Genomic DNA, 60,948 nt, shown 5'->3' with positions numbered 1-60,948 from the left:
CTTCAAATTTGTGCCTATAAGTGTGATATGAAAAAGTTGTGCCACGAATCACACTTTGAGTGTTGCACATAATTTAACAATGACTTTCTGTACCATACTTTAAGAATGTTTCGCATTGCTCTCTCGTGAATTTTGAATCCAACATCATTATGAATTTCTATAGTGATTTTTTTTCCCTTAGAATAATTCTAATAGTGAAGGCATTGACTAACTAAATTGTAATATTTTTTTTATCTTTTTTTGCTATTTATATTAATTACGTTTTAAGCAAAAAAAAAAAACAAACAAACAAAACAAACTAAAGAACAAACGTGAGTTTGTTGGGATACGGATTCACCGGCATGGAGGCTTCTATAAAATGACACCATAAAATTCCCTTTGTCTGCTTAAAGTGTATAAGTATGTACTGCTAGTATCAACTGTACGTCTGTACTGAATAGAACCTCACAAAAGCTCATCCATATGTTTATTCTGATTTTATTAGCCACTTGAATGCACTAATTATCAAATTAATGTTCACCAGGTAGATGATTTGTAGTGTTAATTGGTCGGAGGACCTCTGTTGTTGGTATGGACAATGTCTAGTTTTGATCAGTATATGCAAATCGTAGTTGCGTGGCCATTAAATGAAGGCCCTTTCTCCATTCTGTTTAGAAGTGAAAACATTCAAAGGGCGTTGCAAAAAGCAGAGAAGCCATTACAAGTGGACTTGCAATTTTCATGGTATAAATAGAATTAGTATTAATTACAGCATCCAATATCTGCAGAAACAAGAGAAGAACAGAAAAACTCGACCACTCACTGTGAACTATGTTGGCTTGTAGTATTTGGATGGCACAAATGGCATTTTTGTCACAACCCCATCATAGGATTTTCCTCGAATAACAACGTTGACCTTAGTACCTGCCTTATGGGACCCTGATTTCACATATCCCATACCTATATTCTTCTTGAGGCATGGGCTGAATCCACCGCTGGTCACCTCTCCTAGACTCTTCCCCTCGCCATCCAAGATCTCACAGTGGGTTCTTGGAGGGGGGCCAGAGGAAAAGAATCCAACACGTCTGATTTTTGGACCCTCCTCGATCTGTTTGAGGATGACCTCTGCACCTAAAAACCCACCTTCTGCTCTTCTTCTTTTTCCAATAGCCCATGTAAGTCCAGCTTCAACAGGTGTTACATGCTGCTCCATGTCATTACCATATAAGCACAATCCTGCCTCAAGTCGGAGACTGTCCCGAGCTCCCAACCCTGTCAACCTAATTTTCTCTTCAGATTTCTCCAAAATTGCTTTGGTAAGATCTAAAGCATTCTCTGAAGGTACAGAGATTTCAAAACCATCTTCCCCAGTGTACCTAAAAAACTCATGTAAAGATCTGGAAGTTAGCTACTACCCATTTTCTAGAAGAATATAGGGTATTAATCTTTACAGAAAGCAAAGCATCTGAACATTATCAATCAATGTTTTAGTGAGTTTGAGAAAAAGACCTGGCTACCGTGGGGACTGGGGTGTGATGGGATATTTATCTACTTAAATGACTACTTCAAAACAATGAATATAAATTCCTTGACTTCCTAATTTAAGGTCTCATTTGAGTTACTAAAGCAACAACTAAAAGATTACTAATAACTCACAAATAAACTACTGTACGCTCTACTAAAGCATGAGAATGACCCATATCACTGTTTCTATGCATAAAAGCCCGTGAGTCTTTATGTGTTTGGGATGCTTTCCCATTTTAGTTTCTTCTTATTCTATTTGTTTAGCACCGGAGTCAAGTTGACCGGATGACATACACTCGGGTATTTTCAGTGGAACATCATATCTCTGATGGATCCTCAATACGTGTAAGAATCTGAATGTGTGTGTATTTAAAAGATCCATTCAGCAATCTGATGGTCCAGAAAGGAAAGCTGATGAATGGATCTTTTATATACTGATTAAGGGAAAAAAATGAAAAAAAGAGAGAGAGAGAAGTTTCGCACAATTGAAAATATATACTGTTCGTTTGAAAATGCAACAATACCTTCTCTTTTTTTTTTTTTTGGGGTTTTGCATTTTGGTCCTACTATTAATAGCGAAATTAGAGTTTGGTCCACGATTAATCGTTTATTGTAGTTTGGTCCCAGATTGACATTAGGCCATCTATATTTTAAAAATACCCCAATTACCCCTCACTCCAACCCTCTTCTTGAATCTAGGGTTAGAGAAATGGACATGAAATGAATTTTCTCAGTTAAAATTGGGGTATTTTAAATAATGGCCCTTCTCTTCATTAGATTTGGACTTTTAAAAAGGTTGGTGCGTTGTAAAAAAAGCATGGGTATTTTCTGGTAACATTTTCTAGGGTTTGTTTGACTCGAGTTTTGTGATTGGGGTTATTTTTGTTTTAAATAATTAATATTTAAAAATTGGGACTTTTTTGTTTTTTTTAAAATAAATGTTTCCCCATTCCATATGAATTGTTGCTTATATATATTTTAAATTCAAAACATAATTGACTTAAATGCATTAGCTATAAAATGTTAGTTCACTCGCTCATAACTCTCTCACACAGATAACTGAAATGGGGAAGGGGAAGGGTAAAGCTAAGGCTAATGTTGATGCTAAGGATAAAGTTAGGAAGGGTGAGGACTACCCAGATCACTTTATGTCTACAGTGAGGTTTGGTTATAACAATTGGCCTAAAGATGAGGTTATGGTTGCTAGAGCATACGTTAATCAACATGGTGATGATTCATATAAAAAAGTTGTGTCTAGTTAACTGTGCCTGTAGGATTCCCATGTGATAGTTCAGATAAAGATCCAGAGGAGTTATACGAGTCTGCTTTCTTTGAGGTTTTAGAGTGGTTGGATCAGGTTATCACTCTAGATGATGAACCAACTGTTGTTAAGGATGATGATGAGGATAAGGGTTAGGCTAAAGGAGAAGTAAGTTCAACTGAAGCTAGGGTGGGTAAGGGTCAGGCTAAAGGAGAAAGAAGTTCAACTCAGGCTAGGGTGACTATGCAAGCTTTAATGTGTCCTCAAGAGTACCAAGTTTTGCAGCTTTCACTCGAGAATAAGAGGAAAAAGTGATTGTGCTATGTGGTCCTTGTTTGTGGGATGATTTGCAGTTTGATGTTGTCTATGTTTATGTTTGTTTTATGTTCAATCAAATGACTTGATGTAATCAAATGAATATTGGGTACCCATGAATGTTTCATGATGTTATGTTGTTTGATGTTCAATCAAGTCTATGTTTATGTTTGTTTAATGTTCAATCAAGTTTATCATGTTTTAATGAAATGAACTTCCACCCATCTCAGTTTTGAGTATTTGAAGAGGATAAATGGGTAGTTTACTTGTGGGGAGGTGTTTGCAAACAAGATGTAGATGGTAGAAGATGGCCTTATGAAGTAGAACACAAGTACCAACGGCTAGTTAACTGTTTTGTTGGATGTATCTTGTGATTTGGCCACGCTCATTTGATGATGTAAACAAAAATAAAACATCACGTGACTAATATGCGCAGGGCATTCTTGCCATTTAAAAAAATGCTAGAATGTACCCACTTTCAACCGTTTGCCACATTCACAGTCAACGCAAAGTCAACTAACTGTAACGGCAAATTGGCTCAATTTGGGACCAAACTGCAATAAACGATTAATCGTGGACCAAACCCCCCTTTTTTTTGCTGGACAACAACAATATCTTCTCAAACTGAAGTTTGAAAGCGTGAGTAATAACTGCCGCTTCATCGTTTTTTTCACAATAATAACAATTAAACATAGACCTTGACCAAATGTGCACGCAACATTGTAGCTCTTATAATAGTAGTAGTGAATTCAAAATAATTGGCTTTAATTACTGAAATTTTAGTCAAATGCCTTTGTGTATCAAACTATCAATAGAATATCCTAGTATACTATAATGGATTGGTTAGGGAGAACGGCCAACAACAGAATCCCTGACTAAAGTTTGAAAGAACGATCAGCAAAATTCTACAAGTCAGTCATGTTCCTAACCTAAGCCCATTCGTTTGCAACTGAACTTTTCAAATAAATGAACCAGCTAAGTTAACAAGAATACACATCCATATATTGGTCTCTCGTTCGTACTAGGAAATGCCAATTAAAAGTCAAGTACACCTATTTTGTGTGAGGGTCTGGGGGTAGGGAAGACATGAAAGGCAGTGACAACATTGAGCCCATGCCCCCCTCCCTTGTCTACTACTTTGTGGGTTGTTTTGTCAGTGCACAACGAAACACAGCCTGAGCAACAACTTTATGAATACAAATTGTCAGCAACTTAAACCCTAAAAGAAAAACTACAAGCTCCTAAGAACATATACTTCAACTGTAATCCCTGAAAGATAAGTGGGAAAACAAAAAAAAATCACATACCCAGTTCTTGTGATATAGCAATGGACTCCATTTATATCCAACATTCGGAACTCCCCAAAGTATACCTTGCTCAAATCATCTTTCGTCAAATGCTGAAGAACTGGCGCAGCAAGGGGGCCCTGTATCAGAAATAATCATGAAACTTTTTATATGATATGCTGCGACAGAAGACTGGGTCAATCTAGAAAACTTGGACTGTTATGGCTGTCCCTAGCTTATTCAAAAGTTGCTAAAAATCATAGAATGGGAGTCTTGGTGATGCATCTAGGGTTCTAAACCCTTGATACTAGTTCCATATTGGTTTATATACTTTTAGGGCTATTTCTAATTACGTTTAGGTGCTATTTTGTTGTTTTTTGCCATAGGTTATTTTTGGGGTTAAATTTAATTCTGATTAGGTATAATAGTTTCTAAATTTGAATTAGAAGGCTAGCTTGGCCTGGACCATTCACAACCCACTAGAAACAATGCAGCTACAATCAACAATCAAGATGTCTCCCACACCTTCATTTGTATTTTAATGGCTGTCCTCCGCTCATCCTTGCTTAGTGACATATATTAATCTGTGTTACCGTAGTCTGTTTAACTGGAGATTTAATCAGTGTGATATGCTCATAATCCTTTTTATATGAGATGACAGTTTTTAGCTTGTTGGAGAAGCAATCAACCCTCATAAAGTCATAGGGACTAACCTCCAGAATTGAATGACTGCTAAAACCCAATTCAGAAGGTCTGAAATGGCAATGGAGCCCTTCTCAATCGGTAAGTGATAGTTGATGAAATGGAAGGCCAACATTTTATTGTAGACACAGCCAATCTGAATTTTTTTGTCACGTGACTTTTATTTTTCAACTTTCGCGCTAATTTTTGTACCTAAGTATTTATTTACAACCACAGGAAATGGAGCCTCAGAATGTTGCAAATTCCTAAAATGCATACAAAGACTCTAAGATCAGATCAAAAAGTGCCTCCTATTAGGACAAATGCAAACACCAATAACCAATCATGCCCAATAGAAAGAGTAAAAAATACGAAAATTAACCTGCAGAGCTAGAAGAGATCTCTCATCATGAATGTGCCATGAGACATCACCACCCTTGGCCTGGAATGCCTTCATATGCCCTCCAATGTGGTCCAAATCCTTGTCGCGACATCCCGCATTGACAACCAGGTAAATGTGATCATCCTTCACTTTGGTAATGACCGTATCATCAATTGCTCCTCCCTTCTCATTTGTAAGAACAGAAAGCGTTCCAGTCCCAGGAGCAAGCCCAGCAATATCACCAATCACAAGCGTTTCAAGGAATGGAATGCAGTCCTTTCCCTTGAGGCTCAGTCCACACATATGTGAAACATCAAAGAGACTTCCATTTTCTCTACAATTCACAGTCGAATCCATTATAGAATCCTTGTACTGGATTGGCATGCTCCATCCAGCAAATGGAACCATCTTCCCTCCATTGGCAACATGAAAGTCATACAGTGCCGTCTTCTTAAGCTCAGCTTCAGAAGCAAAGTAACGACGGGCTACAACTTTCTTATCAGTTTGAGCGAGGCGGCGCGTGATGGACTGTCCAAGCTGCCACAAACCTCCTCCTCTCATCCTTATTCAGTGCAAAAAATTGATCTGTTTGGCTCAATTAGAACACAAAATGTAATCCATTAGTCATAATATCCAGATGGGCACTTCTCAATACCATAAAATATTTAATCTTTACATGTTTCAATGCATGCAGTGCAACTAAATCTTCTTGTAAATCTTTAAAAAAAAAAAAAACTATTGAAATCTCATATAGGGAGTTGGCAAAAAAATTCTAAATCCTCAAAAGCATATATAATGAACACATATGAATGTGAGAAACAAGGATGGGCATGAGTGAACTAGTCTAAAAATCATTGTTAACAGAGCAGATAGTATATGAGAAAGGCAATGTTAGATCTATAAATGAATCTAAAATAAGGCCAGCAATCAGAACAAGATAAAACATATATAGCAGGTTTAATATTTGATGAAATACGCAAAAGAGAAACGCAGATATAAATATAGTTCACCTGGAAATAGAGAGAGTGAGAAAGGTTTTGGTTTCAGTTGTAGGCTTATATATATATATAAGAGAGAAAGGGTTGGTGAGTTGAAGAAAGAAAGGTGATCAAATGTACATGGACGTGTAAATCTGGATTCGATAATAATATATAGTTTTTATTAGAAAGTTTTTATTTTTGGTAGTATGTAGATATATTTTGAGTGGGTGGCTGAAGGTTGCATCCTCAAAAATCAAGATGACCCAATCCTTACTGAGTGGTAGTTGGTGCCTATTCTCTCTCTGCTCTAATCTCGATTTCTTTTTAAATTCCGACAAAGTCCAAAACGATGCACTGTTGGTACCATGTGATAGAATTTTAAAAAATCAAATGGCACCACTTGAAGTGGCACATAAAAAAATTTATGCCATTCGGCGCCGGTTGAATTGGAGTGGAATTACATGTGTCCCCACCAAACTATTGAAATGGTTTCAAACTACACCACTGGTGTAGTAAGTCCAAACCATTGGGTGCAAAAAACGTATTCTCTATCCTTAAAATACTGTTCCAATCCATTTTTAGAGATGCTGAGTGAATACCATTGGACTCAGCTTTAGTCCCTATTTCGAGAAAATAGGTTATCACTCTGACAAAACAAGGATGATCAAACAAATTGTGTTATCATTACAGATTTGAAAATCAGTATCCATCTACTCTAATTTAACAATGCCATCCAGCACTTGACGCCCACCTTGCTCTATAGCTTTGGCACCATTTAAGGAAACCCCCCGGTCCAGTGGTGCCTCATAACTAGTATCTGTTCCTGCCACACACTGCGAGCCAAATGCAAATCATCCGCAGTAAAAAACAACTCTTTTCTTCATAAATAGTTTCCTTGAAATATAATAAAGATGTTACAGGAGGAGTCAAAATTGGAGGTAATTGATACAGAAACTCAACGTGCATCCCGAGGGTCAATCAATCTACTGCTATCTTTGAGCGTCTTCCATGCACGCCAATATACACCATTAGCTGTTTCTGATGTTCCAACCTGTTTAGTAATGCCAAAAGCACCGTCAGTCTGTCACCAATGAATTTGGCATGGGCTTGAAGGATGGTTAATGATGTATATTTGTTCCTATCATACTATCCTGATGCCACTATTACACGTGGAACTTACAGCAGAGAAGAATGTTACCTTGTTCTCCAAGGAGTAATAATCTCGCCACAATCCCACATCTTGACTATAGGTCGTAAGTGCAGATTCATACAACTTTCGCGCATTTACAAGGCCATCTTTGTCACCAATAAATGCAAGGTTTGATTCCAACTCTATGCAGTTTCGATGAAGCGCAAGGCTTGGATGAGGTAAAACTAGAAACCTGCTTAGAACAGCGCACGAAGAGGGACCTCAATAAGCATGAAAAAGTTGAAGAATAATGACTACAACTATTAAAAATAAGTAATTGCAAGAAGTAATGACACATTCAGATATTTTGCACATTCAGCACACATACGGTACTCATACATAAAACAAACACCAAATGTGCTGTGAGGATAGCCTTTTGGAGGTCTATACATTCAGAACTAAGTAATTGCACAAGAGTGAATTCTATGTTCAGATATTTTGCAACACACATGCGGTACAGAGAACTGACACATAAATACAAACAGCACCAAACTAATCAGGATTGACTGATTGGCATCATATTACCACCATTCTAAATGCAATTGACACCAAATTCTATACATCTTCTGTCACTATTTGCTAGCTGCCTAGCTCAACTCATATTCTATTTGGCAATCCCTTTTGCTGTTTTGAAACCTTTAAACTGTATGCATGTCCCCGCTGTCGCACCATTCCAGAACATTTTGTTTATGTAAGTTCATAAAAAATAAGCTTTATTAGGAAGAGAAATGCCACTTACCGCTTATACATTTCTCTAGCACGTTGAATACCATCCCTTTGAAGAGTGAAATTTACAAGTGCAGATGAAACTGAAAATCCACCTTCAGTGTCTTTAGCTATGCAGGCCATAAAAATCTTAACCAGCTTATCCATATAAGCTCTGTGATTTGAGAAGAATTTGATCACCTACAAAAAAATGTACAAAGAAAGAGATTCTTTAAAGTGCAGCTACTATTGAATGCATCAAACAGTACTATTTAACCCTATGGACTGTCCGAACTGGGTTGTCTACTGCCCTTGAACAAAATACATACAGGTTCGTTACACAGAGTAAAGGTGTCTTGAAAGTTGTTAGGCACCAAATTATATGATAGTTGCAGACATGGAGATGGGACAAAGATATAGGTAAAATACCAAAACAATGAATTTATGTCCAGTCCAATGAAGAATACGTCGTAAGCCAGTTAGCCAATACAAGGATAATGACCATAATTTAGTTTAATATAATGCACATACAAACAAATAAATGCCATACACAAACTGGTTTAAACACTGGAGATTCATGTCAATGCATATTAGATACAACAAATGGTAAATACAACAGCTGAGAGGCTGAGATATATTGCCAGCCAGAGAGAACTAACTGTGATAACCTGAGAATGTCAAGCAATTTAACCTTGCCCACTACATCAAGATAGACTGGTTGACCAGTACATCAAGTTATAGCACTATCGCAGTCCTTATTCGAGTGGCCTAATGGTCAAGTCTGTGAGTCTGGGCCAAGGTCTTGGGTTTTCAATTCCCACCTTACCCGAGGATAAGAGGATTTAAGGGGCAAGTAAATAAAGTTCTAACTATCAAAAGGAAAATATATAAATAAATAAATAAAAGCTAAGTTACATCGACATGGATACATGGGTACATACGAAGTGTCTGACACAGCAAAATATCATAATTTGAGGTATATCACATACAATATGTGCTGGTGTTGAGTCCAACACAGACACGTGGATACATATCCGACACAGATTATATTTAAAATATGGCGTGTCGATGTAATATAGAAAAAAAAAAGCAATTCCTATTATCTCTGTGAAAACAATCTATTCTTTAACATATTGTTCTTTTCCTAAAGCCTGAATAGTAATATCTGCTACTGACCAGGATAGTCCCTCTAGCATTACGATAAAAACTTTTTATATATTAGTTCACACTTCACCCAAACTTGGTTTGAAACCAAAATATTACTCTCTCTACCGTGCATGAAGTCGTGAACCCGCAATCTGTCCTAGCATACTTAACTCTGACTGCTTCAGCATGAAAGTAAATATACATGTTCATGTGCATGTGCATGAATTATCAGATATGCAGCAGATGCATCCCTGCTAAAGCAATGCAAAGATCAAGGAACCATGTTACAAATGACACATGCTATACATCAGGATTTTTTGTTTAATTGGTATAACTTATGACAAAAAGTATGTTTCAGGAATGCAAATCTAGAGTTAACCGACCTAATGTTAATTCCTTATAGATAATTTTTAGCAACCCACTGCCTGTTAAGTACTGAGGTTCAGAACATTTCAAAATTTGACATATGTCTGCAATCGGTCTTTATGCAAAGCTTGCTATTTGCGAAAGTAGATCCTATTTTTAACATAATGTCGAATTTGAGAAACAAGTACTGCATCTATTTGCATTAGCAAGCTTCACATCAAACAAAAACACCAGAGGAGAATAGGAGATTCATGGTAAGCATGCATCATTAAAATGTAAAAGATGGTAAATACACGTTAAGCATGCATCATCAAAATCTAAAAGATGGTAAATACACGTTAGTTTACAAAGTTCAGAGTTTCATCTGTGAAGGAACTGAAACATAACTCTCCATGATTAATTTTAATAATAATCCCGAAAGACCACCGGATATATTCAGAATTTAGAAAGGAAACTGTTAAACTAGAATATCAATAAAAACTATTGGAAACATTAAATGCACCAAATGATGCTGTCTTACGAGAAAAGAATGTAAACTGATTGCGTACCATATGCCATAAGTTATCAGCTTCTGAAACCGACACTTTTTCCAGGGCATTGCGAACAAGCTCGAAGGTAGAGCGCCGGTCGTCCTTAGCCAATGAAGAAGACTTACTGGTAATCCATTTCATCTCTATTGAAATCCTTAAAATCCATAACTTCGCTGCTCCGGAAAGTTTTCCATTGCAAAGCCTTTCGCCATGGTCCTGGCTTCCTCTAATCTCCCCACTCGCAAGTAAAGTGAAATATATTGGTACGCAAGATCTTCAGTCATGCATCCCATGGATTCAGCTTTCTCATACACCTTTAATAGGTCGGATAAGAATTCTACAGCAAAGTTCGAAGGAGCAGAGCCCGAAATCTGGGAATCGTCTCCTTCAGGAGATATAACATCCATCCAAAACTTTGCATATAGGGAAAGCATCTTGGCAGAAGGCACATATTTCAATGCTTCTTCATATATCTGTGTACATATAAAGCATACAGCAGAAACATTAGAAAAGGTATTGCTGTATTGGTTTAGATCGTAGAAAAGTGTTATAAATGAACTGTTGCACCTTTGTTTCAGCTGAAAAGTTTTCAGAAGGCTACAGGGAACTAAAAAATATTAATTTCCTGAAACCCGTAACTACAAAACTAGTCATAAAGAGTGTGTATAATTTCTATTGTGAAACCTCAGGCTGTATTACAAGTAGCTTTAAGCAATTATTGTGAAATTCCAAGGTGAGACATCTTCTCAACATATAGCCATTTTTCAACGAAACTACATAAAAGGGATATAAATAAAAGCCTTACAGGGATCACAAACTATGTCAAGTGACCTCCATCACATTCACATATACCCTCTATGGTTAACATGACCTTCTGCGAATCCATTGTTTTACCCTCAAAATGTCGTCCGTTACAGTCCAACCATATCTGCCACATGATCACAAACTCTGAATAGGCTGCTCTCTGTACGAGAATGACCATATATACCACTGAGTAAGGAGATCCACCACCCCATAAGGACTAGTCCAAATGATCCAGATATCTCGCGAAAAATAGGACCAATCTTCCAAGAAAAAGAACACAAGATGCATGATTCACTGACTCCTCAACTCTGTAACACAAAGGACAGTATCCAAGGTTTGCTCTAGAGTTTCATCTTCTAAGAATATTAACAGAAAGAATCTGCTCCAAAAAAACACACCATACAAAGAAAGCAACTCTAAGAGGAACCTTAGACCCGGGATAAATAGATCCTAGAAAACAAAGGATCAGAGCAATGCCACTAGTGGGAGGAAACCAAGAGTGAAGAGAAAAATAGAAAGATTTGAGTGAGAAACTACCAATCTTACTAGGGATTCATATCATCGAATCAGGATCTAGTCGATTCATGTTAACGATATTGAGCCTATAAGGGAGGTTAATCCAATAATGACCCAATCATCAAAAGCCGGTCAATTCCAAGAAAAATTCCCGCACTCACTAACTTTACATTCTTTTAGCTCAAACATGCTGGAAAAAGTTCCATGGTCTTCCCTACGAGGTCTATCCCACAGCCAAGGATCTTCCTGAAAACAATTGTGATCCCTAATCCCTCTCTTGAAGGTGGGAAGGACATTCATAATGCTCTTCCAAACCCTGCACCCATCGAGTATACGAATGAAACACCTCCTTTTCTTTACAAAATAATTTAATTAAGTGCTAATATTTACTGTGTACTATCTTTGTGTCTTTTGAAAAAATGATTGCGCATAATTGGTGGTTTGGCTTTAAAATAGCTACCTATGGTTGTATACGGGCTTGGGGCTTATCTTTAACTCTCCAAATCCCAAGAAGAGTGTATTAGACCTCTTTTATTTTATTTTGGCAGCTAGACACAAAAACGAATTTCTCCATTTGACACCCTAGAACCTAGAAAAAATAAAAGATACAGAGAGAAAGAAGAAGTATAAAAGAAGGTTGGCTTGTGTTTTCATTATTGTTCCGAGTGTTCTCTTGCGCTATTCACACAAAGTATTATTAAAAGTATGAGCATGAATGCTAGTCCTACTAAAATCCTACACCATCCTCATAAAACCCACTCTAATGATCTCCTAATACTTTTGCAGAACTCTTAGGAAAACCACCAGGGCCAAGAGATTAGTCACACCCTATACGAGAAATGGAAATCCAGACTTCCTCCTCAACAATGTCTCTCTCAAGGGACTCTACATCCTACACACAATCCTCACCTTTAACCCTCCACACCCTTAATATGGAGGCAATCCAAACAACTAATCTTATTCCTGACTCTGCCATTTGATGGAGAAAACTTGTAATTTTTATCACCCTCAAGTGCTAACTTAGTCTTGCTTTCCTGTCACCAAAAAAATCTCCTCTACTTACTGCTACATTGAACTCCGAGAGTAACTCAATCCTTCTAAGCCGCTCATCAATGTCCCTCTCAAGGTTTTTTACATCTTGCACACAATTACATCCCAAAGGTATGGCAATGAATAAAGCTCTGAGTAAAAATTCGCAATTTCCTCTGTAAGACGATCCTCACCTCTAACCCTCAACACCTTACTATGGAGGCAACCCAAACAATTAATCTTATTCCCAATTCTGGCCATTTGATGGAAATAAAAAACTTGTATTTTGATCACCCACAAGTACTAACTTAGTCTTGCTTTCCTGCCTCTGAAAAATCTCCTCTCCTCACCACTAGATTGAACTCCGAGAGTAACTCAATCCTTCTAAGCCTCCCAGGAGAAGAAAAACTATCTTTTACTTCCTTTCAGTCATGTACCCTTATATCGTTAAGAAGATTCTCCTTTTTTTCTAGCAACGCGACCGATAATTTCCTTATTCCCGACAAACACACAGTTTATCTAGATACATACATCACGATTTCCATTGAGTCCAATTGTATTTGCAACTCAAGCAATGTTCACCTCATATTCCATTTCTATATTATCTTCAGGCAGACCAAAATAAATCAATTTTATACTACACTTTAGATTCCCCCCTTACTGAATGTTTAAAGAGCATTTCTATGTGCTAGACAAACTTTCTGGGAACATTCATATCATCTCCATACTCTATCTGAAGATGCTTAGCTTAGAAAATCAATGATAAACTTCGAAAGGGATCACACTACCAAGTACAGACACTTTTTTATGTAATAAAACTAACATCACATTTGTAAACTTATCATTATTTTGCTGAGAATAACCATGAAGTATGTATGATGTTGCTTAATAAAGATATCTGTATTCAGTATCCGAAATTCAGTGAAATGATTTCTGTCAAGTACAAATAATTGAGAAGCCACAACGTTTCTAAGAGCCCATGTGAAAAACTTTCAGTGTAAAGAGATGTTAAAAAGTTGTTTAAGGTTAAGGTACTTACACCAACTGCTTCATCCAATTCTGGGCGCAACTCCTCCATAGTCATCTTCTTTGTCTTCATATTATCAAAGATTTGAAGTCTTGATAGCCAATCCCAATACTCTGGGAACTTTGCAAAATCTTTCCTCATACCATTTAATATCTCTTCTCTCAAATTATCGGAATCTGTCAAGTCCAGATTACCTAATAACTCTAAAAACCGTTTCCGCAGATTCATACTAGATGGGAGAGCCTCAACTGCTCCACTATAAACTGTTTGAATGATTTTCGAAGCATGCTCCCGAAAGACATCCAACTTGTTCTCCGACTCCTCATCAGATCCATCAGCATTAGTTTTTCCTTCATCAAGGGCCATAAATAAATCCTTATTCTCATCTTCCCACCGTTCGTCATCACTATCCTTATTATCACGAGTAAGTAACCCTTTGTCTTCTCCAAGAAGAGACTTTCTTGCCTTCAATTTATTAAGGTACACTAGCTCCATACGTAAATACTCAACCCATAAATCCTCTGAATTCGGGCATGCTCTCAAACCTCTCTGCATTAGATTACGAGCAGATGCAACATTTAAGTTGTGATCAAACTCCCAACCTGCTGCATACATCCAAAGGCCAGGTACATTGGGATGAAACCTTAGTACCTGAGCCAAAACCTGTAATGAGAACAACAAAAGCACTGTGTCATTAGTTACATTGCCTCATTCCTTCAAACAATTTTCATCCACAACTAAACACAAAAAACAATCAAAACCATAAAAAAAAAAACCCAACAAATGAACTTGTCCATAACCACACTCATTTATAAGCTAAAACCTATTAGTTCGTCCATTCTTAGTGGGAAACGTTGCAATGTGACACAGTTACAACCATATACTCTATTACAAATGTCACATAGTAATAAAAAATCTCACAAAGTAAAAAAAAAAAAAATACCGTCTTCATTCTCCCATGACCATGTTGTCTACAAAACTCCATATACTGATACCACAAGCCAACATCACCTTTAAACCTCATAGTAACCAATCTAAAAACTCTCAATATCCTAACAACACAAGAAGTATCAGAAACTGATCTTTTAATCTTTTTATTACCTAAATCTCTAACAACAACTCTTTTACGTAAACGACGAAGAGTGTCGAGCTGTTTTTCATATTCAATGAATGATAAGAAGTCTTGCTTTAATGGGCTTGGTCTTTTCAGTTTGTACTCGAAATTTCTTCGCTTTTTCACTATTTCGTTGATTTCGAGACGGGTGAAGATTCCCTTTTTTTCTAAGTCGTCTAATTCGTCTACCATTTGTTCTAAACGGTATTGTACTATGTCTGCCATGGTTACCGAGTTGACTCACTTGCAGTGGCAAGAGTTTTCAGTGGTGTACTGTTTTTTTACTTTTTTTTTTTGGTTTTGTGTTTTAAGAGAGAAAATGCTTTTAGGTCATGTATTGGGCTTGGGCTTAGAGGCCTGTTTGTTAACGAGCTTTTATAATAAAGTCCAGTGTATAGTAGTTGGCAAAATGTTCTTTTTCGTTTCTCAAATCAAAATATTCAGGAGGAGATGAAAATTCAAGAAATTGGGCTAGAGAGTCTCATTTTTAAAAAAAAAACAACTCAAAAGCCCTACCCATAATATTTTTGGGTTTTAATACCCCTGCATTGTTTTTATTCACTCGAGACCAGGCCGCCACCTCTTATTTTTTAATATAATTTATTTTCTTTTTCACCCTTCCAAAATATAGAAAATTAGTTTAACAGGTAGTTAGTGAAAAAGAGAATAAATTATATTAAAAAATAACAGGTGGCGGCCTAGTCTCGAGTCAAAAGCTTAGATTCTAAAGATTTTCTATAAAAAAATACTTACCGGGAATAAAAACAATGCTGGGGTATTAAAACCCAAAAATATTATGGGTAGGGCTAGGGGTGGGAATTTGGCCCTAACGACCCTAACCCGGCCTTGACCGACCCGACCCTAAGCCCTATAAAGCCCTCACAACTAAAGCCTTCACAGAGTTTAGGGCAAGGCCGACCCGACTTCTAGGGCAGGGCTAGGGCTAAGGTTCTGAAACATAGGTCCGACCCTAATTCAGCCCTAGTTATAGTTTCACATTTTCACTATAAATACATCGCGTCTGTAATTGTCCAACTCTTTTTGTTAAATATTTTAAATTAAAATAACATTGTCCTTTGTAATTTATTACTTACACCCAAGAATCTTCCAATAACTTGTCTTATATAACAAAAAACTTATCAACCTATCTAGCAACCATGAAAAACAATGAGCACTAGCCTAATAAAAAAAATAAGACTTTATTCCTTTGATCATCAAATCAAAGTCTATAACTTATTATTCTCAATTTATTTTCCCACTTACTTCTTATAAATTATATTTTTATTCACATCCAAACCAAGTCTAGAACTAAAGGTTTCCGTTCACACCATTAAAGCGAAATACAGAGCAGACATTTGTAACACATAAACCAAAAAAACAACCTTTGTTTGAAAAATAACATTTATAAAAAGAATAAAATATATAGGCTCGACCCTAAAACCCGGCCCTAAAGCCTTTAAAGATGGCTTAGGCCGGGTAGGGTTAGGGCTTGAGATTTAGACTTGTGACCCGGCCCGACCCGACCCTATACTGACTTTTTTAGGGCCGGGCCGACTCGACTTTAATATCTGAAGGGCTTTTAAATGTTTAGAGGTTTGGCTAGCTCGACCGAAATTTATTGCCCACCCCTAGGTAGGGCTTTTGAGTTGTTGTTTTTTTTTTTTTTTTTTAAATGAGACTTTCTAGCCCAATTTCTTGTTCCAAGATAACCACCTGTAGATAAGATAACTACCATAACAAAAATAGTAGATTTTGGATTTGAATAGAATTTAGAAGAAGGTACGTAGATTGCTCCACAAAGTAAATAAGAGACCTAATAACTGCTGAAGATGCTGACAGTGCTTATGTCAATTCCAGCTTCTCCTCCTAGTTACGGAAAAAATTTGTTCTTTTTTTTATTTGATTATAATTTTCGAGAATTTGATACTAATGAAAAAGATGAACAATTTTTACTTTTGTATATCCATTTTATTGATCAAAATGTACTATTCTTTTATTTATTATTCGAATATTCTATGTTTCTTTCTTTAAATTTGCAAAATTGTCAATGCCATTTCAGTTGTAGTAGTTCAATTCTTATATATTGTTACTTGATAATTCCAGTGGTGTATTGAATCTAGGCCACTCATAACAGCAAAAAGTACTGGTGTATTGCTCCACAAAGTACTGTCCAAAGGCCTAGAAGCCTGGAGTAAATAACTTAAATATATGTTTTAAAATATATATTTTAAAATGTTGAGTTTCAAAATAACTTAAATACATTTAAAAATTATGAATTTTTTAAGAGATTATGAAAGAGGAAATCTCGTTGTTTCACATATCTCTACACTATATGATAGCCGGGTATTTAGCAACCCCCGTCGATTAGGCAATTTGTAATTAATCTCCATAGTTGCTAAATTTCGAAACACCTCCCTCACAAATATTAGAACAAACCCCCTATTTATTAATAATTTAAAAAAACCTCCATAATATTAAATTATATAATTATCCCCAATTTCCCTCGCTAATATTAGAACAAGCTCTCTTTTATTAATAATTTAGAAAAACCTTTTTAATGTCACTTAAACAATTATAATTAGAATCCAAAAAAATCATGTAATTATTTCCTATTAAAAAAATAGATGAGCTTTTCCTACATAATTACAATTACCAATTAGAATTAGAATCCAAAATAATCATGTTAACTATTGAACTCGAGGGACGGATTTCAATGCTTTTAAGACTTTAGACAAAAAAAAAAAAAAAAAAAAAAAAAAAAAAAAAAAAAACCGACCCCCAGTGCACAGCATGGTTTGCATTTGCATACTTGTTGTTGTAGAAATAGTTGCAAATAATTAAGTAGGGTATTTTTGTCAATTGTTTCAAAAAGTAGTCAAATTTGGGTGTAAAAACTAAAAATATTATGCCTCTGTCTTAGGAGTCCAAAATATTCTTAAAAGACTCTCTTAAACTAATTATCTGGATGAAAATTGGAGAGGGAGCTGAATAACGTTCAAAGTTCAAACAGCTTTATCACCGTTACTAGTCTACTATGTTAAAAATTTCATAGGTTCCAATGTCGTAGCCACATGAATTAGACTCTGCTTCTCAGATATGGTTTTACTCGTGACACTATGAAACCGTTTTAATTGTTATAAAAACAGATTGATTACTACAAAGTCTTAAACCATCATATTCTAGAGCTAGTGTGAAAGATTTCCGTATCGAACGTTGGGAAATCACATAAAACTATAAAAGTAGTGTGGAGGGAATCACATTTACAACGTTAGTCTTCTTGTGTAAAGAAAGTAAAGTCGATTATTCTGAAGGATATGGACCATGAGCACTTGCTACTGATTTGCAATTAACCTTTTTGACATCGCCGAACCATTGGTTCTTTAAGGAAATCAACATACATCCACCTTGTATAAAAGGCAGGCCAAAATATATTATGTTGTGCCAATGGAGATATCAACAGCCTCCTTGTTACTAATACTTTTACTATGTGTTGCATGTCCTAGTAATGTTCAAGCAAGAAGTCTTATAAAGAAGGGAACTGGTTCTAATGAAAGAAAACTCATCTCATGGAAAGGTGAGGGTGGAGGTTTTGGGGTTGGGGTGAGCCATAATGGGTCAGGGTATGGTTTAGGTGTTGGTGGCGGAATGGGTGGAGGGGTGGGTACTAGTCATGGTGGTGGTGTTGGGGCTGGTGGTGGTGTCGGATTAGGTGTTGGAATCAATATTGGTAAGAAAGGCCTGCATGTAGGTATAGGTGGTGGAGGTGGAGGTAGTATAAGTATTCGTAATGGGAGTGCAAATGTAGGTGGAGGGGGTGGTGGTGGTGTTGGGATCAGTGTTGGTCGTGGGCATATAAGTGTTGGTGGAGGAGGAGGAAGTGGGGGTGGGAGTGGTAGTGGTAGTGGTAGTGGTAGTGGTAGTGGTGGATCAGGAGGTGGTGGTGGAACAGGCAATGCTGGAGGAGTTGTAGGGCATGGTGAAGGGTATGGAAGCAGCAGTGGGACTGGTGGAAGTGGACTAGGGACTGGTGGCGGAGGAGTATCTGGAGGAGGACGCAGAGGTGGTGGTGTTAATTCAAGTCAAAATACAAGCAAATCAACTGTTCCATAATATTCACTGATCTCAAAACTGATCTCTCTTGTCTAGATTCTAGAGTCCACCTGTAAGAAGAATGAAAACCAATAAGTCTGTTTATGGAGTCAGTTGTACTTATCGTCTTATCATAACAGCCGGGTCATTGATGTGCACGCTACAGTTAAGTCACATATATTTTTTCTTTCACTGTTTGTGCATTACGAAGTAGCAAAACAATGAGAACCAAATGAGACTGTTGATTGTACATAGTACAAAATATCGTGATATATTGTGATATATATATATTGAGAAATTGAAAATTAATATCACGATATAGGATTGAATATATTCAGTAATCCAATGCAAATATTCTCAATACTTATCGATATATCAAGATATTTTGACGATATAGTGGATATCACAATATATCACCAAACTTGATCATCGGGTTAATGATAAAATTGAAGACTTTTGCTAGTCGAGCTAAGATTATTCAAATTGATATTGAACCAGTTGAAATTGGAAAGAACAAGCAGCCTCATGTCTCGATATGTGCTGATGTAAGGTCAGCTTTAGAAGGAATTAAGGAATTAATAGATTGCTAGAGCAGATAAGAAACTTGAAGCTTGACTTTTCTTGGCAACCCATTAAAAGAATTTGAAATTTATCCAAATTGATTGAAGATTGCTGAAGGTTTTGCATACCTGCGCGCTGCACATGTCACAAGAAAGTGCGAGTTGAAGGGGCAATTCAAAAGATGGATGTCATATCCATTGTGACTCATCAAGAGCATGTAAAGATGTGGTCACTGAGTGTGACGGGACTCGGGAGATCAACATATTAATTGTATTTGAGTGACTGAAGCTGTAATTGGTAGCAGTGTATCATAGGCTTTTGAGAATCATGCCGGGAAAAATGGTGTAGCTGGTAATCTGGTATCTGGTTTGTTGTGTTAGTTTTTTTTCCAGTTTCATTAAAAGAGGTGGTTAACTTATGTTAGTTTGACTGTTACACTTTTAGCTTCTTACAATCTTACTAATACTTAAATAATTGCAATAATTCACAAAACACAAAAGAACTTCCAATTATGTGTTTACATAATTATAATTACATTAACCAGGCAACGTTGGAAATTATTTATTAACTAGCAATTTCCTTGGTTCAGTGAGTTTTTCTTTTACATGTGCAAAACCATATTTTAAAAATTATCCTTGATATTTGTGGATATATCCAGGATATTTACAGATGCCCCAATGTAAAATATCCCCACATAGAGGGATATATCCACGATACATATCCATAAATCAGGAGTCGATATATTGCCCTATCATGATATTTTGTACTATGGCTTGTACAACCTCCAGGATTTTTACGAGTTAATATATTATCCATAATCAGTGGCGGTCTCAACCCAATTCGAATGAAAATGGATCATCTGATTCCATGCCCAATATGCAATATGTACAAGGGTCATAACTCATAACTAGGTGTGATGTTTAACTGTCATGATGAGGTGTCGGTGGGGACTGTGCCAGTAGATTTGTTTCAAGGAAATCAACTAGGGTCTGGCTATGAATCAGAAGATAATATTTCCCAACCAGTGCCACTGGCTATGGAGGGCTCGTCTGGGAAAGGCAGTGGACAGCTCAAGTCAAAAATAAATAACAGAGGGAACAGCTCAAAAGAATCAAAGGGGTTGAACAGTGGGTATAGTGGTGATAAGAGTACTAGTGTCAGTGTTGGGTCTGGAAGCAGTGGAGGTCTGTGTGGTCCTCCTCCAGGGTTCGCGGTGGCTGTCCCCAAACAGCCGCCTCAACAGATATGATACACGCCTGGAACTGCCGGGGAATGGGTTCCTCCACAGCAGTTCATAATATAAAGGATCTAGTTCGTCAACACCAACCGGATATTTTATGCTTGTCAGAAACAAAAGTTAAGGAGGAAAAGATAAGTAAGTTAGGGAAGGCTCTTAAGTATGATAATACGTTTTGTGTTCCAGCTGTGGGTCTTCGAGGAGGGCTGGAGTTAACCTGGAGGTGCTGGGAGCCACGGCCAACCAAATCTCAGGTAAGCTTATTAATTATCACAGTATAAATCCATGGTACTTTACTTTTGTTTATGGTGAACCGAATGCTAGTATGAGACATCATTTTTGGAATGAACTGAGAGAGTGTGCCCCCCATATACCGGGACCTTGGTTAGTGTTTGGTGACTTTAATGCAATCAGAACCTTGGATGAGAAAATAGGGGGTAGGTCGACCTTTTCAAAATGCATGATGGATTTCAATTCTGTGATTGATGACCTTGGGTTAGTGGACTTAGGCTACAAAGGACCCAAATTCACCTAGAATAATAATAGGAAAATTAAAGACAATATTTTAGAAAGACTTGATCGTGCTATGGCTTCACATGACTGGATGGATTATTCCCTAATATGCTTGTTAAACATGTGGTTAATGCTACGTCCGATCATTTATCTCTGTTGATTAGTCTTAAAGTATCTGAGGAATATGCTGAAAGACATTTTCGTTTCTATAACATGTGGTTAAAAGATGAGTCTTGTAAACCTGAGATAGATAAAGCGTGGAACTCTATAACACATGATTTGCCTGATTGGAATGTGATTCTTAAGTTAAATAAGACCGCCCAAAGTCTAAAGACCTGGAATAAGAAGGTTTTTGGGAACATCTTCTCTAATATCAAACATACTCAAAAAGAGCTAGATAGGGTGCTCCAAAAGCCTTTTTAATTCGGTTAATCATGAAAGAGCTAAGAAGTTAAAAAAGGAGCTCTTTGATTGGTATGAGAAAGAAAAGGTGTTTTGGAAACAGAAATCTAGTCAACAGTGGATTAAAGAAGATGGTAGGAATACTAAGTTCTTTCATCTGTCTACGGTGTATCGCAGAAGGAAAAATAACATTGATAAGATTAAGGATGATAATGGTGTTTGGCAAGAAGGTAGGAATAATGTAGGAGTAGCGGTGAATGCTTATTTTGATAATATTTTTGATTCTGTACATCCTCAGAAAAATGAGCTTATTCTTGATTTATTTAAGCCTTGTATTACGGATAAGGAGAATCAGATTCTTACTGCTTGTCCTTCTGATGACGATATTTGGCATGTTGTTAAAAAACTCGGGTCTCTAAAGTCACCTGGACCTGATGGGTTCCAAGGTATCTTTTATCAACAATGTTGGGATGTTGTAGGTAAGAGTATTATAGATTGTGTTAAGGATTTCTTCATTAATGGTAAGATGAACCCTAGGTTAAATGATACCTTTCTCACCCTCATCCCTAAGATTTCTAATCCGGACCATGTATCTAAGTTTAGACCTATTAGTTTATGTAACTTTAGTTATAAGATTATTGCTAAGATTCTGGCTATTAGGCTTAAGGCCCACATTAATAAGATTGTCTCCCCGTTTCAAGGGGCCTTTATAAAAGGGAGAAGCATAGGGGATAGTATTGGCTTAGCTTGTGAGATTTTTAACACTATGAAAAAGATGAAAAAGAAAAAAGGGTTTGTTGCTCTAAAGATGGATATGTCTAAAGCTTATGATAGGGTGGAATGGTCCTTTATAGATAATATTTTTCAAAAACTAGGTTTTAATAAGAAATGGAGATTGCTTATCTCCGAATGCTTATCGACGGTCTCTTTTAAAGTTCTTCTTAATGGTGCCCCTCTTGAGTCTATTACTCCTAGTCGAGGCCTCAGACAGGGAGGCCCTCTCTCCCCTTATTTGTTTATTCTTGTTTCTGAGGCCTTATCAAGGATGATAGCTTATGCGGAACAGTCTAAGGAAATTCATGGCATAAAGATTAGAAGGAATGCACCGGCTATTACTCATTTACTTTATGCAGATGATTTGATTTTGTTTACTAAAGCGGATTTAGTTGAGAGTGGTAAGCTCAAAAATATCTTAGATGAGTACTGCAATATCTCTGGTCAGATGATAAATTATGATAAATCTAGTATTTTTTGCAGTAAGAATATGCATAAAAAACATAAAAACATTTTAAAAAGGTTTTGGAAAATGAGATTTTTTGACTATCGGGATAAATACCTAGGAGTTCCTATAATTGTTTCTAGAAAGAAGAGTGAGGTATTAATACTTGAAGGTATCTCATGTTTAGGGTGTGGGTAATCTTGTAACTTAGCATCTTGCTAAATGGGGATTAACATTTTGTAACTTTGATTATGATTTGGAATGTATTAATACTTTTTACCGCTCAAAAAAAAAAAGAAAAAAAGAAAGAAGAGTGAGGATTTTGATTATTTGGTGGATAAAGCTCACGGTAAAATTAAAGGGTGGAGGGCAAAAGTTCTGTCACTCGCTGGCAAAACAACTCTGATACAGGCTGTGGTCCAAGCTACCCCCCTCTTTGCTATGTCTACTTATCTTCTCCCAAGTTCCACTTGTGAGAAGATAGATAAGGCATGCAGGACCTTCTGGTGGCACAGTACATAAGATAGTAAAAGCATCCACACCATTGGGTGGGATAGCATATGCAAACCTAAAGCTAGTGGCGGTTTAGGCTTGAGAAAAGCAAAAGATATGAATCAAGCCATGCTAGCTAAGCTTTCTTGGAAAGCTCTCACTGACAAAAAATCGATATGGGCTAGAACCTTCAGGGCCATATATGGTAAGAGCTGGTTTGATGTTAAAATGTAATCCCCTCCAGGCATATCTTGGTTTTGGAAAGGGGTACACAGAGTGGGGAAAATAGTCCTGGAGGGATGTATCTGGAGCATTGGTAAGGGTAAGGATGTGTTGGTTATGAGCCATCCTTGGCTCAGTATTAACAAACATCCTGTCCTTATTAATGACATGATGCCTTTGCGACAAGACCTTCAAAACCTCAAGGTAAAGGATCTTATGTTGACTGATGGTAGTGGATGGGATGAAAATAGGATTGATCACCTATTCCCATCTACTATTGGGAAGATGATTAAGCAGGTCATGATTAGACCCCTCGTGGCAGGGGAAGATACTATCCGATGGATGGATACTAGAAATGGCAGTCTGTCTGTTAAAACAGCCTATCACAGAATGGCAGGGAATGGGGACATGGAGCAATCATCATCTTTTAATACAAACACTGTTAAAGCTATTTGGAAAGCTCCGGTATCAGCCAATATTATTCTTTTCTTGTGGAAGCTGTACATGGGTATCCTACCTACGGGAGACTTGCTTAGGAACAAAGGGATCAAAGGAGAGTTCTCCTGTCTCTTGTGTTGGCTGGAGCTAGAGGACCCTCTACATATTTTCTTTAAGTGCGAGTGGTCTAAGTCTGTCTGGTTCGCCTCAAACTTGGGGGGCAACCTAGACGAGATGGGACACTACCCGATAAGAGATTGGGTTTATCTTTTCCTTCAGTGGATTAATGGAACGGATCCAGGTTTTGCTGAAAAAGGTATTCTGGCCATCATAATGCTTCAAGGCATATGGGAGGCTAGGAACAAGGCAAAGTTTGAAAGCTTAGCAGCAAATAGAGAAGGCTTGCTCAAAGGAACAGCAACCCACTGGTGGAGATGTCTTGAAGCCTTTGAAGAATCACAGGGAGTAGAGAATAACAGTTCCCATATAAGCCAAAATAGAATGAATAATAGTTGTCCTTATAAAGAGTCTTTTCCAATAGTTGAACTAGATACTATACTAATAAGGTGTGATGCTGCTTTTGATAGGGGGACAGGAGATGGGGCAGCTGGAGTTCTGGCTTGGGATAATGAAGGTACTCTCATAGGAGCAGCTACAAGAAGGTTCACAGCAGCAGATGCGGAGGAGGCAGAGATGGTGGCCTTGGAGGTGGCAGCTGGGTTAGCTTCGCAGCACAGGAGAGAACTCCATTTTGTTTGAGGGAGATAGTCTATTAGCTATTCAAAATGTAGTATCTCCCTTAGAGAATAACTCTCATAACTGAAAATTAAAACCTGTTAAGTTGTTAATTGAGGATCTATGTAGACCTCTTAAGTTTTGTAAATATGGCTGGATCAACAGGAGGTATAATGGCAAGGCGCACGATCTGGCACATTGGGCTTTCCATGGTCAGGATATAAATCTACTGCCAAAATACCTAAAAAAAAAAAAAAAAAAAAAAACTCATAACTAGAGGTCAAGCCCTATGGTCATATATATATTACATACTTGCATAGTCCAAATAAACGAACCACATTACTATATACAGAATCAAACATCAAACTTTTGATTCCAATATACAATTTAAGTTCTTTCCGTCCAGAAAAACAAAAGCAAAAAATCGGAATTAAACTGTTGTACTACACATTCACTGTATTATGAATGGATAACCAACCTTAATTGGCAGAGAAGATCTCCTCTCACTATTCCCTCAAATCCCCTTAAACAAGCTGAAGCTGAATTCACACGTGCAACTCATCTTAGCAACCGATTTCCTGCATCCAAAGGATATACCAGCTTTTCTCGTAAGTACTGCATCCTCCTTTTGTCACTGACACCAATTCTTCCGGATCTACCCGCCAATTAAGAATTCAGGCTATGTTCAAATGGCACCACCACAACAACTGTGACATAGTGCAAAGGAGCACAGACTTCGAGCTCATAGCTCAGCGAGTGGACGAAGAAACCACGTGAATGGAATATTCCATATAAGCATGACCACAAAGGCAATTTAGCCCCAGTATTCATGTTGAACATTCTTATCTTCGCTTACTATAACATAACGACTTTCACAAAAAGCACTCTAGTTCATCACTTCTTCAGAACCAGGCAAGGACCACAACTGATTTGCCTTCGCAATACCAAATAATTGCGCTTTACATATTAAATTCCAATTTCCCATGAACTATACAATATTTTCGCCAACACTTCTAAACAACCGTCCAATCATTTTGGTCCAAACCTGAAGCTGTGCTAGTCGGCTTAGGTGGCTTCCTGGAGAAGATAGCTGGCTTTCTCAAGAACTGCCTATCCTTGACTCCAAAGTTAAGACTAAGTTTCTTAAAACGACGCTTTGGCTCTTCTATGGCTGTTGTTTCTTCTGACTGATTAATGATCTTTAAGCAATCCTCAGGATAAACTACAATTGTCTCGATGGTTTCATATACCTATAGCAAAGAATTACAGTAAAACATTCAGAGAACCAGAACTTGCAGATAGCAGTTCCGTGGTATCAGATCATTGTATATGTCCATTAAGATGCTACAGTGAAACAGCTCACGCAAATATTAGAGTGAAATAACTATTTACATCCTAAGCTGGCAGTTAGTAATAACCTAGTGTAGAAAGCCTTGCCCATTGGTGGGATCAAGCACTTCAAAATTGCTAGCTTGCTGAGTAGGTAAGTTGATTGAGCATTGAACTGTTCGTACTTGGTACTAGAACTGAGCTCAATACCTACGTTTTACATTTTTACTTCATGTCTTCATCCAAGGGGCAAAGGAATTTCTTGGCAATTACAAAGTAACAAAACATTTGGGCTATTTCTACATACACCAAATTTTACACTAGTTGAGGCCGTTCAGAATGAACATATATTTAAATGTTTTGTTGTCTGAGATTACATGTTGTTCTATATCATGCTTGCTCTCCCTGGGTCTCCTTTACTAAGGCCAGCACAATTCTACGTAACAAGGTTAGTATGTTTCAGTCACATATAAGCCTACCTGGCAGAGATCATCAATATTATCACTCCACGAGCCTCCATGACATGCACCAATAATGTAGTCTTTGCATTCATAGAACAGCTTGGACAGATCACTATTAGGGGACAACATGCCTTCAGCAATTACGAATCCTGAACCCAGCTGAAAATTTTCAAACAACAAGAATGTGAGAATTATTGAAAAATGCAGCTTGAGTAAATCTAGAATCTCAAGAATGTGAGAATTATTGAAAAATGCAGCTTGAGTAAATCTAGAATCTCTAGATTATACATCTCGTTAACAAGTCAGACACCACGTGAACGGATATCAAATTGTACCAAGGAACCAAGAAAGATCTCACTTGCAGAACAAGTAACACCATCTTTTACAAAAGAACCATAGACATAAAAGAGTCCCACTTATCTGATTGAAGTAGATCTTTAAAAGTAAAAACATTTCATAAGTTTAAGATGAAAATCAAGACAATTCTAAATAGCCAAAGAAGATGAACATGTCCCTCCACAAGTAAATAAATGTGATAAAGAAAAAATAAATAAAAAATGCTTTTATCATAGGTAAACCCGATTAGACTTTCTCTCAACTATTATTATCATAATTACTATAATAATTACTATCATAATTATTATCATCATTATCATCATCATTATTATTATTATTATTATTATTATTATTATTATTATTATTATTTAAAATTAATCTATTTAGTCAAGGCCCCAAGGGCACCATTTTGTTGAGCCTACCGTCCCAGGCCTTGTTACATGTTTGCCATCCTTGCTGCCTACTACAGCCTTGTCCTTGCCCATGACCACATAGATATTAATAGACGTGCAAAGATATACCTCTCAAGTATAGAGAGTTATATAATAGGAAACAGAGTACTATAACAAGTCATCTAGTACAACATTGCCAAACCTAAAGATTATGATCATCTTCCACACTCCACCGTGCAAAAATTTAAGAATGAAAAAATCCAAACCGTATGATACAATTGAATATTGGAATGGTAAACCTGCGTAAAAGTGGTGTTTACATGGATAAAGTAGCACAAGGTTATACGCCAGAAGCCCAGAAGTCCTCAAAATGGTAGCAACTGACCTAAGGCTCATTACAAGGAGGCAGTAGCAGACAATTATTTGGAATATAAGAAGAGCTTATAGCAAGAAGATGGAATCAAGATCTGTGTTTCTTAAGCACCTCCACATGCCAAAATCAGGTTAACTGGCAGTCACGTATAGGACGTATCCATGTCTTTATGTCTTTATATATATATTTATTACCCTATCCTAGATTCACCTCATCTTGTAAAAGTTGTAAAATCGTATATCTACTACCTTCAAATCCATTTTGTAAACTGACAAAGTAGCAAATGATAAAACTTCAGTTTCCTATACATTTATTAACTTAATATCCATTGTATGTCGATTCTTTTCCCATGACGGACATAACCCGGTGAGATTGAGTTTCACTGCAATGGATTCCTATACAATAAATTACATTTGAATGTGAGTAACTAAGCACAACAGAGGTTCACTTCACTGTGTAGAACTAAATCTTTATAAGCCAATAAGCACAGAAAAAAAACAGAAGAAGAAAGAAAGACACTTAACATGCCATTAAAGCTAAGTCTGGAGATACACCTTAGTAACCAAAACGCAAAGCGAGAAGAGAGTGCAAGAGCGCCTAAATCCAAAATTCCTGGTTATTGAAAGCGTCTTGAAAGCGCCCACAAGGTGGTGTGTATATGGGTTCAAATTATAGATCTCCTTAATAGTTATTTATTTATTTTTGTGCAAAGTAGTTGTTAATTTTGTTTCAATTATTGATTTTTTTTTAAACTGGTGTATAGATTTGGTTTATGAGGTGACGGTTACTATATTTGAGTACTCAGTACCCCAATCCAATCTAGTATGTGGTTCTGCCAATTTTTTACCCCATAGTATTACTCAAGAGTCTAGACTACTAGCCTAATCTAGAGTCTATTGACCTGATTCATAGATTACTTTTGGCAGCTTTTGTACTGAAAGACAAACTTTTGGATTATTTTATCAACCAGAAGGTAAGAAACTGATAAAAAAATATCAAGAAGCATCCCCAATACACAAAACGAACTGAGTTGTTGGAGATCGAGAATTTGAAAAACTGAGTACTCGCCACTTTGGGTGTTTAAGCTCTAAAAGCATCAAAGCACTGCCTTAGGTCGGGAGCGGTACCCATATGGGAAGCTTTAGGTTGCTAAGAGATACTCATGACTTCAAAATTAAGAGAATACAAATTTCTTCATGTATAACATATGAAGTTAATTTTGATAAACAAACAAACGCAGCTATTAAATGGAGAAAAGGCTTACCAAAGAAACAAAACACTGCTGGAAAAGCTCAAAAGGTGTAATTTCCTCCAAAAAATTCATGACGCCTTCCCTGAAGAACACGAATCACTTGGTAGATAAAACTTTACCAAAAGCAAGAGTAGCTAGCATGTATACCATAGTACCAACTTACACTGCCATATCCTCATCAAAGAGAGGGGTTTGATCAGCAGCTGCTAATGGTTTTGCAGTTTCCCACAATTCACGCCACAGGTTACCTAAACAACGACAAGAGAGCATTTATCAAAAAATTATTTAAAGGATCCATATTTGTATGTCTTCATGTGGAATTAAAGTAAGGGTCTACTAGATGTGTTCAAAATCAACTTGGTATTCAACTGGGACGAGCTCAAGCATGTTGTAACGAGCTTTTCTTAATTTTGTCTACTTATAACTTTTTCTGTTTATCTCAATTCATTTTGAGAAAAAAAATCTTTGAAGCAACTATCCTCACAAAAAACAAACTTATGACAAATATCAAACTATGACAATCGACTATGTGTGCGTTTTGAGCTTATGTGATCCTATCTGTCCATGTGTCTAGTCTGCAGCTCCCTCTGTCGATGTGTTTCATTTCATGGTACCTCTATGGCTCTATATAGCATATTCAAGCAGAATATATCACGGGCTCACATGAAAACGATGTTTGGGCATTCACCCTACAAACTTTTTTATCGATCATCTTTTTGGGAGAACGAAGATGTCTTATGACATATACACTTGATTGGTGTCCTAGCTTCTTTGTACGACATCATCAGAACAGGTGGATGCTCTTCATAGTCAGAAGCCCCACCTCGAGTAGAGAACTCCAATCAGCTTCAGTAACGTCACGAGTCTGTGAGCATGGTCTCACTATGAATCTCATTTCTATTCCCATCAACACTTTCAAAACTTGTAATAAGTGACAAACTGTAATTTCCACAAATCCCTTTTAATCATCAAATTTGAATAACTAACCATGATCAACTTTCTACAAGGGGAGTACTATTATCTCTTCAGTTACCAATAAGAAATCAAGTCCACCCTTCAAGTAGCCAGAACGTGCACAAGTAAGGAGATCCTCTGCTTTAAGATAGCTTCACAAGACTTGTATCCATCACCTGAGTTAATGAGGCCCTTTTGCAGGTGCACCTCGACCTTCCAAACAATTGTTTTCCAATTTTTTCTTACGTATGCAACCTATTTAAAACATAGTTATCAAAATAAGGTTTGTTTTTTACCCCTTTATTGCTATTAGTTTGAGTTCTTTCTATCTGCCTATTGCTTTGAACGTTGCATGTTTCAACTAGCATCCCTAATCAAATATGCTACACATTTTTTTCAACTTTTTCATGCATTCGATGCTATTGTTATCAGTGTACTAAGGCCCTGTTTGGTAGCCTGTATTGCCCAACCCATTCATGGGTTAGGGTGCACTATCCCGATTTTTATGTTTGGTTCCTATTTTTTGAGCCCAAGTGGTACTAGTTGGTTGGCCCAACCACAAAAGTATGAATAACGGTATCCATTGGAAAAGGTTGGATTTCAATCTACATCATACTAAATAAGAAAAGGACCGACAAATAAAAAAAAAAAAAAAAAGAAAAAAACAGCCGCATTACTCTCTTCTTCTTCACCACTTCAACAATTTATTCCCCCTCCCACCACCATCTTCTCTCCACACCTTGTTTCTCTTACTTAAACAAAAAGAAAAGTGCAATATCTCAAAAAAAAAACCCACCGCTTTCATCACACAAAAATCTCTATTTTCTCAAATTTGAACATCTCTCTACTCATATCATCTCTTGATTTCTCCAATTTTGAAGATACAAAATGAAACCCACTTTTCCAAATTGTTGCTACTAAAGAAGTTTATGTAATATTTCTTTGTAAATTTCTTTCAAGAAAATAGAAATATATATGTGGTTGTTTTGGTATATTAATTTGGGAGTTTGATTAACAATATGTTTTAAGATTACATTGTATTGGGTTTTCTATTTGAAGTTTTTCATGATTATTTTGTGTGTTTACGTGCAATTTTTGAGGAAAAGTAGGCAAAAAACCAAACAACTTGTGTTATTGATCATCTCTCGGGACATGAACCAATAAGTACCACCTACTAAAATGATAAGTTGTTCTTGCCAAAAACAGAGCCTAAAGAACGATTACGAGCCTCAAGGTGGTCTGCCTCTACGAGGATTGAGGAGAGGCGTCTGAATGGAAAAAAAGAAAGAAAGAAAGAAAAAACATTATTTATTTATTTATTTTCTTGAAATTGAACAATTTTCGATGTGAATAAGGTTAATTTGTCATTTGAAAAAAAATTGAAAAAAATAAAAATAAAAAGAAAATGAGGTCACTTTGCCATTAAGGCTTAAAAGCCTTTTGAGAGATTAATGCGCTGAATCGCTAATCAATGATCTCCCAAAAGGCTAGAGACGCAAGCCTCGGTGCGTTTTCTTTTCAAATGATTGTTATAGAGTTACTTCTTTTGAATTCAGAAACTCTTAAATTGTTAGTCATTTTAATTGTTTCTTTGAAATTCAAGTACAAGAAAAAGCTTAACATAGGCATGTTGAACCTGCTTACCTCCTTTTCCAAGAGCAATACCATACCCTGGTCCCCCTTTTCCAAGAGCAATATCATATTTTGATCAACTACCAAATATTGGACCAGTACCATAGTGTGTCCAAACGAAAACATATTCCATTGTTAGGATCGCTAACGTGAAAGTCATTAATCTAAGGTCACGTAGGTGAGAGGTGCTAAAATATATAGTCCTACATTGGACATTTGAAGCCTTGAATCACAATGTACATGTTCCTGGGGCCGCTTCCATTGACAATTGGCTTTTAGTTAGATGGTATCAGAGCAGGCTATTGTTTCTTACCAGATTACCAAAAAGGTCCATTTACTCCATGTCAGCCGACAAATTAAACACGTGTTTGACTCAAAAGATTATGCAGCAGGTAAGGGGGCATTTAAGCTCTGCATCACAATATATAAATTCCCGAGGTTGCGAGGTTGCTCCATTTATTGCCAACTGGTTTTGAGTAGGAAGCTCCAAAGTTTAAGAGAGAACATTTTATTTTATGATGGTCATAAATTTATTACATAGCCCATTAAATCCCCCGGAATCGAACCCACGACCTTTGGTGCAAACTCTCAAGGCTCAAAATAGTACGCCACTGGACGCCTTTAAGAGAGAACCTAAGAGTACAAGAAATAGACAACCACAAAAACTTTCACCCAGGAAGCAAAAATTATCTTTCGGAAAGTATATTTGTTGGCAATAAAAGGAATGGAACATCTTTCCGAACGAGCAAGTGACGTTATTCGAAAGGCGTCTTGAGAGTGAACTGTTTGCTACTAGTTTAAAGCTAGGTTACATTAACACGGACAAGTGTGTCCGTATCCGACACGAATACAAAGTGTCTAACATGGGAAATATAAAAAATTGGGGTATATCCCATACAATATGTGTTCAACATGGCGACACACGGACACGTGTATATGTATCCGACACGGATTATTTTTGAAATATGGCGTGTCCATGTTACATAGGTTTAAAGTAGCTCCTTTTTGAGTTAGTGAGTACATATAATTTTAGATATACTGCTAAGAAAGTAAAACTAGGGAGGATGCAAGTATTCCTTTTAATGATAAATAATGAACAAAAGAGCTAAGATGTATGCATCTGGAAAGGATAACACCTCACCTTCCTTCTGCATCCGACTACTTAGTTGACCTATATTAGATGTTGAATCCTGAAGATTGCAGGAATCTTGAGCTTCATCTTTTGGATCACTTCTCGACCAGTCTGGAGGAGAATGCCATCTTACAAAATCTTCTAAGATGCACCCAGGGTTTGCAGCCTAACACACAATATTTAAAACATGTGAGTTTAGATATTGCTATCATTATTCAAATACACAAACTAGCATCAAGGCAACTAAGCACCCTAGGACGCCCAAAATAAAGAAAAGGTTCACTGCACTTGTACTTCACCTTGAAAGCCTGCATGTCAGAGAGGAGTTGAGAACATCCAGCACCACAACTGAGAATTCAAATATGGGGATTGGTTATTAAAGAAAAAAAAAAAGTACAGCATGACAATAATATTTATGCTAGGGCAGGTAACAAATTCAGACCCCCTTTGATGAATCAGTTATCTCTTCACTGCATTCAAACACTAAAAGTTCAATCTCACCGAGAAAAAGAAAAAGAAAGAAAAAACAAGGCGGGACTGCTTGCATTTTTTTAGAGAGTGGGTGACAGTTGTATCTCTGGTTTATGCTCTTTTTTCTTTGTACTCATACGCCTCCTCGACCTACTTCGTGTTTTCGATGAAATTTCTACAAAGCTACAAATGCACTACAATTTTCTTTTTCTCAAGTGTTGTTTGAGTATTCCTCTGAATCAAATTACAGTGATATGACAAAAATGGTAAACAAAATAAGTGTTGGAAATTCCAAAAAAAATGGACACCTGGACAGGGATAGAATCTTTTAAATAAAAAGGTTTCTTATTCACTACACTCACCTCCCTGTTCGCAGAACAAACTCTTCTGCTTCTTTTATGAGATCTTCTGTAAGAATGGGTCCTTCCTAATAAGGATTAAAAAAATAAGAAAAACTCAAAAAATATTTTCAACAAAGGTAGTAATTTTCTAGCATGAAATGTTTCAAACCTGTCTTATAGGAGTAAGAAAAACTCAAAAAATATTTTCAACGAAGGAAGTAATTTTCTAGCATGAAATGTTTCAAACCTGTGTTACAGGAGTATACACAGGTTCACCAGTCTCCAACATGGTTAGGTTTCCAGATGGCTGATGAGCTCCAAGTCGAAGAACAAGATCCCCAGTGCTAACTCTAGCATAAAGTGCAGAGCTGGAGCCAGGAGAAACGACTGCTGCTTCAGTGCATGGACCGGCTTCTCTCATTATAGACTGTAGTGAATCAGAGGCCATGGAACGACGAGTCTTCCTGGAAATACAACAATTAATAACCTGCAATTGCTGATGCAAAAGACAGGTATTGAGATCTGGACTTTCATCTAGGGGCACGTGAGGTACTGGCTGTCCATCAGACCATAGTCTTCTCAACTGCATATTTTAAGGATTCATCAATTACTTTTCCATGTTTTTCATATATTCTCAGATTAAATATTTAGTAATACAACAGTATCAATGCATTCCAACAGATTTACAATGCTAAATTAATCCTATCATCACCAATACCTCAATCAAAATCAGCATATATTAACAAGTGATGAAAACTGAACAATTGAAGTCCAACAGTTGAATGTGATGGACAGTCTAGTGTGACATAGAGTGGTCTTTCTATAGAATTAGAATCACCATCACTCCCCTAATTTATTAACTTACAGCACCAATATCTAATAGTATATGATTCTAATTTTCATTAGACAAACATCAACACTGAAAACAAGAATTCATAACAATTACATCACAAATCTTAATTGATAAAGGACTATCAGCTACGCGACGATTCATATCTTTGGGTGGATGAGACAGCACCAGATGTCTACATTTCTCCAGGTTATTACTATTCAAAGAGTTTACGACTTTACGCTAGATTTATTTTTACTATTTTGATACATCATTCTATGAACAAGATGGTCTAGTGATATTGATTGTTAAATTAATTTTCTTCAAGTACTACCAATTTACTTACTTCTGTGACGACCCTGCACCAAAATAATGCCATTTTTCGAAGGGTCTTGAGGCTTCCTATTATTTCAGACAGTCTAACAACAAAGCTATCTGGAGGGGCACCACCAATTTCTCTTGGAAGAGATGTCATCACTGAACCAGAAACATTCTTCCTTCTGGGAAAAGGTCCCTCTGCGAATATCTTGCAGATATTACAATGAAAGTGAAAGATCACCAAGGGATTATGCAGATGCTAGATGAGAAAATCAACTGAGGGCAACTGAGGGATTTCTACAAAGTCATTAAGTATCTTTACCAGGATCAAATAAAGATTGGCTTAACAGCAGGAGCTCGTCATCATCACGAAAGTCAGATGTTGACTTATCCTCCTTCTCACGAAGCACTAGAGATTTCATTGCTGAAAAGCTTAACCCTGCCCTCTCTCTGACAGGTGAAGAACTTCTAGATGATGCTAGGAGATCTTTCATTGAATTAGACTTCTTTGCAGATCTGCCAAACAAACAGAAACAGAACAAAACGAAACTATTAACATACAGGATCAGCAGATCTCAGAGACACCCTCTTTTCTTTTCTTTACAGAGATGTTAGTCCGCAGATTGAGACCAGTACCAAGGCAGCATAGTATACTTTACACCAGACCATACAATAAGACACAATGCAAAATCTCAACATATAATTAAAACACTTACTGAATTGCTGTTGCCAATTGCTTAATGATAGTTGTAGAAGGTATCGTATCCATGTTTGACGCATTTAAGTCTTCTTCTATGCCAGGAAAAAATTCTCTTTCTGACCCCTGAAACCATTAATTAATGTCTACACACCATTTACTATTTACTATTCTATTGATATATATATATAAGATGGTACAATCTATGAATGTAAATACCTTCAATTGAGAAACAGTGTGCAAGTCGAAATCAAGAAAGTCTGAAATCAAATTAAAATTCTTCTCCTCTTCCTCTTCTTGTTTTTTACTCCTCCTAATATTCCTTAACCTCTCTTGCCAATCATGTGTTCTCCCTAAACTCTAAAAACAAAACAACAAAACATAATAAATTAATAAATGCCAATGAAATATCAAAATAATTTCGAGATTTAAGTTTTCAGTTACCTCTGAGGGAGAATGAAGAAGATCTTCAGTTTCTGAATAAAATATAAAAAGTAAAATATGAAATATGAAATTGAGATGATTAAAGAGATGAGAGAAAAAGTGTGTACCGGGCTTGTTGTTATTATTATTAATAGGAGAAGAGAATGAGGATGAGGATGAAGATGTTTTGATGTCAGTGAGAACTTTCTCCGCTTTAGCTGCCGCTGAATGAAAGGCTGTTTTTGCTTTTGAGAGAGAGAATCTCCGACTTGTTGTTTCCATTTTTTTAAGCCGGAATAACAGCTCTACTCTAAATCTCTAATCTAATTATATATAATTATTATTATATTGAAAGGAGAAATGAGATGGAGGGAAGCGCAGACTATTGACTCAAGAGTCTGAGTCAGCGAGTTTACAAAATGGGCTTTAGGCAATATGGGCTATTGCGAGTAACTCTAGTTTGATTTTTGTAGAAAGCGGTACAATCACCGTTCTCTTCTAATCTTAGTTCAACTCTGATTTAGAAAGTAGAAACACGCTTACTTGTTCTCCCTATATATAAGGTGATTCCATCTGGCATTCATCAAATTGGATTGGGCAACCCCAAAAAAAAATTTTTTTTTTACAAGTTTGTCATATTACAAGTTTGTCATCAAAGCCCAAGCCCAGCAACCAATTCAACCGGTATCGCCAAAACGAACTCTCCGGGTCGTTTCTGTTTACACTCAAACGACTTGGTCACGTAGTTTGAGTGTACACTCAAACGATATGGCCACGTCACACTCAAACTACGCGACCACATCGTTTGAGTGTAAACTCAAACTAAGTAACCATATCGTTTGAGTGTACACTCAAACTACGTGGTCACATCATTTGAGTGTACACTCAAACTACAAGGTCACGTTGTTTGAGTGTTAGTTTGAGTTTGAGTTACACTCAAACTACATGGCCAAGTCGTTTGAGTGTATACTCAAACGATATGGACAAGTCGTTTGAGTGTTACTCACACTAACACTCAAACTACGTGGCCATATCGTTTGAGTGTACACTCAAACGACGACACTCAAACGACTTGGTCACGTAGTTTGAGTGTACACTCAAACGACGTGGACATGCACTCAAACGCACCCAAACACACTCAAACACACTCAAACGATTTCAATTGAATTAGAAAAATTGAAATTCGATTTAAAAAATTGGGTTAGAAACAACACAATTACACCAATAAAATTACATGCACTCTGCACTCTTTATCTGTTATGACATAATATTTTTATAACCAAGTTAAAACATATAATCAAACATGCTAAAATCTAAAATAATAATTTGTTTTATATATAAACTTGTTATTATTATTAGTTTTTCAATTGTGAATCATAAACTAGTTTGGGGTTTAGAGTTCAGGGTTCAGGGTTTAGAAATTTCGTACCAACATATTTCACTTAATTATTTGAAATAATAATTTGTTTTATATCTAAACTTGTTATTTTTTATTTTATTTTTAAAATTGTGAATCATAAACTAGGTTGGGGGTTTAGGGTTTAGGGTTTAGAGTTGTTTACAAATTTCGTACTAACATATTTTACTTAATTATTCAAAATAATAATTTGTTTTATTTATAAACTTATTATTTTTTATTTTCTTTTTCAAATTTTGAATCATAAACTAGTTTGGGGTTTGGGTTTAGAGTTTAGGGTTTACAAATTTCGTACTGACATAAAAAAAAATTTAATTTCAAACATATTTCACTCAATTATCCAAATCTAAAATAATAATTTGTTTTATATCTAAACTTGTTATTTTCCATTTTTTTATTCAATTGTAAATAATAAACTAGTTTGGGGGGTTTAGAGTTTAGGGTTTACAAATATATTTCACTCAATTATTCGAAATATATCAAAATTTCAAATATATATAGAATACTCATTCACTCAGTTTAGAGTTTAGGGTTTACATAGAATACTCAAGTTTCTCTACATACTCAAGTTTCTCTACATATTAGAATACTTAAGTTTCTCTAAATGGAACATGAAAATGAAGAAGAAGCATTTGAGGTAATGTTTGAGGTATAACAACAAATTAGAGAAGAACAACAAATTAGAGAAGGAGAAAATAAAAGATATGTTGAAAGTGAAGAAGTGAAACAAAATGTTGAAGGTCAAGGTGAAGAATTTGAAAATGCGACAAGTTGAGCAAATGATATGCCGAGAAATCGACGATGACAAAGTGCAAACCTAAATAATGAGGTAACACTTGATTAAAATGAATACAAAACACTTGATTGATTGAATGAATGAATGGATGCAAAACATTTGAATGAATGCAAAACCCGAGCCCAAACGACATGGCTGGGTCGTTTGGGAACACTATAGAACTATATGGTGGTGTAGTTTGAGAACATTATAGAAGGACATGGCGGTGTAGTTTGAGAACGTTATAGAATGACATGTCCGGGTCGTTTGGTTACACTATAGGACTACATGGCTGGGTCGTTTGGTAACACTATAGAACGACATGTTCGGGTCGTTTGGGGACACTTTAGAACTACATGGCCGAGTCGTTTGGACCCTCTATGAAACTACATGGCTGGGTTAGTTTGGGGACATGGCGGCGGGTCGCTTTGGACCCTCTATGAAACTACATGGCTGGGTCGTTTGGACTAAATTTATTTATTTTATTTTTTATTTATTTATTTATTTTTTTTTGTGACTTTGAAACTAAATGCAAATTGTTTGAGACTCTTGTTTTATTCTTCTATATGTAGAATTCTTTGCCGCTATCCGGGAACCGATCCTTTGCAAACTCGAATGATGTGGATTGTCAACCGATTTTAAGTGATACAACAAAATTTTTACTACGGAAGATGTATGATTGAGTAGGCATCGATTTCATTTTTTTTTTTAATTTTCTAAATGTAATTTTATTTGTGTATTAATAATAGTTGTTGTTTTTGATGTGTTTAAGTCTTTCATACACGTAGCGAGGCAATTGGTTGGGCAACCGCTAGAGAAAGACAAGTTAATGTTGTTGTGGTCATTGAAAAGTCAGAGTGTGCCAAAGGAAACCGAGTAACAAGATTGAATTTGGCTTGCGAGTGCTCGGGTGTGTATCGGTCACACAAGAAGGAAGGCGAAGAGAGGGCTAATAAGAGAAGGTTGGGAACCAAGAAATCGGGATGTCCATTTAAGTTAAAAAGTGTTTTCCAACGCGGCATTGTCGATAGTTGGAAAATTGTCGTTTTTAATGGTGTTCACAACCATCCATTGGCGAAGACCCTTGAAGGACATGTATTTGCTACTCGACTAACCGTTCCAGAGTTCGAGTATTTGTCAGAGATGAGTAAGTGTGGAATAAAACCTAAACAAATTTTGGATTCCATCAAGAATAGGTATCATGATAACATCTTTAGTATATCCCAAGTCTACACTGTAAGGCAGAAGGTGAGGAAATTGGATATGAACGGTCTCACACAATTGCAAAGATTGCGTGAGTTGTTAGCAAATTAAAAGAACATTATTTTGAGGAGTTGAGACAGGATGAGAATACCGAGGAGATAACGGGATTGTTATGGGCCCATCCAAAAGGTGTTAAGTTGGCTCGGACTTTTCCAATAGTTTTCATGTTAGACGCTACCTACAAAACTAACAGGTATCGGTGGCTTTTCGTACAGTTTGTTGGGATGACTTCAACGTGGAAATCTTTCACCATGTGTCAGGTGCTGCTTCAGTCTGAAACAACAGTCGACTATGAGTGGGCCTTGCATCATTTTAATGGTTTGCTTGGTTATATAAGCCCATCTGTGATCGTGTCTAACAGGGACTTGGCCCTGATGAGTGCCGCTGACAGAGTTTTCCCTAACACACACAAGCATCTATGTAGATGGCATATCGCTACGTGCGTCCTTTCAAAATGTTATGATATTTTTTCAACTACAGAACTTGTAGAAAAGGCCTAGTTCTCGTGGAACACTGTAGTCAAATCGAAGACAGAGGTTATTTTCCAGCGTAGATGGGATGCTTTGGAAAAATATTACAGGGTTGAGTACTCCAATTTTGTTAGTTATTTGCGAGAGACTTGGTTTCCTCATAGGGATCGATTCGTATGTTGTTGGACTGACCAACACATTCACTTTGGGAGTACAACGACCAATAGAGTTGAAGGGTCTCATGCTCAGGTGAAGCGTGTACTAGGAAATGCAAAATGTCATAATTTTTTGAGTATGTTTAGCTTAATCCATCCGATTCTAGAGATCTAGATGTCCGAGATTAGAGCTACCTTCGAGAGAAGTATGATTGTAACTCAGCACCACCACCGGATTCCTTTGTTTCGTGAACTTAGAGGCCTTGTCTCACGCAAGTGTTTGGACTTGTTATTTGAAGAAATAGATACCCGCGTAAAGCGTGTTAACGATGGAGAGATAAGGTGTTGGTGTTATTTGCGCACGAGCCATGGACTGCCATGTGCTCATGAATTAATTGAGTTTGAAGAGCAAGAGCGGTCTATCCCTTTGACTGCTATCGACCCCTTTTGAAAAACATTGTCTGCTTCTCCCAATGTGTCAGTGGGTGTTAGTCCCGATGTTACACCTTCGATGGACTTGTTCATGAATAGGTTTGCAATGGTTTCTAAAGAAGAGCAGAGGGTTATGATTAGGAAGCTTATGGAGATTGTCGTACCATAAAGTACATGGCTAGTACCGCCTCGTGAGGAAGCAAAAACCAAAGGTCGGCCAAAAGGTAGCTGTAGCAAAAAGCTTCCAACTGGAGATGATAACTCTTCAAAGCGAGATCCATCTCATTTTGAACATTCTCAACGTGACCATGAAGAGTGGGTCTCGTCACAACCAAACACTATGCCTACCTAAAACACCCACACCACACCAAGAAAGAAGTCTTCTCCAAAAATACCAACCCAAAACATCCACACCACACTAACAAATAAGCCTTCTCCAAAAACACTAAAAACAACCACACCAAGAAATAAACCTTCTCCAAAAACACTAAAAACAACCACACTAAGAAATAAGCTTTCTCCAAAAACAATCACACCACGAAATGTGAGAGATGACTTAGACTTGGAAAGACGAGGGGTCCTAAGGATTATGGGTTGGATATTCCTGAAGAAATGCATAAATACATTGTTAGAGTCCATGACCCCGGCGATGGCAATCTAACGGTTATAGAGCTTTCTGCATTACATTAGGAAGAAGTCAAGAAGAATGACCACGGATGAGAAGGGGAGTTGTGCGAAGAGCTATCGACAACCTCCCCTTTATTGTACTTTGTACAATCAAAGTGAGGTTTTTTATTCGATGAAGGAAATCCTACATGAAGAAGGTTACGCACCCTTAAATAAGTGGATGAGCATGCCCTTTGCTGGATACTTATTTACTTCAAGATTTAATGTTGTCCTTCTGCATTTAGGAGCTCGTTAGTGTTTCCTTCTCATGCCGCTGAGAACCCAAGCAAATCCTGAGAGAGTGACCCAAGTGTTGGGTAGCGCACATGTTGGTGGAAATCATTTTGTCAATGTTGAACTTGTTGAAGATTGTCCGGTTCCTCCAGTAATGCGCCAATGGCTTAGAGCTCGATATGATATTGATGAAAGTTGGAATTTGGCCTTGACAGCAAGGCAATTGCAAATTATGGCATTGAACATTCCCAATTTAATATGGGAAAACGAGCTCGTTGAAGACCCAACAGTACATGTCATCGACTAAGTTGTTTGTATGTTGTCGATATGATATTTTGATGTAATTTGTATTTTGATGTAATTTGGAACAAGTGTAATTTGATTTGATTTTTATGTTAATTATCAATGTTAGGGCTTTTATTTAATTTGATTTGGAAATCGAGTAATCGACTAAGTTGATTCGGACGGCAATTGAGTGATTTGAAAATCGAGCGATCGACTAAGTGATATATTGATGTAATTTGATATTTTGATGTAATTTGGAACAAATGTAATTTGATTTGATTTTTATGTTATTTGGAAATAATGTTAGGGCTTTTATTTTATTTGATTTAGAAATCGAGTGATCAATTAAGTTGATTCGAACGGCAATTGAGTGATTTGGAAATCGAGCGATTGACTAAGTTGATTCGGACGGCAATCGAGTGATTTGGAAATCGAATGATCGACTAAGTTGATTCGGATGGTAATCGAGTGATCGACTAGTTGATTCGGACTACAATCGAGTGATTTGAAATAATGTTCGTATGTTGTCAATAATGACCGAAACTACACGGTCAAGTCGTTTGGCTTTAATCCCAAACGACCCAGCGTCGTTTGGGATTAAAGAAAAACGACATGAACAAGTCGTTTGTATTTTATACCAAACGATGTGACCATGTCGTTTGGTATAAAAGTCAAACGATCTGGCGAAGTCGTTTGGCCTTTAGACCAAACGACTTGACCATGTCGTTTGACTTTAATCCCAAACGATGTGGCTGGGTCGTTTGGGATTAAAAGAGAACAATCTGCCGAAGTCGTTTGGTATAAAGGGAAAACGATCTGATGAGGTTGTTTGGCCTTTATGCCAAACGATGTGGCTGGGTTGTTTGGAAAAAAAAAATTCAAAATTCATTTTGTTTTTACAACACTTTCAAATTCATCAAATTCCACTTAATTCCATTCAAACATCAAATATCAAACACCCATTCATCAAATTCATCCATTCATATTCATCAAATTCCATTCAAACATTAAACATCATTCATCCATTCAAACATCCAACATTTATTCAAACATCATATCCATCCATTCATTCGAAGTTAACAAAATTACAAACCCTAAACTGAAACAAATTACATCCATCAAACTAAAACTGAAACAAAGTTAACAAAGTTTCAAATAATCCATCCATCAAACAAATTACAAAGTTACAAACCCTAAACTGAAACAAATCATGAACTATAGCGTCCACCAATGTACTTGCACCTAGTCAAGTTGTACGCCTGTTCGAAAGAGGACATTGCTTCCTCTAACATATCATTCCCAGCCAATTGCAGACCTCTCTCTAGCAAACGACTGGTTTCATCGATGACGTCGTTCTGTCGAAAAAAGGAAAATCAAGATAAGTTACCAATCGAATGCAAAAAATCACAGTTAGAGAAACTTAATTAAAAATCACAATACTTACAATCGGTGAACAGTTAGGCAGTGTCTCCAGGGAGGGATGAATAGGAAGAAGCTCGGGTTCACCAAAACTACATGAGAATTCCTCGCATACCAAGTCATGTAGTTTTGATGACACTCCCATGGATAAGACGAGATAGGTCCTCGGTTGCGGGGTGAATCACGTAATTCTGCCACGACTCCCAGTAAATTAAAGGGGCCCAATATTGGTCCAGTTCACCTCATACCCGCGTCCTGCCACAGTTCTTATTCTCCAATTTGGTATTGGAGGATCTTTAGGTACAAGCTGCACGTGACCCAACTGACGCACCACCCTTGCGACAGCGTAAAGCTCGACAATGTTGAAAAAACATAGCAATCCCTCAAAAAATGCAATGTCATCGATCGGGTTTGTATCTCTGACATTTTTGTAGGAATGCCAAACAACCTGAAACAAAATCAAATGTGTCATTAACAACTTCAATGATTAATTACTAAAAAAAAAATATAAACAAACTTAAATACTTAAACTTAAACTTAAATACTTACATTGAACTCATTCAATTCATCAATTATCGCTCAATAAAACTGCAATGCATACGTTGTATCGTAATAGTATGGAGCGACTGGGATGTGTCTATGAGCACGCGGCTGAGACGAAGTATAGTTGAAGTTTGGGACTGTTATAAATACCGGAAAATACTCATAGATCAACGCCTAGATATACACAAATAGTTAACATATTGATAGAGTAATAAAATTAACATTAAAAAAATAAACTCTAAAATACTCAAGTTTTACCTGTAGAAGAGTCATATAGGCATATAGCCTGTAACCCCTTTCACCTTCGCACATGTGGTAGCCCCGAGACCTCTATACAAAAACGCCAAAATTGCTGCACCCCATGCATACTCTTCTATCTTACTGAATTTCAACAACGGCCTCAGATAACATATATGCACTCCAGTCCCAGACTTGTCAGTAAAAATAGCACATCCAAAGATGTCACGCCCCGAGACCCAACACACATCCCGAGGACGTGGAATGAATCTCGAGGCCGACACCATCCCGATTCTACCGAAATTTCGGCAGAGTTTCCTTTGTTTGATAGACGTTCGTAAACCCTAAAACCTGTCATAAACTGAAAATCCTAAACTACAACCTTCCAACAACCATATATATACAAACCAACCTTCTAAACAACCTCACATCCCATCCACCAACCATGTAAGTGTAACTGATACTTAAATACATCAATTATTACATCAAAATGGCCTAGCTCACTATATATACAACCAAAGGAACTAGCCTCTTACTATACAACCAAAAGAAAAGAGCTATGCTCATTATATACAGCAAAAGAATAACCTAGCTGATCTCTATACAGCCCAAAATATAAACTGGACTCTGTCCTCGTCAAGCATCAGGAAATCCTCCCAAATCACCATAACCGTCATCACTAGGGTTAGGGAAAACCTCATCCGCCATCGCGGCTGCAAATGCGAAATGTTAAGTAGGGATGAGCAACCACGATGCCCAAGAGAAACACACATAACCAATAAATAGTCTACTTATAGAAAACATTTAAAACATGCAGGGTTTCTATAATAGTATTCAAATATTGTGAATATGTATATATACATCACTAACTAGCAGAAATCCTCTCGACATGCTTCATTGATATACAAAATAGAGTTTTCACAATCATCATACAACTATTGTGGGTCACGCATCCTATTAGAATGGTGAGAATGCGACGGTACTTTTCGACCCCCCCGCACAGTAATCTCGGTTCAAGATTTCCAGTGTGAACTATGCACCGTTGTTTTCCTGATTTTACCGGCAGGGAGCTGAAATGCCGTTGTTGTGTTCGTACACACAAAATCCCCAAAGCTTTTAGGGCTCGGGTGGGCCACGTGACCACACGACCCCATACGGTGCGTCACCTAACTTACGGTGGTCAACCGTTCGACGACCGCAGATCGCTTTCGGGATCCCGACACACATCCGAGTGGACTAAACTCTCACTCCTGCGTCTAAACCTCATCGAGGTAGCATGTAACCCCACTCAAGCTAATCACCATACAAGTGACACGCATGCAAGCATGGTTATCTAGAAAAGTAGAAAAGGAATTCCCGGACTACATCCAGTGATGCATCCCTTTAAAGGTGGCCCACCACCTCGAAGGTGTACACCACCGCTTGGAATCCTGAAATGAATGCCGTCTCGAAATGCGACAACGGTTCCTTCTTTATAGAATTCACAATCCCTTTTCTAAATCCCTCGTGATAAACATAGTAATATCTATATATATATATACTCATATTACCGATTATTTTCAAATACTCTAGTTACCTATGTAGTTTTTCTTTTAAAACGCGTCGTTGATTATGTAGGTGTGAGTTCTGGATTTCCCCATCCTCGAAAGAACAACCTATGACTCCCAAACGGGCGGTCATAGTAAATAACAACTGATGATTCCCAAACGGCGAATCAATCGTAAATAACACGACCATCCCGGGAACAATCTAGAACCTCGCACCTAGTTACAAACAACCAGGTAATCCTTACCCGCATTACAAAATTCATCTCTCTCTCCTTCTTGAGACAAGAGCCTTGAACCTTTCCCAAAACCGGTTTTCACTTTTAACCGTAAAACAATCCCTCGCTACCCCCGATTTTACAGAAAACCCATTTCACATGAAAGCTATATGTATATATAGTTTATAGCGAGGAAATACAATGCAAAACATGAATATCATATATACATGCATGGTTGATACACAACTATCTATTTCCTAGTTAAATAATTCAAATCATGCATGAAAATAAGCAGGCTATATACTGGTATGTAGGTTCCTACTTTAGCAAGCTCCTTCTCCTCAAGCCCCCTTAACCAAATCGAACCAGCTTAACCGAATCCAACTCCTATAAATCATATAAGCCCAATCGTAAATCTATTAGAACCCGAAGAAGACAATTAATATTTCCTTTCAACATAAGTCGAGAGAAATAATTACTCGTTGATTATATTAACCACTAAAGTAATTATTAACGTACTACCCTTCTAGTTACCAAAAGTTTTGTTCTAGACTGCTATAGGCCACCACAAACCGTTACAAAATACCGTGTCAATTTCAAAGTCGAGGCGGTCGACTTCTGCCATTTTCCAGTTCTTACATATATTTTCTCAGTAACTTAACCCCTTTAGATGCTTCGTATTCACTCTCCTCCCATCCCACAAAATTTCCATTTGTAATAAGATCCCAATCCAATTCCAAATTTCCACTACAACCCATTCCACCCTCTTCGGTTCATATCAAATCTAATTACAATTACTGTCGTGTTTCTTATCAATCGTGCATTACTGAATCAAATCCTAAACAAGTTTAGACTAACATAACTTCTTTATATTAAAGTGAATATAGCAATTCTTACCGAAAGTCGATAGTTTAAAAAATCGCTCCTAGCTTGCTGCTCCACCAAAATCGCTCCACTTTGTCTCCTCCCACAGCTGCTGTCGACCTAACAACCACCCAATTTCAATCATCCTTCATCAATACAACCAAATAGAACGAAATCGAGTTCAAATTATTTGATTGAGGCGAAACTAACTCACCTCTTATCTCGATTTCGCTTCGGTATGCTCGAATTCACTTCTACTCCAACTGCTACTGCCGAAATATACAACCACCCCATTTAATATCTTCAGTAACACATCCAATCCATTGAAACGAGTTTAAACTAATTGTTTGAAACAAAATTACTCACCTTTCGTAGAAAACACGACGAGTCAAATAAATTTTCGAATCTCCATACTTTCCATTCTTGTTGTGGAGGATTGGGCGTTCGAATTGAGGTTTTTTAATCACCTAATTTGAGAGAATTTGAGTTTCTCTCACCTAGGGTTTAAAGGATGCGAATTGGGGAAGAAGAGGTGCGATTTCTGTTTTCGCGATTTCTGTTTTGGGCCTATTTTTGGTTTAGTGCGATATGGTCAAGGCCCAAGCCCAATGTGACCCAATTGGGCTTAAGGTCCTAATACTCCTAACCACCAACTCGTTTGACGTCGCGTCGTAATCATTTTTCCGGCCCATCCTGCTAAATTTAATATTCTATATTCTATCTCACCGCAGGCTATAACAATAACCCACTCTTGCGTGTAAGCTGTTACTCGTGCCAGCTTCGAACGCAGAAAACCGCTAACCGTCATTTTTGGTCAAATTTTCGTATATGGTCGCTTACCTAACGTGACTTATGAGTCGGAGTTAAGTTTCCTTAAGTTACGTACGTTTAAAAAATAAACCCGACGACCAATTTACATAAACGACCCTAAAGTTGATATAAAATTTACAAAAATACCCTTAATAATAATTCAGGCCTTTACAAAAGAAAAATAGGATAAAAGCTCTAACAGTTCGTTGAACATCCTGGAAACTCGAGGCCTTCTCCACCACCTTCCCAGCAGCGTCACATATAGGGCTATCATGAACCTTGTTCGTAAAATGCTTCCGGATGAATTCTAGCCTTACTTTTGAAGTGAACCTGCTAGATTTCATCTCCACCCTAATCAAATCAATAGGGAGCCCCAGACCAAGTTGTAGAAGATTTATCGATTGTTGTAAGTTCAGCTCACTATCCCCTTGCACCGCTCTTCCTCTAACTGTGACTCCACAGATTTGGACAACATCGTCCAAAGTCATAGTCATCTCCCCAACTGGCATATGGAAGGTGTTGGTCTCCGGATGTCATCTCTCCACAAACGCAGAGATCAATGGTGGATCCATATGCTCGTGATAACCTTCCACGAGATCAAACAACCCATCCTTTCTCAACTCCGCGGCAAAATCTCGGAGACCTTTCACATTCATTTTGAAATCCCATTGGGATAACTTCGCTAAGTGTGAAACACACTTCAACGCTTCTGCGATCCTCCTGAAACAACCGAAGCACGCATTATATATATATGAACGAAAAACAAAAGATTTTGTAAAAGAAAATCAAAGTACACAAGAAAAACAAAATATTACCCTTCTCTCCCAAATATCGCGAGCGACATGCACCGCATAGTCATACAACAACTCTGACTCATACGGGCCTCCCCCATACACACCTCTTTGAACTCCAAATCATCATTGGATTTTCTTATGAAATCCAATACCGGAGGTGCTTCTTCCACTGGTGGTATGTCTTCTACCACATATTCTTCCACATCATCATCCTGCTCATCCCTCTCCTCACCCTCCTCCTCACTCCTCCTCTTCTACTATACTTTTCCCTTTTTCTATATTTATATCTAAACCTACATTAATATTACTATCTATACTATCTTCACTAGACGAATCAACCTCAGGAACCTCTTTTTCCAAATGGTCCCCTCTACGCGCTGATGCCGTTAAGCCGTCTGCCCTTTGTCTTTTTCTTCCAACTGCGTCACCACTAGAGGAACTGCCACCAAACAATTTCTTAACACCCTTGAATGTAGTTTTTGCTACATTCTTCACATTCTTTGATCGATGACCCATCGCTACAAAGAAAAATAAAACAAGTATTAGTAAACCATATTTAAATAAACAATGTACAAAGAAAACCACTAGAAAAAAGAGATCATCCCAGTCGTAAAACTAATATACTTATAAGTTTGCTATGATAACTCCAAGTATATATGAAGAAATAGAATGAGGCGTTACACTAAATAAAATGAGATTATATATCCAATTAAATTGTTAAACTAATGATCTAAATAAATAATAAACAGAAAAGAAAAAAAATAAACAAAGAATGAGAAACGGAGAGAGAGATGAACGCATTCGAAATACAAAAATCGATGAAATAGCTCGCCCCTCCAAATCGATTAAAGAGAGATTATTGAGAGAGAGAGACTCCAAGTATATATGAAGAAATAGAATGAGGCGTTACGCTATCCAATTTCTATCGAATTTTGGGCAGAGTTTCCTTTGTTTAGTCAACGTTTCGTATACTTAAACTTGTCATAACCTAGAAATCAATAATGACATCCTTCCAACAACCATATGTACATAACACCCTATAAAATATTCAACCCACAATACAATTTCTAGCTGAATAATAGGTGGACGCAAGTAGAAGGAAAAGATAGACTTCCAAAAGAAAAATTTTTGTTCTTTCAAAACGGCATGGTTATATGTCTTGTAATTTGTTAACAATATTAACAGTATTAAGAAAGGACAACCACTACAAGTTACAAGAAACTATTAACAAACATTATTCTAGCCGCATATAAGAAAGGACAACCACTATTAACAGTATTAAGAAACCTCTGAAACTAACCTCTTCAATAATGTTCTAAAGCCCCAGAAAATATAAGAAAAATGAGCACGCCTCTTTCCTGCAAATCAAAGATGTCAAAGAGTAAATATTAGGAATACATTGATCGAACAACTGATTCTTTATTGACATGTGAAATTTTGGGACAAACATTCATTGAAAAAAAATGAAAGGATGATATAGAATATAACACGTTACCTAAATCTCAAAGATATGATTACATAAAGTTTTTACTTTTTAGCTATCTTCAAGTTTTGGATATTAGGTTGAACTATATGTTAGAAATGTAAATAAAAACATATAGTGTCAACAAAGAATTTAAGATTTTATTCTAGTTAATAAATAGAAGCCAAGGACCAGGAGATGTGCCTACATGTTTACAACATCGGCGCTTTCATACAACTCTATTGTAAGACAAGTCCGGCAAGACTCGACTTTGAATTCTTTTCATCAATATAATATAGTAACATATGAAAGTTAGAGAAAACATTCCTATTTCATAGATAAGAATTTACTGGCATTAGACAATTGATAACAAACCATGCTTATTTACTCTTGTATAAACATACTTTTTATGTACTAATGGGGTGGTTCTCGTTTACAGGTGAAAGTTCAAAATATAGTGAACTGTTTATAGCCGCTTCGTATGGAGACTTAAAAAAGCTTAAGAGTACGTAAGCTTTCCATGACTTAATAATAAATGTGGTTTTAAAGTTATAGACAGTCAAGTGTTTTTTAATCTATGGATTTATTTTGTGTTAAATAATATCAGAGCTAGGTAAGGAGTTGGACCGTGGGAAAGGCTGAAAGAAACCATTGGCAATGTTAAACTTTCAAATTAGTCTTACTATTTTCACACGCTAAGCTGCGAGGACAGGAAGGACTAATATTTTAAAATTAAGATGAAAATATAACACTTATTAAGATGAAATCCATTCAATGCTATCCCAGATATCTTGTTTTTATTTGTTAGAAGCATGTTCACAATCCTAAGTGTCCCCTTTGAGCTGCTATATACAGCCACAATGTCGACCCCCCAAGACATTTTTGAAGCTAGATACTTAAAAAAAAGTGAGTCATTCTATTTGTGGTTTTGGACTTAATTATGTCCTTGTCTCAATCGAGAGAAATCTACCATGAAGACACGATGCATGTTCTATAAGAATCAGCTCTGAGAATCAATTCTCTTCTCACACATTGACCTATCTAAAACATTTTACTTTGTACTACTCTTCATATGAAAGTTTTAAGGAAATATCCAGTGGAAATTTGCTACTATGAGGGATCCACAGAGGAAATAGAGAAGATTTACTATCTTCAAAGAAGACATGAAAAACAGCCGACTAAAGAACTTAAATATGAGACAGAGAATGAACTCAAAATGAAGCAGCTAAGCAACATTGTTTGTTCAATTTGGGGAGCTATCTAAAGAGAACTAGGGACAAAAAAACCTTACCACCCGAAACGATGCTTGTAATTGTCAAACCATACAAAGAGAAATAAGCACTTTGGGGGGGCAAATAACTCCTCAACACTACCGCCAAAGTAATATTCTTTCTCACCACAAGCAGGAACAAATGCAACAATGAATTTTCCTGAAAAAGAAATCAGTTTTTGAATACTCAGTACAAATTACTAATCAGCTCTAGTTATACTATAAGTTTTCATGTCAAACTGAAATACTTTGTCGAGGCATACGTGAAAAGGTAAAAAAAAATACCAATTTCCGTATGTCTTTATACAATTCAAATATCTTATGATTTACTTAATCCATAATGTCAATTCATTAGAAATAAGTAAGAAGTAGGCTAAATTCAACCAAGGGCCTCCGCACAACATTTAACTCATTCTGATAAAATTTATTCTAAGTCCTTTCCCAAGAGATAGGTCGCTAGTTTAATAGGCCAGTACTTAATAACAATTTACAACACATTGTGCATAGCCTGCTCCATGCCCATGATCCTAGCCTAATACACACTACTAGAACCACAAATTAGGCAGCTCCATCACCCCAATGCCTGCCAACGAAAACCCATGGCTTACTCACGCCCATGTTTCCATGTGCCACCATTGTTCAAGTGATAAGAGGCCTACATGTGGCTAGAAGGAACTTCTGTTGGGCAAAGCTTTTCCGTTAAACATAATGGCCATATATTAAAAGGATTTCAGCCACTATCTTGATTTAGTGCTGTACCAAGCTTCTCTCAGGACATAAACGAATGTAATAGCACTAAAATATACCCCTCACAAACCTCCCCCCCTGTTTCCCAAGACAGTAAAGGGAAAGCTCCTAGCCCGAAGAAAAATTTGTATTACTCAAAAGCAAAGAAATGACTTTTAGAAGAAAAGAAAGGACCAAAAAAAACAAACATCTATTATAAGCTATAACACAATCAGTTCGGACCAAAAGTTGCACCAATATGATTCTCGACACTAATATCTCACTTTACACAACACATACATGAACAACAAAGCACGCTTTACCGGTCGGCATAGTTCAAATGAAGTTCCATAACATCGCAGATGGATAGTTCAAATTGACACTCCTAACACATCCAAAACACTTTACCGATATGCGAAATGAAATGACATGATTCTAACAAGCAAATAGATCATAGGAGATAACTAACAACAAAACATTTTTTTTTTGCTCAAAATAATGTCTTTAGTTTTCAAATTTCACTTGAACTATCACCTTCACTGACCTTCTTCGATGCCAACTTAGTTACATGATGCTTTTTATATAACTAAACTAGCGGTGCCAAACAAGAGAAAAAATAAAATTTACATCATCTTTAGCATTTTACAATGATATTTGCTATACTAGCAAATGACCTCTTTCACTTTACTATCCAACTGACAAGTTTACGAGAAAATGAATTTTCTAAAGTACAGTTTGACATAGTATATCTTCTCTTTGCTACTTATTTCCTTTTTGTCGACAAGAACTCGTAAGTTTACACGAAATATTATGAGCCTTGTTCTTACTAAGTATAAACTCTGGCTAACGGACCAATTTTAGGTAGGGGAGAGGGGAGTCCAATTATCAATCCCAACAGACTTATTATCAACCATAGAAAGACAATACTTGGCAATTTCTCTAAACTTAGGAACACTTCTAAGATCAACTATAGTTCCATCTTTCAAAGTAATAATAATATCACCCCACTCACCAATAAAACGTGGAACAACTTTCACATCTTTAATAACTTTATAGGAAAAATCACTCCTATCTTGACCACTTAACCTAGAAATAACAGTTACCCTTAAATTTGTAAACCTGTATCTTAAAAAAAATGCTCTTGTACATAATTGCTTCGTGATACAAGACGACTTGGAAACTTACACTTTCAAGTTTCAACCCCTAAACCAGAGTCAATCATACCCAAATCTTAACAGTATGATGTTGTATTCAATACAAGCAAAAACAACTCAGAGTACCACATAACATAAAAATTAGAACAAAGCTCATTTTTATAAACAATTTAAGCCATTTAGAATCACCCGCATCCCAGCTACTAATCTTAAAATGACACGTAAATTTTAATAGTTCAACTTCAATTTAGCTTCAAATAACAACACTAGTTTAACACTCAGTTCAAACACAAGTAAATCAAAATGATAACTGACCTGATCTAATATTAAGAAAAACTAAATCAAATTTCGCGAAGAACTAACCTGTTGCTGGGCCTGTTGGTTCTCAAGTTCTTCAATCCATCAAATTTCGAGAGATTGTTGTTGTGAGAAGAACTAAATCAGTTCAATCGCCAAGAACTAACCTGTTGCTGCGCCTGTTGGTTCTCAAGTTCTTCAATCCATCAAATTTCAAGAGATTGTTATTGTGAGAATAACTAAATCAGTTCAAACCAATAAACAATAGATTGTTTATGTTGTGAGGTTGTAATTTCGCAATTGTTTATGGATTGGATTGCTTCAATTCACGAAATTGATTTTGGGTTTTTTTGGTTAGGGTTTCACGATAACGTCGAAGGGTTTTGCGCGATAGAGATGACCGGTTTCAGGGGTTTTTCCGGTTTCGTGATTTGGTGGGGGTGTATTGGGCTTTTGGTTGGGCTTTGTTGTTTGGACTTGGACTAGAGGCTGCCCAATCTAATTTCAGTGGCGCCCAATACAGGACCCTATCTCTACACTATATGATAGCCGGTTTTCCGGAACTAACTCTCACCATGGAACACTCAAATTTTAATCTCTCTATTTATCTAATTGAGAAGTACCTCCCTCACTGAAATTATAACCAGCTCCCCCTTTATTAATAATTTTTTTATTCCACACAATTAGAATCCATTGAAACCATACTACCTATCGATCTTGAAATACCGGTTTGAAGACTGAACAACTGATGTGTAGCTCAATTTGCATACTTGTATAAATTTAGGCCTCAGCCTCGTTCATAACACAGTACTCGATCGATCTCACAATGGTTTCTTCTTGTTGTTCTTTGGTACTTGTGTTTTTAGCTCTTTTTCTACTTTTTCAACCATGCACGTCGTCTTCTTCTACATGTACTTCTCAAATTCTGTCCAAAAACAGACTGTTCGCAAACTGTACTGATCTTCCGTCTCTGAGTTCTTACCTACATTGGACATACACACCTTCTAAATCAATATTAAATCTAGCTTTCATTGCTCCTCCCACAAGTCCTAATGGCTGGATTTCTTGGGCTATAAATCCTATTGCACCTAAGATGGTAGGGTCACAAGCTTTGATTGCTTATCAGCAAGATAATGGTTTAATGACAGTGAAAACGTTCAATGTGAGTCGTTATAGTGGGTTTGGGCCTTCACCAATATCGTTTGAAGTTCAAGAGATGGAAGCGGTGTATGCGAATGATGTTTTGAGTATTTTTGCGACAATTGTGTTGCCAAAGAACATGGGACCAGTGTTGAATCAGGTTTGGCAAGTAGGTTCTTCTGTTACTAATGGGATTCCTAATGCTCATAGTTTCAAGGATGAGAATTTGAAATCTATGGCAGTTCTTGATTTAACGAAAGGAGAAACTTCTGGGGCAGCAGCTGTCGATGATAAAAGAATCAAATGGAAATTGTGTCACGGAATTGTGAATGTATTAGCTTGGGAATTTATGTTTCCCTTTGGACTAACCACCGCGAGGTACCTAAGTATATTCCAATCAGCAATACCATGTTGGTTCTATATACATGTTTTCTGTCCAGTCTCTGCGTCTCTCCTCGGACTTGTGGGTGGGGGAACAGGTCTTATGCTAGGCAATGAATCCAAAGGGGTTCAACATACTTCTCATAGGAATATGGGGATTGCCCTCATCGCTTTGGTAGCTTTGCGGCTTTTAATAGGATTTTTCCTGAGGCCCAAGAAGGAACACAAATATCGCAAATGCTGGAAGTTCTGCCACCATGGATTTGGATATGACATCACCGTACTTGGTATTGTTAACGCCTATGTTGGTTTGGACATCTTCGATGTTGCAAAGAAATGGAAGATAGCCTACATAGTTGTGCTAGCTGTGTGGGGTGTAATAATTGTAATGTTAGAAGCCGTCACCTGGAAAATTGTTTTGGACAGGAAGTCGAACAACTCTGCTAAGCCCTGTGATGGGAACGAGAAGGCATAATCACACACAGATTCCAGACTTCCAGTGTGTTATCTGTTGGATCAAATTGTTCTGTTCTTTATGCTAGGTTTGCTGAAAACACTAAGGATTAGAATTCCACCTTAGACCCTTTTCTAGCATGCATGTACTCTAGTTACTTTTGTAAACTTTGATTTTGCTGCTGTCCTCGATTTTCTTATGTATACCACTATATTGCATACTTACCCACTTGAATGTCTGCTTTATATTACTACTGTCATTTAATTTTGCCTTTTCATACGTTGTTAAATAAGTTACAAAGTATGAGTAATCAAATAAAAAAATCGGCTCATAAATATAATTTTCTCTGTTCATGGAAAACGTTAAGTTAGACGATTTGGATTCGTGGTGGCAATAAACTTTTCTAGCATAGTTTTAGTTTTAGATTCATAGCCTTGTTCTATTCGATGCAAGTGATTACCAAAAAGAATCATATCGAAGCTTCTCCACTCCAGCACACTCTAGCTTGCAGTACAATATGTTATGGAAAAGAAACTGAATGACCATCAATTAGGTAATGAGGATTATTTTATTTGAAAAACATTTCAAGTGAACCTTGAAATGAATGTTTATTCTTCTTTGTACTAAAACTTTAATTGGTGAAATTGAAGGAACAACTCCCAAAATAAAAACCCACATACACCTCCAATGCATGGTTGAATCCAACTTCCCCTGGAGATCGAATTGTATGCAATTCAAATTAGTTGTCCTAGTTGTTTAAATTGTAAAGCATTCCAATTTTTTGCTAATGAGAGTACCATAAATATTAGCAAAATAGCGGGAGCATCCTGGCTCTCATTCCCTCTTAACAGTACAAAGAATACGACAACAAGAAGTCGTGCGCGCTATACTAGTAAACCTCCCGAGTCAAATTGTTCAAACTCTAGATTAGATTATCTAATTGTGTAAATATGCACACTAGATTTCTAGAGAAAATGAGAATCATAGATCAAAAGATATCCCAAGAGATAAATTCTTCCCATCATCAGTCAGGTTGCTCCGTGGCTTCAATGCTTTGGAAGCCTTCCTGAACAGTGATAGGGACAGTGTGCTATCAATTTCTCCATCTGCAGCAGTCTTCGATCGGTCTCCCAACTTGTAACTCGGATAGCTAAATGTGTTTCGTAGATCATCATCGCTGTCAATTACTATCACTCGATGTTGGTCAGTATCCTGTAATATGAGCATACATGATTGGCATTTTCCCATGCATAAATATAAATGCCACAAAAACTCCGTACGTAGCAAGTGCAAACTACAGATAAAACTTCTCAATTCTAAATGACACAACAGCTCTTATCTGAGTTGGTGAAAGTGCACCACACTTTCAGGGGGTCTTAAGTACATTCGGGGATGCTCGCTTAGTCTAGTTGCCTTAAGCTAGACTATATATATATAGGGATATGGGCCAGTGTTGCATCTTTTATACCTGGAAAATATGACTAACTTAAGAATTTGGTTCACTTACGTAAGTGAGGGAGCTTTCGTGAAGATCCTTGTGGATGACATACGAGTTTGACATCCTTCCATGTACATTCTCCACACTTCTTTGCTTTTTCTCCTCAATTCTGCCTTTTTCTTTTCCTGGTCCTTGCTTTTCTTGCCTGTGAGTAAATAGCGAAATCAATATTTTTCTATATAAGATTTGTGAACTTATATGTTTGTTCATTGAAATTTCAATTCCATGAATTTTAATATAGCTAATCATAAAGGGGCTAAAATTTTAAGAAGAAAAGGGTCAAAATAGGTTGAGTAAAGTAGTAAACAGCCTAGTTTATTAACCTCTGTTGCATACTTGCATATAGTACTTTAACTTGTTGAGTAGCCCATAGGGACGAGATGTGTGATCCAACGGTTTAGAAATACAAAATCATCTCATTTTCTCTCTCATTCTTTTTTGCTTTTAATTTTCACACCCTTAGATCACACATCTAACGGTCCGCGGACCCTCATCCCTATGAAAATATCCACGGGATAGCCCAGGCCTTTTTTTTAATGAAAATGTCTAGCTTCTCCACGCGTGTCAATGCAACATAGCAATAAAGTAATATATACACGCTAAACGGCTAAATTCCATGTTCTTTTTGATTGCTACTCTCAAATTTAATATGATAAGTATATTAACAGCGCGCACTTACACTTGAAAAGAAATATTGTCCTTCTCTCGATTTTCTAAGTTGAAATCGTTCACGTTCATTCCATGGCATTGATCTAATTGTGCAATATTGTTGATCGCAGGTAACTTTTGTTTGTTACTATGATCTTCTATGGGATAGCATGCTGTCGGGGTAAAGTGCATTGTAAGTCGTCTCTTCTCTGCCCGAGCTTCATCTGAAAAATGAATATAATTCAGCAAGCTTTCTCAGAACGAGGATTGTCAATGTGAATCATATAAATAAGGATGCAAAACCAAATTTTCTATTTAATTTGGTCATCTTAGTTGTAAATTGGTTTTTCAATAGTATATTGTAGAATAACTTGTGCCGTTCCCATGTTCACACAGTAGAAAATCAACACTCTACATATTTCCGATTTACTATGTAATTTTACATTGTATCTTCTTACTAAATGTTGGAGAGCCTACATAGGGCTCTCACAAATGTAAACTGTATGTAATTTTTCTTTTGCTCAATACAATTACCCTTTTAAGCAAAACAAATAATGTTGTTCCCATATTATTATATTAACTACTTCGTTATACATTTTTTTTTTTTTAAAATTTTTTTCTAAAGGCATTTTAATTTATATATAAAAAGAACATTTGTGAATATTGAGATATTCAGTATAGTCTCACATGAGATGGTCAAGTCTTGCCGTGTGGTACAAAACTAATCTGGTCGTTTCGACTCAGATTTTGAGTTGAATGCTCATAAATTTTAAGATGATAAATGAGATGACCATATATATATACAATAATAGCGACGACTGTCTCTGGGAGTCCTAGAGATTAGTGTATCTCCCCCCCCTAATTAAAACAATGACATGAAATATATCCACAACGATGGCGAGTATGTTAATCAATGCTTGATTCCAAGAATTTATATTGCAAAAAGATAGATAAAGGAAAATTTTGTAGTAATAGAAAGCAAAGGTGAAATTATGAGATTTGAGATTTGATGGATTTTTAAGAAAATCAAATTTCCACTAAATCAACACACCCTTAAATTGAAATGGATCGAAAATTGGGAATTGGAAGAAAAATATAAAACAAAATAATCTATCTATTAAAAAAATAGGAAAATTATCAATAGCTGATTGTAGTTTTTTTCTCCTCAGAGTGATTAAAATTAGTCATGTTCGGATTGTCATACCACTATCGAATAACCTTTGCCATCAGGATCCCTTCTCAAGTGGATCTAGAGTACATGTCCTATTTCTTATACTATGGACATGCATGTATGTAGTTCCATGCAGCCCGCATATCTGCAATTACCAAAGCTTCTATAACTTGTAACGAATACTCAAGAAGATTTTAAACATAAATTACCTTGAATCATCTTCTCATGTTTCATGCTCCTATACATCTGTACAAAGAAAGCATCCAGTAAGCCATCAGAACCAAGTATATATATATATATATATATATATACTTAAAAAATGCCATGAGTTTGCTTCTTGAAATGGAGTCATGGGGAGTGAGGGCCACATCATATATTAAGTACCTGAAGATGGCTCTTTACATGGGATATAGTAAGTCCATCAATGTCCATTGCTTGCCAAATCTGCTTTGGTGTGGCCTCTACAAATCTCAAAATCATATCCAAATTAAAGACCGATAAATGGTATACATACTCTCTTTTTCAATATTCAAAATTAAAACAGTATCATAAATATATTTCATTAGTAATTAGAGATAAATAGAATTAAAGTTTTTTTTGTTCTTTTCTTTTTACTTTCTTCGCCACCAAGTAGACGGATTGCATGAAGAAAATGGTCATGAAGTACAGGGGTCCAACGAAGTCGAGGAGCTTTTGATCTGTAATATGACCTCACGGGCCCGGACATGAATAAACTGTTTTCAGGTACCAAACCCTCAAGCCTTTGAAGACTAAGTTCTGTGTTGGTTGGGTCTGGAAGACTAAGTTGGAGATCAAGGAAAGAATTTGGAAAAAATGAATTAGATTGAGGCTTTGTGAAGTTGAGAGAAAGCTCACAAACTTCCTCCATTGTGAGAGAAGAAAGAAAGAGAATGAGAAGCTTGGACTGTGGCCTTGTGTTGCAACAAAAGAGAATAAATACTACACTGCCTTCTTTTTCTCTCGTCTTTTTGGACAGGTTTCATAGCCACCTTTGGTTTGGACAGAAGCCAATATTCTGTTGATATTCCACAAGATTAATCTTATTTGCAAACTAGTACCAAACATAGGGGATTGATCTCTTACGCATCTCGAGAAAATCCAACTACATTGTCTTTCAAAGACATGTTTGTTTGACTTTGAAGAAAAAAAATGGCATAAAAATCATAATAGGTTAAAAGTGATGTTAAATTAGGAAAGTGACAGAACATTTCGCGTCACATTATTTTCACAATTTTACCACTCTCCACTACATTCTTGTCTGAAATACAACCAACCAGCCTAGAATTTGGATAGCTATTTGCAGTTTGAAGTACAAAAATACATTCTAGAGAGGAAATGATGCGTTTGTGATGGCACAACGTTGACTTTGAGAACAATTTTTTTAAAGACTTGCAGCATTTGCGAAATAATTTCAAATCATTTTTTTCCTTAATTAATGGTTTCAACTTTCAATGTAACCATAAGATATTCGATATTTTGTGGCAATTTTCCAATCAACAAATCTAGTAAAATGACACTTAAAACAAATGCACACGCTCGTGCACGCATGCTCCCGCGTACACATGGACTAAGGCGATACATACGAAGTTTTAAGTTTAATTGAAATTTATTGAAAAAGATTCAGTGTTCACTAGAAAACAAATTAAATCAGGAGTTAAAAGTAGCAAATTTGCTATGAAAGTATGAAGGCCATACGTAAGCCATGCATGACTTTTAAGAAACATCCCAGGACTCATATATTCAAACCGTTTCATTCTTAAGGATCAATCTCCCCTTATACCGGTTGGATTTATGCCGGGCACCAATATTTGTTCAACTCTGAATCAAAAATTGACAAATGTACCCAAGTTGCTGCCGAGCATCCATGTCATCTTGAATTGGTGTGGTGGCTGGGCCGACTCAGTAATCAATAAATGTGTATGACGTGAGTAGTGAATGTTTTCTTCTGGTGGTATAGAGCCAAATTTGGGTGAAACAATTTTGAATAGTGACGATATACAATTGCAGAAGTGGTTGCTGAAATTGGGAATATTCTCTGGAAGGATATGCGAAACATAGACAAGTGTTGTGGATTTGTAATGGCTCATGCAAAAGTAGACAGAAAAGGAAAGCCAAAAAGTTAACGCCAATTAATCTGACTTATTTAGAGTCTCTGAAATCTAGAGAATCTCTTAGATGGTGAATTATTCCAATAAGATTTCTTCATCATATCACATATGATTTTTTGATTCAATAGAAGGTTTGACCTTGAAAAGTTCTTCTTCTTTCTGTGGAATCTGGAGTCTCCAGTATGTCTTTTTTCGATGCAAGTCTGGACTGACTATGTCCACAACTTCGAATTCCTGTTTCTAGGACATGACTTGAATTGTTTTTAAGAATGTAATTATAGTCACAAACTCACAATAATCAATATTGGCTCTGAGAATTACGTAGCTTCTTTTCAACCTAAACTTTCTTCCCATTTCCGCCTTTACCTAAATTACAACACTCCCAATAGGTTTATATAACAATGGTATGGAATATGGATGTATAATATAATATAAGAGATGTGAAGTATACTGGTAGCCCTCTCACCATCTCTACCACCCATGTATATTTAAAAAAAATACAGCATGGACAATTGTATTGGGAGAATATGAACGAACGGGCATTCAGGTAGCATAGCTCAAAATAGCAGAGCACGCATATATTTGAGAGATTAATGGTTCGAATCTATCGCGATCTAATTTCATTTTTTATTTACAATTTTAATAAATTTAATATAAATTTGAATGTTTTAATTTTATACTAACCAAAATAATAGTATTGTTACAGCCAACTCATACAATTTGAATAATTACTTTACTGACTTATTCACTTCGGATCAACCAACACAATGTTATGAGATTATGGATTTGTTTCAACCTATCATTTATGAT

The 60,948-nt window shown here is 36.7% G+C and overlaps 5 protein-coding genes, 1 long non-coding RNA gene and 1 pseudogene across 10 annotated transcripts; 2 read left to right on the top strand and 5 right to left on the bottom strand.

Annotated features, from left to right (window-relative positions):
- Positions 1-704: 704 nt before the first annotated feature.
- Positions 705-6,820, bottom strand: LOC147477010 (Glycine cleavage T-protein family). 2 transcript variants are annotated; one of them, XM_086583299.1, is made up of 4 exons: positions 6,439-6,820; positions 5,429-6,013; positions 4,387-4,505; positions 705-1,355 (listed from the first exon to the last, which is right to left on the bottom strand). In XM_086583299.1, exons 2-4 carry the CDS (start codon positions 5,987-5,989, stop codon positions 809-811), a joined length of 1,227 nt encoding a protein of 408 aa, XP_086439425.1. In that variant the 5' UTR covers positions 5,990-6,013; positions 6,439-6,820; the 3' UTR covers positions 705-808. The 2 variants fall into 2 exon arrangements, with proteins under 2 accessions (XP_086439425.1, XP_086439426.1); XM_086583300.1 differs by having other exon boundaries at positions 6,683-6,801.
- A 119-nt stretch (positions 6,821-6,939) lies between these two features.
- Positions 6,940-15,143, bottom strand: LOC147477009 (U3 small nucleolar RNA-associated-like protein). The gene is given in 7 exon segments (XM_086583298.1): positions 6,940-7,459; positions 7,607-7,790; positions 8,337-8,503; positions 10,363-10,547; positions 10,550-10,817; positions 13,733-14,383; positions 14,664-15,143. Coding segments are annotated over 7 exon segments (1,947 nt in total). The 5' UTR covers positions 15,060-15,143; the 3' UTR covers positions 6,940-7,363.
- A 5,613-nt stretch (positions 15,144-20,756) lies between these two features.
- Positions 20,757-24,766, top strand: LOC147477008 (uncharacterized). Its single transcript, XM_086585889.1, has 3 exons — positions 20,757-20,975; positions 21,740-22,811; positions 23,592-24,766. The coding sequence occupies exons 1-3, from the start codon at positions 20,757-20,759 to the stop codon at positions 24,764-24,766; spliced, it is 2,466 nt and encodes an 821-aa protein (XP_086442015.1).
- A 250-nt stretch (positions 24,767-25,016) lies between these two features.
- On the bottom strand, positions 25,017-36,034 carry LOC147477007 (Rab3 GTPase-activating protein catalytic subunit). 4 transcript variants are annotated; one of them, XM_086582292.1, is made up of 14 exons: positions 35,811-36,030; positions 35,704-35,735; positions 35,479-35,619; positions 35,279-35,385; positions 34,885-35,078; positions 34,591-34,760; positions 33,663-33,998; positions 33,437-33,501; positions 32,903-32,951; positions 32,613-32,769; positions 29,049-29,133; positions 28,898-28,967; positions 26,551-26,691; positions 25,017-25,992 (listed from the first exon to the last, which is right to left on the bottom strand). In XM_086582292.1, the coding sequence occupies exons 1-14, from the start codon at positions 35,962-35,964 to the stop codon at positions 25,756-25,758; spliced, it is 1,938 nt and encodes a 645-aa protein (XP_086438418.1). In that variant the 5' UTR covers positions 35,965-36,030; the 3' UTR covers positions 25,017-25,755. The 4 variants fall into 4 exon arrangements, with proteins under 4 accessions (XP_086438418.1, XP_086438417.1, XP_086438419.1 ...); XM_086582291.1 differs by having other exon boundaries at positions 35,704-36,034; XM_086582293.1 differs by lacking the exon at positions 35,704-35,735 and having other exon boundaries at positions 35,479-35,621; positions 35,811-36,032.
- Positions 36,035-42,422: 6,388 nt separating this feature from the next.
- Positions 42,423-43,781, bottom strand: LOC147477006 (uncharacterized). The gene is made up of 3 exons (XR_015209204.1): positions 43,348-43,781; positions 42,824-43,246; positions 42,423-42,734 (listed from the first exon to the last, which is right to left on the bottom strand). It is a non-coding gene; the product is annotated as an uncharacterized LOC147477006 (long non-coding RNA).
- A 9,623-nt stretch (positions 43,782-53,404) lies between these two features.
- On the top strand, positions 53,405-54,894 carry LOC147477005 (cytochrome b561 and DOMON domain-containing protein At3g25290 pseudogene; annotated as a pseudogene).
- Positions 54,895-55,387: 493 nt separating this feature from the next.
- On the bottom strand, positions 55,388-58,978 carry LOC147477004 (uncharacterized). Its single transcript, XM_086583663.1, has 6 exons — positions 58,625-58,978; positions 58,394-58,470; positions 58,219-58,255; positions 56,870-57,062; positions 56,200-56,335; positions 55,388-55,904 (listed from the first exon to the last, which is right to left on the bottom strand). Exons 1-6 carry the CDS (start codon positions 58,896-58,898, stop codon positions 55,674-55,676), a joined length of 948 nt encoding a protein of 315 aa, XP_086439789.1. The 5' UTR covers positions 58,899-58,978; the 3' UTR covers positions 55,388-55,673.
- Positions 58,979-60,948: the final 1,970 nt, after the last annotated feature.

Source organism: Coptis chinensis, chromosome 9 (assembly GCF_015680905.1).
Source record: "Coptis chinensis isolate HL-2020 chromosome 9, ASM1568090v1, whole genome shotgun sequence".
Taxonomy (NCBI): domain Eukaryota; kingdom Viridiplantae; phylum Streptophyta; class Magnoliopsida; order Ranunculales; family Ranunculaceae; genus Coptis; species Coptis chinensis.
The sequence above is the reverse complement of the archived record's forward strand: the minus strand, read 5'-3'. Positions and strand labels throughout refer to the sequence as shown.

Coding starts and splice junctions, on each gene's coding strand:
- LOC147477010 (XM_086583299.1), bottom strand. CDS start 5,989: ATGAGAGGAGGAGGTTTGTGGCAGCTTGGACAGTCCATCACGCGCCGC. Junction 4,506..5,428: donor GATCTCTTCTAGCTCTGCAG/GTTAATTTTCGT, acceptor TTTCTGATACAG/GGCCCCCTTGCTGCGCCAGT. Junction 1,356..4,386: donor TGCTATATCACAAGAACTGG/GTATGTGATTTT, acceptor TGAGTTTTTTAG/GTACACTGGGGAAGATGGTT.
- LOC147477007 (XM_086582291.1), bottom strand. CDS start 35,964: ATGGAAACAACAAGTCGGAGATTCTCTCTCTCAAAAGCAAAAACAGCC. Junction 33,502..33,662: donor TGTATACTCCTGTAACACAG/GTTTGAAACATT, acceptor AATCCTTATTAG/GAAGGACCCATTCTTACAGA. Junction 32,770..32,902: donor CTGACATGCAGGCTTTCAAG/GTGAAGTACAAG, acceptor ATTGTGTGTTAG/GCTGCAAACCCTGGGTGCAT.
- LOC147477008 (XM_086585889.1), top strand. CDS start 20,757: ATGGGTTCCTCCACAGCAGTTCATAATATAAAGGATCTAGTTCGTCAA. Junction 20,976..21,739: donor CACGGCCAACCAAATCTCAG/GTAAGCTTATTA, acceptor TTTTGGAAACAG/AAATCTAGTCAACAGTGGAT. Junction 22,812..23,591: donor AGCGGATTTAGTTGAGAGTG/GTAAGCTCAAAA, acceptor AATCCCCTCCAG/GCATATCTTGGTTTTGGAAA.
- LOC147477004 (XM_086583663.1), bottom strand. CDS start 58,898: ATGGAGGAAGTTTGTGAGCTTTCTCTCAACTTCACAAAGCCTCAATCT. Junction 57,063..58,218: donor ACATGAGAAGATGATTCAAG/GTAATTTATGTT, acceptor TTCATTTTTCAG/ATGAAGCTCGGGCAGAGAAG. Junction 55,905..56,199: donor ACGAAAGCTCCCTCACTTAC/GTAAGTGAACCA, acceptor CTCATATTACAG/GATACTGACCAACATCGAGT.